This window comes from Mustela nivalis, assembly GCF_964662115.1.
Source record: "Mustela nivalis genome assembly, contig: HAP1_SCAFFOLD_809, whole genome shotgun sequence".
Taxonomy (NCBI): Eukaryota; Metazoa; Chordata; class Mammalia; order Carnivora; family Mustelidae; genus Mustela; species Mustela nivalis.
In genome coordinates, this window is record NW_028135855.1 from 264,850 (window position 1) to 333,488 (window position 68,639).

The 68,639-nt window shown below is 56.2% G+C and overlaps 1 pseudogene across 1 annotated transcript; it reads right to left on the reverse strand.

The window, feature by feature from the left end:
• Positions 1-30,856: 30,856 nt before the first annotated feature.
• On the reverse strand, positions 30,857-53,323 carry LOC309857507 (sushi domain-containing protein 4-like; annotated as a pseudogene). The gene is made up of 5 exons: positions 53,179-53,323; positions 43,180-43,376; positions 37,606-37,779; positions 34,026-34,272; positions 30,857-30,886 (listed from the first exon to the last, which is right to left on the reverse strand). The product of its transcript is annotated as a sushi domain-containing protein 4-like (transcript).
• Between the last annotated feature and the right edge of the window lie 15,316 nt (positions 53,324-68,639).

Genomic DNA, 68,639 nt, shown 5'->3' on the forward strand with positions numbered 1-68,639 from the left:
CATATGTTTTTAGCTAAGTTTTATCAAGGCCTGAGACAAAATTAAGGAGAAATTATGCCATAAACTAGAGATTCCCAATCTATCAGGGTAGCACACCCATCAAGGACAACACAATTATTAGTAGATCAGAACATTCTGCGGGTACCGCCCATTATCTGTGTTGAATAAATGGAAGATAACAAGAGTCAGGTGGAGCTCTCTACTACTTTGTTGAATCCTTAAAAGGGACACTTGAAAACAGGTGCCAGAAGCAGTAGGAAGCCTGATACCTTCGAAATTCACCAGCGGATAAGAAAGGCAAGCATCCTAACTGCACCCCTCCTCTGTTTCAGTGCATTGCTGCAAGAAAAACTTTAGAAATTTCCTTTGCTTTTTTTGGATAGCCCAGATATCCATTACACACTCCTTGTAAAACCCCTCATCCAAGATCCAGTCCACTAAGGAGCACACTCCCAAAGCAAGAGTTAGCTACACTCCCAGTCTAAAATTATTTACTCCCCTAATTGAAATATTTACTGAATCTGAACAACAGTGTAACCACTTTATAGTTGTCATATCCTTTTATGAGGTCAAGAAGAACACAGAATTGCCTAACTAGACGAGAGCCTAGAACAGTATCATCAAAACCAAGTATTCAAGGAAAACACCCACCAACTGTTCAAAAGTACAAGGTCACGAGTATAAAATAAAGGGCAGCTGTCCTAAGACCATATGCTAATGAAGCCATGTCCTGTATTTATTGTACATGGAGTTTGGGGCTTGTCAAAACAAAGCCCTCCTGCCCACCAACCCAGGTTCTTCCTTGTGGATGATGGCATCTTGTTAGAAAACATCTTAAATTTTTAAAATGCCCATCACCTGCTGCCAAACAAGCCTGATAGTTTCAAGTGAACTGAGCTACACCACATAGTTCTGAGCGTGGAACAGGAAAAGGACAATTTTAAGAAATAAAGTGGAATCCTCAAAAAATTCCACAGGGAGTGAGCAGTCAATCTAGATAACTTTCCATCTGCCCAAGCTCAGACATAATCTTTAAAAAAAATTAGTTTTACATGGCTTTCTGGTTTGTTGACACAAGTAACTTAATAAAATTGTTCTGCTAAAACCCTGATTTTTTTCCCCTTTGAACTCACACAGTATCTACATATTCCATTAGTTGCTTTTAATACTTCACTTGTCCTTTAAAAAAATATTTTAAAAGGAAGAGAGGGGTGTAAAGATATGCAGGTAAATACAATAAGTGCTTTTCTCTAAATAAGCTGCCAGCATGTTCATTGCTGTATTGCTTTTATTAGTAAAATATTGGAAGCACCTTAAAGAGTTTTCATGAGGGAACTAGCTAAATAGTTATTGATATATAAAGGACTGCAATACAACTATTTTTTTTAAGTAGCTCTATCTGTACTATCATGAAAGATTTCCATTACAGTATTCAGTGAAAAAATTAAGTGACAGAACAACATGTATAAATGCGAAACCATGAATGTAAAAAACAAAAATATATTTGTGTGCTTGAAAGTTTGAAAGGATTTTACCAATATCTGAGAAAGAGATGGATAGAAGGGAATTACTTTTTGCTGTATACCTGTCTATGATATTTGTTTTTACTACAACTAAGAATCAGATTGTAAAATAAAGAAAAATGTAAACCTAGAAAAAATCTCTAAGTGCACAAAAGATATACATAGGAAAATGGATATTTATATTTTCCAGTATGCTTTTTAAAATCTACTATCTAGAATTTTATATCATGGGACATATTATATATATGTAATTTCAATAAAGGAAATTTTCTAAAAAAAAAAAAAAGAGTGCATGCAGAGGGGGCAGAGGGAGAGAAGGAATCTCAAGCAGACTCCATTGAGCGTGGAGCCCAATGCAGAGCTCAATCCAACGACCCCGAGATCATGACCTGAGCCAAAATCAAGAGCTGGACACTGAACAGACTGAGACACCCAGGCACCCCCCAGAGGCAACTTTAGATCCTTATCAGTGACCCTGAGCCAGCATGTCTCACCCTCAAAGTCACCCCACCCTGGACTCTGCAAACTGCTTCTCTGTTCACTAGGTGGCTGGGAGCTGAACTCTGTTGCATGAGCTATGGACACGTATACACTCATTCACATGCAGAGACGATCACACTCACAGGCAGACACACATGATCACATACGTACACACACGACCCACATGCTCACTTGGAGATACACGTGTACATGTACACACATGTCCCCATGCACTAACACACAGACACAAACACACGGGTATGTGCATGTTCACGCTCACACACACATGATCAAAGTCACACACACCGGCACCTACTCAGAGGTCTGTCCAGCTCCACAATACAGACAGGAGGGTGGGTCTTGTGGGCATCCTGAAGGCTGCGGAGGCCCCTCCCTCCAGAGCCCAGGCTTTGTTCCCCCATCTGTGCTGCCTTTAATGCTCTCAGGTTTAAACCCCCTTGGCTGGAGGACAGCTGGACAGTCAGTGCTCACTCTCAGGTGAGTCCTTCTGTCCCAGGTGACCCGTTTGGCCGGGTCAATGCCCTCCAGGAGACCCACGCCTGCTGCCTTGGGAAGTTGTTCATTTGGGCTTTACGATGGGAGGAAGCTGAACAATCATAAGAATGCGTTTCTGCAAATTTTGGATTTACCTAAAGACACAAGCATGTGCCTATTAGGCATGGGGGAAATTATCAGCGAATGTTTTAAAAGAACCAATAAAAAGGAAAATATCATTGCTCGTTGTTTTTTATGGATCCTAATGTTTCTTTCTTTTTTTTTTTTTTTTCTAATGGAAACATCAACAAACTCCCCTCCTAGATGCCGGCCACTAAATGACACAGCCAGCACACGGTAATGCAGGCACGCGGGTACCCGCCTGTCATAATTCATCTTCAAAACTGTAATTGGCCCAACAAAGAGCACAAAATCACTGCAAAGAGCAGATTCAATAAAAAACCGATTTCACTCTCTTTTCCAAAGCAACAAGCCGGGGACGGGAGCTCTTAAATACATATCAGGTCGCTTCTCCGATTGCCACTCCCACCCCAATTTGATGAATTCTCAGCTATTTACTGAGGACCTACTCCACTGGAATCATTAGTTAGGTACTGGAGGAAAGCAAAGTTTGAGGCAAATTCCCCATGGCCAGGAAGCACAGTCAGGTGGGGAAGGAGATAAGTTACACTGTTATGAAAGCCCCAGAAGAGAGGCAGTGTGGGTGACTCCTGCCAGGGAATCAGGGAGGGCTTTATGGAGGAGGTGGCATTTACACGTGATGGAGAGGCAGGAAGAGGGTGGGCAGGAGCTCAGACTAGCACGGGGGCAGTTTTAGCGGAGTGCAGGGGGTAGTGCGGGAGCGTGCAGAAAGACAGGTGGAAGGTCCCTGATTGTGGAAGAAGCAGGTGTTGAAATTTGTAGGTGAAACCTGAGCCCCCTTCCCCTCCTACGGTGTGGTAGGACAGCAACCTGCCCCCTGCCAGGCCCTGGGTGGTCCAGCTCCCTTGGCTGCAGGCCTGCCCCCAGGAGCCCAGAAGGGCAATGCAAAGGACTCAGCCAATGCTGCTAATCAGAGGAGGCGGGGGTGGGGGGGGGCCTGGGGGGGCTGTCACTGGGGTCACTGCTCACATGGGGCACAGGCCCCACAGTCAACCCCACAGCAGATGGCTCCCGGCGCTTCCAAGGCAAAAGATTTTGGAGCATTTACTGTTCAGTGATTCTCTCCACCTCTGCTGCTGACATTCCCCTCCTTGAATGTTCGAATGTGCCAGGAAGAGACACTGAAGAGAAATGTTCAGGGGCACAGGAGGGAAATGCTAATGAGAGCCACAAAGCAGAATCCCAGGGAAGGGGAAGTCTCCTGAAGGAGTGGCAACCTGGTTGCTCCCTAACAGGGAAGTCAATTTGGTGACTGGGCAAGAGACTGTCAGAAAAGCGGGGCCCGGGGAACAGAGGCCGGGTGGCAGCCAAGGGTGGTGGGAAGGAGACCCACGCTGGTGCAGGTCTGCTCGCCCGCCGGCCATCCAGACCTCCCAGGGGTATTTGCTAACAGACCGACTGACTGTGGGGAAACTAGGGGTCACAGCTTCTCTGCAGGGGAAGGCAGGTGCTGCTGGGACCTTTCCGTCTCGGAGGATCTTGGCAACATGTGGAATGTGTCCCTCAGGAACGCCCCACCTACACCTGTGGCTCTCACCTTTCTGGGGCAGAAACCCGGACTTGGGGGATCTGGGAGACATTTGCCCTTTCCCTCCCCATGCACATTCCACCTGTTGCCCACTCCGTGTGTCCCCTCTGCTTCTCCTGCATTTCTCTGCTCCCCCTACCCCACCCAACGACCCCATGGTTTCCTCTGGGACAGACTGAATCTCCAGTTTGGAGGATTCACTGCCTCATTCTAGATCTTACTTCTCAGCCTTCCCCCAGCCCCATGCCCCTCCCAAGACCCCCAGCCCCATCCCCCCACCCCACAGCCCCTCCCCCCAGCCCTTGCCCAGGCACCACAGCCCCTCCCCCCCACCCCACAGCCCTTTTCCCAGGCACCACAGCCCCTCCCCCATCCCCAGAGCCCTTCCCAGGCACCAAAGCCCCACCCCTGGCCCCATGCCCTTCCCAGGCCCTCAGCCCCTCCCCCCACCCCACAGCCCTTCCCCCCAGCCCTTGCCCAGGCACCACAGCCCCTCCACCCCACCCTAAAGCCCTTTCCCAGGCACCACAGCCCCTCCCCCATCCCCAGAGCCCCAAGGCCAGGCCCTGCTCCCTCCCTGCCCTTGGGAGGGAGGTGCACCATGGTGGTCCACATGGGTGGACCATGTGACCTGTCTGGGCCAATGAGCTATTCTTGATGCAATGCCTCCAGAGGCTTGCCACGTCCTTGTGCCCTGGAGTTGGGCAAGCTTTCATTCCTGGGATCCCCCAAGAAGGTTATGCACCAGGCAGAGGCGTCACTTCAGATATGGCCTCTGCAGAAAGCTGAGGAAAAGACCCAAGTCTATTCAGGAGCCTAAAGAATGCCCCGCTCGCCCGCCCCAGAATGAGGGTAGCCCAGATCAGCTGTAGCGAGGTGAACCCGCAGAGCCCTGGTCATGAGAGGAAATAGCCTTTGTCTCAAGTCACGGAGGGTCAGATGCTTTGTTCCATGGCGTGGCTGCTCTGTTTGCGGGCTGGTGCAACCCTGGTCATCCAAGCTCCCCCCCTTCCTCCTTAAGCCCAACTGTCATAGGGATGCTCGCTGTAGCAGGAAAGACTTCCCCATGAGAGAGATTCTGACTTTCTTCCAGAGGCTTATTGCTTAGTTCACGTGCCAACATACGGAGATCCATGCTCAGCCTTAGCAGGGGCGACAAGAGGCAAGAGCGGGGTGGTTCTGCAGGAGGCTGAGACATACGCCCTTTCTTCGAGAGTGAGAGAGCAGGGCCAGAAGCCAGCAATCACATGGCAGGGTACCGGCCAAGTTTCTGACCCAAGAGCAGACCACGGGGAGACAAAGTCATCATTCTGCAGATGCCCGTGTTTCTTCTTAAAGACAAATTATCTCTATTTTTTAAAAAATCCCCAGTAATTACGAGTATCCCTTCTTCTGCACACACCGCATGAGCCAGTGAGGAACTGGAATGCAACACAGCCTTCCCATATGTCAGTACCAGTTACGCCTTCTTTTAAAGCGTGTTCTGTGCATCCTTCTGGAAGGAGGTGAATGAAATGTTCTTGTAAATGGACAAATGATTCACGGGATCATGACTACTTCTCACCAGCTGCATCAATTCTAGGCAGCGATGGGACTTGGTGAGATATTATTTACAACTTGTTAAAAACACTCCTTGAGACACTTCGGGCCTTGTTTGGTCCTGGTGAGCTCAGCTGCACGTGGCTGGGATGGCAGTCTGCCGAAACTGGTCCTCCCGGCACACCCACGCTGCCTGGGCCCAGAGGAACTGCATGCCGGCGTGGGGAGGCTTCTGGAACTCTTTCCTCTGAGAGGGAGGACGGGGAAGCCTGAGACATGCACGGGACTTTACTGGGCCATCAACGAGGCATTCGATCAGGCATCGATCCAAGTGACATTCTGTCTGGTGATGGGGTCACAGCTACACAGGGCAAAGGACAAACACACAGTCCTGCTCTCAGGTTGCCTATGGTCTCACAGAGATACGGTTCCCCGTCTATTAGGTAGTCTTCAGGAAAGAAATGACCTGGCTTGCCTGTCCCTTAATCTCCTCCTCCGTCAAATTATGAAAATGAAAATGGTCATCACATCCCAGGACGGTGGGGACAGCCATGTCAGCCAACACATGTCCACCATACCCCCTTGTTCCCTGAGAGGACCCTGAGCTTGTTGGGGCGGTCATGCTTCCTGATGACGGCTCACCTTCTCAGGCTCCCTGCGGCCACGTGGGCCACGCGCCCCGGTTCCTGTCCGTGAGCACAGATAGAAATTTTGGTGAGCGCATTCCTTTCTGAGTAAAAGGACAAAGTTTCGCGAGAGACGCTGCTCATTTGCCTTCTCTCCAGAAACACCTGAATGGAACCTCTGACCACGTGGGACCAAGGGGACAGTGACGGGCTGGAGGGGCCTTGGGCTCCGGACGTGCTCCTGGGCACCTGTCAGCCGTGTTCTACTTAGTTCCAGACAGCTCTTGCTTCAGCAGCTGTCTCACGGGCGAACGTGCTCTGGACAGTGTGAGCCCACAGACTGCAAGGTGTGCAGGAAGTATTCCTTGGGGCCGCACTGTGTGGTTACAGATGCCGTGAGCACCCAGGACGGTGGCGTGGTGAGCGGGTGCGGACGCCAGATGTTTCACAGGGTCTGTAGTCCCAGCCAGTGCCACGGGCTCTGAGCCTCAGAGGTCTTTCCAGGCGGACCCCTCTGCTCCTCCCAGCTGTCCTGCCCTCCACGGGGCTTCTACATTGGCCGTTCCAGGAGGATCCAAGCCGGAGCCCTGGCTTCCGTCCTGCACGAATCGTCCGCCTCACTTATTTCCAATGGGGGTCTGCTCCCAGCTCACTCCCAGATGAGAACCTCCCGGAGGGACCCCTCACCATCAGTAGCCCCTTGACGTTCCCGTCCTTCGGGCCCGAGTGCCGACACTGCCACGGACATTTCAGCAAGGCCTGGGGAGACACAAAACATACCTCACTTTCAAAAATTCAATCCTAAGAAAAAAAAAAGAACCATGCAATGTTTGCTTTTTTACTGTGATATATTCTTGTTAACTTCAATATAAAAATGTTTTAACTTCCCTGCTGATGGAAAGAATTAATTGTATTCGAGGAAGATGCTGGGTGTTCAGCCGCAGTTTTGCGCGCCCCCTCAGAGGGCGTTCGGGAGCTCCCTGTCCTGTCGTCCATGGGACGTGGGTGCCCTCCTGTGACCCCTTGTTCCACACACCGTCCCGTCCTCATGGAGCGTCGTACCTCCCTGGCCACTGGCAAACTCCCGGGTGTGCTCCCGTCTGAGAGAGCCCAGCAGGCCGGCTGTGCTAACCGCTTAGGCCTCTGGTCCCACCACACACCTGTCAAGCACAGGGAACATTCTGTTCATCGTGGAAGGCTTCCAGTTACTCGTGTGTGACCAACGATCCCCACACCTAGAGACCCCTCCTCCCGAGGGGGACAGGTGCCCCAGGAGCAAGCGGGCACCAGCTGCCTGGACGCGCCTCGGTACCACAAGCGGGGAGGCGTGAGGACAAAGAGAGCGTCTGAGAACGGATGTGCCGGCCGGTGACGTCCCCACGCACCCTCGCAAGCCGTCTCTGCCCCGCACCCGAGTGTGGAGGTTGAGGCTGGGGCAGGAGGGCAGGGAGGGACCTGCTTGCTGCTGGGAGGGACCCGGCACGGAGGGACCCGTCTCCCGCTCCCCGTCCCTGGTATTTCTTATCCCCAACCCCACACGGGAAACAGAGTGCTTGGTGTTCATTCTGAGCGCAGGTCAGTGGTCTGTACAGGAATCCGGGATGGGCTCTGGTGTTGGCCACATCCCCCCAGAGCCACTTCTGTGTCTCCCACTCTCAGGGGCCCAGCAGAACAAGGGGGGCTCTAGGTGTCTCCCCCAAGCCCCTCCCCTCGGCCCTCTGGAGGGGCAGGCTGCCCTCCGGGATCTGTCCATGGCTGTGGGCTAAGTGTCCGAGGTCTAACAGCCCCTCGTCTGCCATTAAGAGCTCCGTTATGGGAGCCTTCATAGCAGGTGTCATTGAACAGACATTAAGACCCAACTGGCCATGGTTAAGGGGACCATTAGCACATGCCTGATGTTTGCCCTGACAAAGGGTGACCCAGCCAAGCACTCATGTGATAATGGGCTGGGAAACACTCCCTGGGGCGAAGAAACAGGATGGGGGTGCGGGGTGGGCACGCCCTGCCTGGGGCCCTCAGAGCATCTGAGGACTCTAAGTCAGCCTCGCCCTGGCCTCCCTGGGTCTCTGGCGCTCGACCAAGGAGGTGGGGACCGCTGCCTGCCCCACCAGCCAGAGCATGCTCCGGGGAAGCCTGCCTTGTGACGGCAGGACAAAGGGTCACGCTGCCTCAGTTTCCCCTGAGCTGACGGGTCTTTGGGAGCCGAGACCAGCGTCAAAGCGAGCTGAGCTCATTTATGCTTCTGTGGGTCTGAAGGGGGCAGGCCCGTCAGGGCACCGACACCCCACCTCCAGCAGAACTGTGCATCCGCACAGGTGGCCGGCCCCACCAACCCACTCTCCCACCTGCAGCCTTCCATGACCAGGAGGCGGCGCAGTGTGGGGTGCAGATGGGCGCTTTGGGTTCAGGTCTCCCTGGGTTCGACGCCCAGCTCTGCCCCCTGCGAGTCAGGCTCCTCTTTTCTGTTCCCTTGGGGCGCTGCGCATACCATCCCTCTGGCCGCCCAGTTCCCTCTGCTCTGTGTTCATGCCTGCACCTGCTGGAGAGTGGAGAGCCCAGGGTCTCCTGGACCCTGCCACTCCCCAAGGGAGCAGACACCCCCTAAATCACGTTCCATCCATGAAGGTCCTTCCCCTGGGCCACGCCCGATGGCAAGCACAGCCGGAGACTATCCGCAAAGCCACCAACCTGCCCGCTGACCAGACCTTGCGCCCCCACCTGCATACCCAGCCCCGGCCATGCGCTCAGCTCATTCCTGCCATGCTTTCTGCTCCCAGCGCCCCAGGTACCACTTTCTCCTACCTGCTCCTCCTCCTCCCCTTTCTGAGCCCTTCCCTGCCCCCACCCTGCCTCCTCCCAGGCGGTCCCTCCCCCTGAACCTATGGCTCCCCATAGCCTCTATGTCCCTCAGCCTGTAGGCCCCTTCTGCGGGGCATGTGCCTTCAGGAACCTGCCTCGGGCAGCCAGGTCCTCCTCCTCCTCTCTCTCTGCCATGTGCTGTGGTGACCAGCAGTGTATGTGAACGTGCTCTTGCCAGACTCATCCCAGCCCTAACTGAACGTCAGGTGCACTCTACCCGCCCGCTGAGCCAGTCCCAGGGCTGCGCCCTGCCAAAGGGGTGGGAAGGTCAGCACACCTCGTGCCGGGCCTGTAACCTTGCACACTTAGCCCCCAGCCACGGACAGCCTATACTCCCCCGTGCCTGGAGTGCAGGGTACTCCCACGGGCCGCGGCCAGCCAAGCCCGCAGTGTTTCCCGTGGGTCATCCAGCCCCTCTCACGTGCACAAGTGCCTCCTCTAAGATTTCTCGTTCCCCGTGAGTGGTGGCGCTTTTACTCTTAGGACCGCGCTCACTGCGTCAGACATCGCGGTCCGGAAGGGGCTGAACAGTGGCTGCTAGAGAGGCACGTCTGCATTCGCGACTCTGCAACCTGTGGCGGATACCTTTAACGGGTCTTGCCTAATGTAAATAAACGAAGGATCTCAACATGAGACGGTCCTGGATCATCCCCCAACCCAGACACAAGCGTCCTTTCCAGATACACACACACAGGACAGGACACACGGACACAGAGACAGATGGAGGGACGCAGCCATAACCACGGACCCTGGGGCCACAGCGGCTGTGCAGGGCCAGACAGACCCTGCCTCAGAGCCTGGCCTGAGTGGCTGCTGTGGCCTCGCCTCGCGCATGGACATACGGCCCCCCCGGACACTGATTCCGGATGCCCCACGGACACTTAAGGGGCAGCGGGCAGCTTGTTAGAGTCTCGTGGGTACTGAGGGGCTGAGTCCCAGCCTCCCCGTGAAATGGGGGGGGTAGTTGGTAAAAACAACCGTTTGCCCCTTGGGTTGCTGTGGACTTAAGGGTGTAGAAGAATGGACCCATGGACAGCAGGGAGGGCCCACGTGGGACACAGCATGTGCGTGGAAGGCACCTGCTGTAAAAGTCCGTCTGCGGGGTCCCCAGCTCAAGCGCTCTGGTCTCCGGGGTCTCCGGGCTCACACGCTCTGGTCTGAGGGATTCCCCTTCTCATGCACTGTGGTCTGCAGGTTCACCCAGTCTCGTGCTCTTGTCTGTGAGGTCTCCCGCTCATGCACTCTGGTGTGCGGGGTATCCTGGGCTCCCGGTCTCTGGTCTGTAGGGACCCTGGCTCACCCGTACTGATCTGCAGAGTCCTCTGCTCATGAGCCCTGGTCTAGTGGGTCCACTGCTCACATGATCGAGTCTGTAAGGTCTCCGGCTCGTAAGCTCTGGTCCGCGAGGTCTCCCCGACTCTGCACTCTGGTCTGCGGAATTTCCGTGGCTCATGCGCACTGGTCTGTGGGGTCTCCCCCTCACGCACCCTGGTCTGCAGCACCTCCCTGCCTTGGGCGCTCTGGACTGTGGGGTCCCCTGCTCACGAACCCTGGTCTGTGGGGGTCTCCTGCTAACGCACTCTCATCTGTGGGGTCTCCCCAGCTCTCGTGCTCTAGTCTGGGGGGTCTCCCCAGCTCTACACTCTGGTCGATGGGGTCTCCCCAGCTCATAAGCTCTAGTCGGCAGGGTCTCCCCAGCTCACTCACTCTGGTCTGCGGGGTCTCCCCCTCATGCACTCTGTGTCGACCCCGCCACACAGCATGTGTTTCCCAGCCACCACACTGCTGACACTCCCTGCTGAGAGGCTGTCCTGGGCTCTGTAAGATTTGAGTGGTGTCCTTCCACTGCATTCGCCCCGGCTTGGCTCCCTGTCATGCGGAACGACCCTGGCTGACTCTGGCCCAGGTTGGGAGACACCGCTGCCCTGGTGGAGAACAGCCTACTAGGTGGAGGGTGCTCCTGAGTGCAGTGGGCTTGGGATGCAGGCAGGGGTGCCGGGTGGAGCACTGGAGCCGGCAGAGGGTTAGCAAAGGCCCCGGGGTGGGCAGGCCATGCAGGCGGTACACAGACAGGGACCCGGATCGCCCTGGACAGTGGCACCAGCTGCACGGTGACTGCAGGTGCTTCGTGAAGCTGCGATGTGACGGGAGCCATCTGCCCGTCACGGGGTTGGCTGCCCCGTGGCTGTTCCTGCTGTTCCAGCCAGCTGAGTAAACCCTTAATGGGATGCGGGACAAAACATCTCTTCACGGGGCTGCAAAGCCTCCCAATCAACTTTTCAAATAAGAGTCACACGCCCAGGATGGGGGTGGGAGTGTGCAGTGTGATTTGGAGCAGTGTCTCTGCCAGGGCTGAGATTTCTGTCGTGGTGATAGAGGTTCCTAAAGACCAGGGTCCCCCCGGCCTGGGATGACGATACTGGCTGTTGACAGACAAAGCTGAATTGGAAAAAGAGAGACCACGCTTGGGGAATGTCACTTCATTTTCCTTTCCTGTGACTGCGGTCCAATCCACGACGGTGCCAGCCCCTCCCCGCGGAGCTCCAGGGTGGCCCTTTCCCCCTCACCTGTCCTCTGCCTAGAAACTTGAGGGGAAGAAGCACGAAGTCCCTCAGACTCTGGAGGTCTGAGCCCATGCGACTCTGCCCTTTGCTGCTGTGTGACTTCAGGCCAGGCGAGCCTGGCCCACCTTTCTGAACAGGACAAGGGTGGCCACGATGATACCACGCCTGCTTACTAGTGGCTTATTCCAGAGCCCACAGGAGTCACGATAGCACTCTGAGGGCGTGTTCTTACTACTCCCATCTTACAAAAGAGAGAGAGGCTTCGAGAGGTCAGACAGTTTGCCAAGGCCAAGCACCTCATCAGGGCCACCCTGTGTGGTTGTTCCGGTTGTGTACTGCAAAAAGGAGCTCCACCTAGGGTGACAGTTACACTGCCGATGAATGCTGACGTCCAAGACAGCATGAAGAGGGCACAGGGCTCCCAGCGTGGCACTGGGCATGTCCGAGAACGATTTCCTTCACGACCCACCCACACGCCCATGCCCGGATCCCCATGCAGGAGCACAGGAGCTCACGCTCCCTCTTGGCCTGACACCTGCTGTGGAGCAGACCCTGAGTCGGCTCTGGCTGCCTGGCTGGAGGATGGAGCAGGTGCATGCTGGTGTCCATGAGACTGGGAGCCCAAGGGAACAGCAGGTGGACGTGGGGCACCAAGCAGGACCCTGCCCAAGGACCAGGACCACAAACACTGCTCTCTAGCAGTCGGGAGGGTAGACATCCCAAGGCAACCTTGCTGGCTGGACCCAGGAATCACAGGGCTAGCCTCCCTGGCCTGACCTGTTTCATGCCTTTTCCAACCTGCCCTTCTGCGCCCCAGGATCTCAGGATGGCCCAAAGACAGAAGGGAGCCTCACATGAGGCCTGTCCTCCAGGGCCCGGGTGGGTCCCACCTGCTTGCTCAGTGAGGAGCATGGGAGGGGCGTCAGCTCTCACCAGGCCTCGAGATTTCTGTAGGTGGATGTGTCCCTAAATGTTCCCTGACTCCTGCCCAACATGTTCCTCTGGTGCTTCAGCAACCCCTCCGAACCGCCCTCCAGCAAGCATGTCGGGCTCCAACTGCAGCACGATGTGCGAGTTCTCCACACACCATGCTGCACCACACGGGACGGGGACTTCATGCCAGCGGCCTCTGTCAGTACTGTGCACGACCCACTCTTCCCTTTGCACGACTGCCACTGATGATGAAGTCCTTGAGACTGTGCTAGGGTCACCTCCACCAGGAAGCCCTCTCTGATTACTCAGGAGTCGCCCTGAAGATTCTCACCCTCTCTATGTCCAATGACAGTCCTCAGCTCCGTGGCCTGTGCCCAGGGGCCTGCACTCCCCTCTGTCATGACGTGTACCACTCTTGGTGCTCACCTTCTCCACCAGAATTTGATCTTTTCCACGCTGTGGACTCTATCAGCAGAGACTTGACCAACTGAGAAAAGCTTTCTCAAGGTCTGGTGTGGACCAGAGCCAGGGACTCACAAGTCCTTGTGACTCTGCTAAGTCGGGAGCTCCTCACCAGGCCACCGCCAGCAATGTCCGAGGCTCCCCATCCCCCGCACCTCTGGCCCCCATTCTGGTCCTGAGCTTATCTGGGACAGGGCAGCTCCTCACAGACGTGCTCTCAAACCCTCCAGCAGGCGCCGAGTGCTACCCATTCTTCCCAGGGATACCGTGAGCGTTCCTGTGCCAGGACGGAGCATGCGAGAATCTGATGTGACACGCTCGCCATCCTCAGAGAAGGTTCTGACCAGTGAGGAATGGGCCGCAAGGCAAACCACTGGAACAAGACGTGTTTGCATTGGGTCGAGCAAAGCGCTGTGCAACGCGGTCCTGAGATGGGCTGGCCCTACATGGAGGAGAAGGGGTTGGCTCTGGCCGAGAACAGCGCACGCGAGTTTGGTCCCAAACTGCACAGCACCAGAGCGCCTGACCAGCCCTCCATGCGTCACGCAGGATGCAGGGAAGAGGGATATCCAGAAGAGCCCAGCCCTGGAAGAAAGGCATCTTCACCGCCTGGACAAGGGACCTAGAATTTGCCCTGCATGCGACAGGTGCCAGGACAGTCCCGTACTTCATAGAGACACCACCTTCTTGGGACCTGAGCCAGCGCCCCAGCAGCTGATGCCTTGCTGGCTCTGAGCTCCTCCGGCAGCAGAAAGGACAGACAACCAGGAAGGCCCAGGAGGTGGGAGACCGGGGGCAGCTGTCCTTCTGATGGGGATGTCCTCTTCTTGGCCAGAACCTTCTGCAGCCCTCAAAGCAGGAGCTCATCAAGGAACAGACAGAGTGACCGGGCCATGGACACCTCCTGGATCCTGGGAGCATGCTCAGGTCCGGGCGAGATGGCGCAGAGGTCAGAGAGAACATGGCCTCACTGGGTCGAGGATGTGGCCCTTCCTTCCAAGGAAGCCTCAGTCTCCACATCCAAACCATCTGAACAGCTTCCCAGGCTTGTGGTCGGGATGCAGCCCTCGAGCACGGAGGGAGGGACGAAGGAATCAGATGCTGCCAGGCCTCTCCCCCAGCACCATGCACGCCATCCCCAGGACCGACCGGGGAGCCCCAGGCCAGGGCAAGCTCCTGCCCTGGACATGAGGACCTGGGCCCAGCCCTGGGGAAGCAGGACGGAGAGGAAGACTACGTTCTTGGTGCTGGTCCTGCCGGCCTGCTGGTCATCCCCTCAGGACCAAGGGGCAAGAAAGAGCAAAAGACAGAGTTCTCATCCCCAGGGATTCTCAGTCCACACAGCAAGAAAGACCCAAAGGAGCACCCCAGCTCATGGCCCCAAAGCCACTGGAATGTCACAGTGTCTAGCCCCTCCTTGGTTCTCCTGCACGAGTGGGAGACACAGCTCCTCTGAGAGACCCCCGCGTCCATGGCGATGCTCCCTTCCCGCATCCATGGCGACGCTCCCTTGCCTGTGATCCTCCACACCCGTCTGAGCTGGGCCTGCAGCCCAAACCATGCAAAGATCAGCTTTTTCTCAAAACAAGGAGTTCCCTGAGGCCGGTGGCTTTGTCAAGCCCCAGGCATGGCCTGCAGCAGGTGCACGGTCCCTAGTCCTGAACTGCAGAAACACGTGCCATTAGGCCACCGTAGAAGCTCATGCGGTGGGTGCGCCACCTGCCCTAGATCCTTCCAAGCTGCTCTCTGAGATGCAGGACCTTAGCACCTGGATGAGCAAAGATCACTGACAGTCTTTGCCCAATGGAGGACCCTCCTTTCTCAGGGAAGTAGGTCCTTGGTGGCCAGTCACATCCCCTGGTCAAACCATGGGGCAACCGCTCCCTGAGCACAGCTGATGCACCCCCACCCCCACCAGGCACCCTGGAGTGTAGGACATGTACGGGCTGGGGCGAGCCTCCAGCGCTGGAGGCCAGTGGGTGACCAGCACACAAAGGCTCTGGGGGCATCCAGGAGTGGGCAGCCCACAAGAACCATTCCCCCGGTCTCATGGAAACTGTCCACGTGGCGGAGAACCTCGTGAGGCCAGCCCGTGATGGTCCGCCAGCGAAGGAATTAGTTTAAGTCTGATATCTGCTCTTCATTCCAGGAGACGGAAACTGGGACCGCACGGTGGAAAGCTATTTCTGAACACTCAGAGTGGATGGTGGCTTCCAGTCCACTGCCATCCACGTCACCCTGAGGTCACGGTCAGCACCGAGACGCACTGCTCACAGACCGTCTCCCTCTTGAACTAGAGGCAGGCTCTCATGCCTCTAACGGGTTTCCCGCGGCCACCGGGAAAAGTCACCACACGCTCTCTTGTAGCTCTGGAGTCACGAGGTCTAAATTCGGGGCCGTGCTCCCCAGGCAAGTGTGTTCTCTTGTCTCCGAGGAGTCCAGACACAACTGTGCCCTTGCCCCTTGGGCCCTCCTCCACCTCCAGCAGCGCCTGCAATCCTCTACCTGCTTCCCTCGCTCCCGGTCTGTCTCTTCCACACACAAGCCCACACACAGCAACATATACACGTGTGCACACACATGCCTCTGCTTCCCTTGTCTCACCTCATCTGAGGCAGACCCACCTGCTCCCACGTAGGAAGCTCCTCACACGGAGCTGGTGTGTGGCCCAACAATCCAGGATCACCCCACCCCCAGTGAGAACCTTGAACCAGTCACATCGGCGAAGCCCCTCCTGCAAGGGGATGTCACACATTCCCAGCTTGGGGGCAGCAGGACGTGGCATCTTCTGGAGGCCGGGACCCCACCTGGCCCAAGCCCCGGCCAGCTCCTCAGGTGCAGCTTCTAAAGCCCCTCGGGCCTTGGCCTGACCACCCCCTACCCCAGACAGAAGCCTATCTGTGTGGCTCTGAGCAGTGTGCCACCCCCGCCGCCCGGCCCTCAGTTTCCCGTGTGTGCAGGGCCATGGGCTTCCAGTTCTGCCATCCAGCCGCAAGACCGCTTGGCACATAGGCTGAGCAGGGAGGGCCCGGCCGTTCGCTAGCAGCACGGCAGTGAGGACACCTGTGTCCAGAGAGAGAAGCCACTCACCTAGGACCCAGTCATGGAACGTGAAGAAGTCCCTCAGCTTGCGTGTTCTAATTGAATCAGCACAGATTTAACTCGGGTGTGACGTTCAGAACATGACCCATAAAAACATCCACCAGTGCTGCTCTACGGGGCCTCCCGGAGGAAAGATGCCCTCGGGGGGTTCAGGAAAGGGCCACCTGGCTGGGGCTGTTAGCCGGAGGCTGGGAAGGGCTGGCGGGAAGCGTGTGAGGAAGGATCTACGACAGGCCAGAAGATGTCACCCTCCCACCTGGACGTCCCGAAGCAGAGGACGGGGTGTAGCGAGGGTGACCAAGCTGGCCACGGGTCCGAGGCTCAGTGTTCTTGGCTCCAAGATGCCTGTGCCCCTCAGCATGGCTCTGAGATGGGTTGAAGGCAAACCCCTCGTGCTGATCGGCCAGCAACAATCTCCAACGACAAGTGTCCACTAGACCTCCTGACCTCCGTCTGACCAGCCTTCGCCCAACCCCAGAAACACTCTTACTGGTTCCCACTCTGCTAGTGAGGAAAAAGCCCTCCTAATAAAAGCTCCTCACTAATAACAAGAATCCTCTCTTGTGGAAATTTGGCACACATTCTTCAACAACAAAAAGGAAAACAGGATGTATGCTTTGCAGCACTTACCAGCCCTGAGAAGGAGACGTGGTAGACTCTGACTCATTTTCCCAACCACGCTGGGGAACGGAGATGCTGTCAATGTGAGCGTGAAGGAGCTGTGGGGACAGAAGTTAGAGATGAAGTCCGTGAGAGTCTAACAGATGTTATTTTTGGAACTGGATGTGGGGCAGCAGATAGAACCGTCCCTGCTGGGGCTGTGAAGGTCACACCTGTGCTAGGACACCAGGGGCCCCAGTGTCAGAAGCAGAGCTTCCATGGGCCAGGACCTCCCCATCCCTCACATGGAGGATTTCCTCTAAGAACACCTCCATCCTCACATGAGGGTCCATGTCCACACAGGACGGATGAGAAAGGCTGACACAGAGAGGAGCATGTGGGAATGGGGACAGAGGTTCAAGCCACCGGCCAAACGTGGCACGTAGCCACCAGGTAAAGCGGCGTGTGGTGCCAGGAAGGTGCCATCAGACGTCCTGGCAGAGAGGATTGGAGAGACCACCTCCCCTGCGGACGCAGGGTGTGGGCAGGAGGCCAGGGTCACCTGTGTACTGGACTTCCAACTCCTGAGGGCTGGCTACAATCTGTCTTGTCCATGCCTCTGTGCCCCATGCAGAGAAACGGGCCCAGCAGAGAGCAGGTCCTCACAACATGGTAGCTGGCTGAAGGAACCATGAATGAGTGAGTTCCTAAGCACACGGCGCTGAACCAGCTCAGATCTGGGCCCTCGGGACTCCAGCGCACTCTGCTGGGGGATCACCCAAGCCAGGCCGCCTCGAGGACCCCCTCAACCAGCTGCCCTCTACGCAGACTCCTCTGGCTTCTCTGGGACTCCTTTACTCAGCCCTCCCTGATGGCCGGCTGGCCACGAGGTGGGACACAACCCAATGCAGGGGCTCCTGGGGTTCCCCGGACGGCTCCCTCCCAGCCCCGCAGACTTTTGGCCACCAAGCCCTCCTCATTCCACCTTCCATCCTCCTTCTGCCTTACAGCTAGCTCCCTCCGTCTCGGCCGGGCCTGCATCCTGCCCTGCGTCCTGGCCCTCTGGCCAGGGGGCCCGACCCGCCTCTGCTGCACTAACAAGCAAGCCCCATTCCAGAGCCTGTGGTACCATCACTGTCACCCGAGGCAACCACAGTACGGCCACTCTCCCACCACAGGGCCCAGCATTCAGGGAGGGGAAGTCCCGTCTGAGATACTGCGTTTTCACGGTAGAAAGAGAAGCCAAGCCAGGAGTGGAAAAACTCAGTGCCTCCGGGATGGTGCCATAGCTGGTCCCCAAGTGTCTGATGCCCCTCCCTCCATAAGACGGAGTTAAGGGCCCCACTCTAGATGAGTGGGACTGCGGGCCCGCTGCAGCCAGCAAATGTCTGCCCGGGTTTCCTGGGATCCCTAGGGTGTGGCTGCAGGGTCCCCAGGCAGCGTGCTGGCCTCCACCTGTGCCCACAGGGCTCTATCTCCACCGTCTGGGTGACCTGGACATCCACCACGGGAGGATGGGGTGCAGGGCATTGCCTGAACCCTACACCAGCAACGGGCGCAGAAATGTGTGCAGAGAGGCGGGACAGCAGGCCTGCGGCGAGGTTGGGAAATACGGCTCACCCCCCAGTAGACTGCCGCCTGGGAGTGGAAGACCGGGATCTAGGTGATGCCCGTGTCCCCAGCAGAGGGGGGCTCCCCAACGACCCCTTCAGTCTCCCCTCACAGCACCCCTTCCCCTGCCTCTCACCTCAGGACACACAGTCAACCTGCCAGATCAGGTACATAGACTTATCACAAACCCATGTCAAAGGCAGCACACCTTCCCTGTAAAACCTGCTGTGGCTCCCAGTTCCAGTCGCCCAATGCGGCTCCAGCATCTGGGGGCTAGAAACCAAAGGGTCAGGTCATCTCCCGTGAGTGTGGATTGATGGTGCAGGGACACATGCACAGCGGCCCTCTGCTGGCCGGCAGGGGTCGGGAGCTCTCCTACAGGCTGGGCAGACATCCAGCAGGCAGAGCCTGCTGTCTGTCCTCCCCGAGGGCCTCTCTTTGCAGGTGGCCCCTCCCCCCAGCAGCATGGGGGCAGGATTGCAGGGAAGTGGGAGCATGGGATGGACCCTCAGGGGTCAGCCCTGAACAACACAGTGTCACTTCTGGCACATTCTTCACATCCAAAAAGACCGCAGGGCAGTCAAGTGCTACAGGAGGGGATGAGATCTGTCCTCGGTCGGGCAGGAGGAACAGCGTGTGCCTTTGTGGAGGGGGGACTCCCTGGGATCCATGCTGGGATGCTGCATCTCATCACAAGCTGAGAACAGGGTGCTCGGTATCCACACACTACAGAGATGCCTTGGGTCATCTCAGGAGGGTCTACATAGGGTTGACCCCAAAGTCACACACTCCGGAGGTCTGCCCAGGGAGACTTGGGATGGTGAGACGAGGTCCCATAGGCACAGACCATGAGCAGGTGCAGGGAGAACTCCATGGGGAAGGAGGACCCCCAGGTCTGGGTGGAAACTGACACCTGGCTGCACTGGCTGGTGCGGGCAGACAGACGGAGCAGAAGGAGGAACAACTGGTGAGTGATGCCTGGTGCCCACAGGAGGGGAGTCTCTAGAAAGAGCCATCAAGGGCCACAAAGAGCTCAAGGGCACTGAGAACAGATGACTCTACAGTGTCCGTGGGTTGGCACTCCCACATCCTCCCAGGGCAACACCTCCCAGGAGAATTTCGGAGCCATGGGGGCTGGAAGCACACTGCGGCGGGTCAAAGAGGGAGCTGGGATTGAGGAAAGAGACTCGGTTCTGTCCCGGGCTGGCCGAGGAGGACCGCTGTGGAGGAACCTGTCCTCACACCCCGTGACTCTTGCCATTCTGGGACGCCAGGAGCTTCATAAGCCTGAGAGCGGCACATCCATGGGCCAAGAAATGTGTGGGCCAAACCTCACAGCCCCTAAGGCCCGCCGCCATGACCCTCGCCCAGGGCACACCTGCCCCGGGCGATGGCCCACAAGCCTCCTGCACTAATCATGCTCCCTAAGGAGGACTCCATGGTCTCAACCGGGGCTGTGACATGCTTGTCTGCACCACAATATCATGCATCCCACAAGGAAGAAGGTACAAGAAGCCAGGCAGCCTATGCTGTCCATCGCTCCCCTTGCCATGACAGCCCAGTACTAGGAACTCCACCCTGCCTCTGCAATGGACAGCTCAGGCTCTAGAAACTTCTGGGAGCCTCCAAGGGGCCACTTCAGCCGACGGGGGAAAGCCACCCCTCATGGTATGGAGCCAGCCAGGGTGCTGGCTGGCTCCATGATCTGCATCACCCTTGCATTGGGGAAGAGGCAAGAAGGCACACGGGTGCAGAGAAGGCCTTCTGGAGGTGAGCACGGGACTGGGAAGCTTACTCCTTCAAACCCTCACTCACGCGCAGGCCTAACGATGGCCCTGCTCTCCCAGGAGGTGAGCCCTCCAGGGGCTCTAGCAGGAAGACCTCCCCACAGGAGGTACACAAGGCCGGCTGTGACCTACAGGTGCTCGGGGAGGGAGAGCACAAGTGAGGCAGGCCTACCTTGGGAGAGACTCCCCTGCAGGAGACTTGCTTAAATTTCCTGTCTCAGAAATGCAGAAGGACCCCAGACAAAGACGCGCAACCTCCTCCATCTGACTCCCGTGCGCAAGGCAGCCTTCTGATGGCCGCGCGTCGGTGCCTTCTGCTCTAGGAGAAGGAATGAAAGCAGCACTGATGGCAAAGATACCCGGGTTTGATGCACACAGTCCTCATCTCACAGCCAGCCACAATCCGGTAACTCGCAGAGATGCTTCTGTCAGTCTATACACCCAGGGGTGCGTACAAGAACCACAGCCGCACTGGGCCTGCCTGGCCCCCGTCACAGGGTCGTGTCACCCTCCCCAACCCCGGCTACCTCCGGAACCCGCCAAGCAGAGCCAGATGCCTGTCCGGTACTTGGCAGGCCATGGGCTCCGCCGCACTTAGCAAGCTGGATCGTGATTCAGCATCAGGCGCCGGCAGCCTCCACCGGAGCGAGGCAGACGCTTAAAAATAGCAGAGCTGTGGCTGCATCCACCAGTGGGGGGCTGCTAGCCCCCAGCCAAGACCAACCTCCCCAGCCCCCCAGAGCAGTGAGCGGGGTTCCCATCAATCCCCCCAAAAATCCAGGGAACCCTGGGCAGGGAGCGGGGTTCCCATCAAGCCCCCCAAGAATGCCAGGGTCCCCTGAGCAATGAGCTCACAGGTCATGAGCTGTGCAGCTGGGATTTGGAGATGGGCTCCAGGCTCTCCCTGAGTCCCACCTCGGCCCAGGGAGCCATTGGTGAATTCCCGGTCTTTAGTCTTCTCTCTGGGCCACAAACACTGATCACAATTACTGCTTCCCAGAAGAGGACTAGAAATCTGCCTTCACAGCACCAATGTGTCTCCCCACCTGTCCCTTTGTCCTCATTCTCATACACCTGCTGGGCTGTTCTACCTGTCAGAACACAGATGTCTTGGGACCAAATTCACCATCTTCCTAATAGGAACTCTTCTCCCCGACTTTCCATTCCACATACGGACGCTCGTCACGAGAACTCCGACTACCGCTCCTCCCTTGCTTCATGGCATCTTTTTGGCTTCCTGTCCCCTCCGCCCCAGCCACCGGTGTCCAACACAGCCAGACCATTTTCCAGAGCAGCTCTTCCCAGCCTCGGGCCCAGGGCTGAGCTGGGCTGCGCACCTCCGCGTGGTTCCACCCGGTGCATGGGCCGGGGTCAGCGGCACCCCTAGTGTCTGCCCTCGGGACGCCAATCCCAGTCACGGCAACCGCTGTGTCTCAGACAGCGTCCAACACCTGAGGACAGATATGCTACAAAGCATGGCTCAAACATGCTGCTCCTTCCAGGGTCCCGCAAGGGCTCGCCGAGGGCTTCCCGAGGAGTTCTTGGGAAGGAAACGGTGTTCAGGGTATTATGCTTCTGGTTCGTCATTTCCTTCCTCTGGGGTTTTGGGCTTAACCGCCCTCAGGCTGGCAAGTCCCTCAAAGGCTCTGGGGCTGAGTGCCCCAGCAGGGAGGCCGTGGGGCCACGGGCCAGGATGGGACCCCAGCCCCACCACCCTAGCCCGCCTGTATCCCAATACTGCAGTTTGAGGTCTGAAAATGGAGATGAACACAGTACCTGAGTCACAGGGTTAAACGAATTAATATGTGGAAAGCACGTAAACCATGCATAAAGCAGCCAACCACTACACGCTGGCCTATGGCCACCATGTCACCATCGTCATGCTCACCATCCTGGCAATGCTTCGTGTCTCTTACCTACATGTCTCCAAAACACACTCGCAGTTCAGGCCAGAGTGAGGCTCCCCCAAGCAGCACCAAGCCTCACACTTTGCCCAGGGACAGCGCTGCCTTTGTCCCCTGCCCTCCACCCGTGTTTCTACTCCTGGACCCCACGGTGCTGCCTGCACTCAACACAGAACTTCCCCATCACTGCGGCAGGAGACAGAATTACCTCCCGTCAAACTGCGTCCCAAACCCCGCGGGATGGAATCCCAGCTCGAGGTCCCAGGGAAAGCCGGTGACGGTGCCTGGTGCACAGTGAGTCCTTGGTGATTCTCATGGGAATGCTCTTCCCAATACTGTGATAACTCTTCGCAGAGGGGTATCCCAAGGCAGAGCTGGACACTTGTGCTAAGGTATTCTCCTAAAAGTACAGGGTGAGGACAGGTTTCAAACTCTCGGTTCTTATGTGCAAGGTCAGAAGCATGGCAAGACCACGGCTCTGCTGGTGTAGTGTGTGCAGAGTTCATTCATTTTCTCCCAGAAATCAGCAATTGCTTCATCACAGTTCAGCCTTGGTATTGGCTTTAATGACTTATCCATGGTCAGGAGAGTGAAACCCCATGGACTGTGCTCGGGACCGTGACTTTCCCAACATGACGGGTTCCCCACGACAACTGCTCCCTGGTCTCAGCGTGAACAGGTCTGGCTCAGGAACCGTGTTCACTGGGAGCTGTCATTTCTTCACTCAGGCCTCGGGACCCATCACCCCGTGTGTTGGGAAACCCTGGTAGTGCCACCAACCACATTCCCCACACCCTCAGAAAGGGACCTGCCACACCAGCTGTGGGCAGCTGACTGCCAATGCCCCACAACCCTTCCTCCGGGGGCTGGAACCTCAGGCCCCAGGGGACAGACCTAGCACAGGGACAGATGAGGACACATGGGGCAGACAGATCCTCCACGGGGTCAAGAACAGCTGCATAGTAAAGTCTGCAAGAAAGTACCAGCTTATCCGAGTACCCCCCAACCATGAATGTGTCCAAGGGAAATTTAAGAGAGGACAGAGTTGCTCGTGAATGCACAAAGTCTAAAACCCAAGATGTGAGGGAAAGCACCTGCCCAAGGCAGGCTGAAGTGGATTCGTGGAGAATGAGATGCACAGGAGGTACGGATGGCTCGCAGCCGCGGAGCTCGCATGCTGGCCCAGACACCGCTGTGAGTGCTTTTCCACATGTGACCTCGTCTAAGCCAGAGAACCCCTGGGAGGTGGCCACCGTTACAGCCCCCACCTATCTGCAGGAAGGCAAGTGACATCACAGGGAAGCCCTCAGGGAGAGGAAATCAGGCTCGCATTCCTGGCTCCACTGCCAGCCTGCTGGGAGACCCCCAGTCCACCTGCTCAGCGATGATTAATCCGCCCTCCGAGGTCCCTGCAGCATGGGTGCGTGTCCAGGGCCCACGCTGGGTAGGCCACGGGTCTGAACGACCAAGACATTTACTATGTTGCTAACAGCCATCATGGGAAACAAAAACAAAAACACGGTTTCTCCTATGCCACGAAGCTATCCGTTTATAACAATAGCAGATAATCACACTTAGAAAGCCCATAATACTTCAGTGTGTCCTAACGACGTGCTGAATTACAGAGATAACTAAGACAGAAGCATCATTTTTGCCATTTATTGGAGTATTTCTCACTCTACGCCCATTTTCACGGGGGGAGAAATAAATATGACTATTTCCCACATGTGACTTTCCAGACAACGCAGGCCTTGGGTCCTGCCTGTTGTTCATCTCTGACTCCCACCCTGGCTGGCCCAGAGCCTCGCACATCAGAACGATTCAGAATATTCTTGCTCAGCAAATGATCGCTGCCTCTTCGAGGCTTACTTATTGTTTTACTATTTAGAGTGAAACGGCTGGACAGCAGTCTTTCTAAATTGCGGCGCGTGCCACAGCCAGGGGAGCGAGCGGTTTAACCGCGGGGCGACTCCAAAGGCTCCTGCCCATCCCGGTGAGCCCGGCCTCTCCACCCAAAGGTCCCCAGCACATTCTGGTCCCAAGCCCAGGCATTTAAGTCCAAAACTTCAAAAACAAGGAAACCCTAAGTATGAGAAACAGTTTCCCAAGCCCCTGGCCACCGTGTCCTCCCTTGCCTGAGCAAGAGCCCTGAGAAGTTGGCCCTGAGCCTGGGATGTTCTGGACTCTTTTCGGGTAACGAATGCATGTGAGGCTCCTCACACCAGTCTGCACACACCCCTGCGAGGAGTGGGGCCACCCACATCTGGAAGCTAGAATGTGGGTGGAGACAGAGGGCTCCCAGGAGGCAGTGAGTAGACGGGTGACTGTGGGGAGCCCGACCTCAGCTGGCCTGGCCACCGCCCACCCCATCGGCCTGGAGGAGGCCCCTGAAGAGCTCAGGCCCAGCCACCACACCCGGACCCACAGGTCGGTCAGAAGCCCTGTGCGCTTCAACTGGGAATGTTGGAAGGAGGAGGGGAGGAACAAAGTAAAGGTCCGACTGGGAGAGGAGAAACCGCCCCGGGAGAGATAGATGCAAAGCGACTTAAAATGCAATCCGAGCCAACTTCCTACTACTGTAGGTATTAACCCATCACTACTCCGCAGGCCCACTCCAGCAGTAATTCAATGTTTACCTGACCTAAGCCAGACGTGGCCTACTTGGTGGCCCGGGGACCCACTTGCAATTGATTGTTTTAGGGGCCAGCAGCTGTAATCAAATACTGGGAGTGTCTAGCAGTTGGCTGATGAGGTTAGAGCAAACATTACGGCCTGTAATTTGGGAAACTGCACATGTGAGCTTCCGGATCATCCCCGGGCCCCACATCAGTGTCTCCAAGTTCTGTGTAGAGCAAACCGCGGGGAACATTCAGGGAATGACTTAAGAAAACACACGAATTGGAAAACAGCAGATTGTTAACACCCCCCTTCTCTCTCACACACACACACACGCACATTTGCACACATGCCACTCTTCCTTCAGAGCTCAGCTCTGGATCACCTCCTCCTGGAAGCCTTCTCTGCTCTCCCCTGAGCTCTGAGGCCTCACAGTACCCCTTCATCAAAATTCACACTGGTCTGTCTCAGGTACCTGCCAAGGGCTGACTTCTGTCCCCCCTTACCCCCAGACTCATATGTTGAAACCCAAATCCCCCTGAGCGACTGGAGGAGGTGACTGAGCTTAACAGAGGTCATGAGGGTGGAGCCCTGAGCCACTATGGCTGGTGTCCTCGTAAGAAGGGACTCCGGGGAGCTCCCTCTCCCCACTCCCTCTACCCACCACACACGGCAGGAATGGCCACTTGGGGCCCCAGCAAGAAGGCGGCCATCTGCATGGACCTCGCTGGCCCCTGACCTCTGATGTCCAGCCTCCAGAACTGCAAGAACATGAAGTGCTGTCTTTTAAGCCACAGGTCTGTGGACTGCCCACACCTGACGCCAGGTCCTCTCCCCCATGTCTCGTCTGAGCTCCTAAAGCAGGACTTACACACAGTAAGCACTTACTAAGTTCCTTTGGTTAGGAGGAACCATGCAACGGGAGGCAGGCAGAGGCTGGCAAGACCACCTCAGTTCCTCACCCACAGCAGCTCAAAGCCATGCTTGAATCCGGCGGGCTACAGTGAGGAAAATCTCGGGCCCTTCAGGGCTGCATTGGCCGAGGGCAGGACAGGGTTGAAGACTAAACCAGTGTCCTTCTTGCCAGTGACACAGGCATCCAAAGCCAAAGGGAAGGAAGAGTCAGAAGTAAAAATTCTCGATTCAACAGTATCTCTTAATCCCATGGTCTCAGATCTTGGCTGCCAAACCACTAAGGAGCCTATTGACCCGCCGACCAGCCACGAGGCCAGAACAGACTCCGTCCCTCTGTGCTTCCAGAGCTCAGGAGAGCCAGCCCGCCTGGAGCCCACCCTGGAAAAGGAACCTAACATTACCTGCAGAGGCCCAATGCCAGGGCTGCCCTTGGTCCCAGTGCACAACACTGCTCAGGAGAAACCGTTACAATGTTTCTAGAACACACAGAGTGCAGTTGGGTCAAGAGTCAGTGGGATCCTGGCATGGTAAGTGAAGATGCTAGGCGCAGCAACCACAGACTGGCACTGGACACGGACAAAGCCCTTGGTGACTCCTGGATCCAAACACAACCCCCTGCCCCCCGTGTCCCACTGGCCCAGTGCCTCCAGCAGCTGAGGTGGTGCCTGGGATAAAGGGAGACAGAGGGGGCATGTGGAGGAACCCCTCCCCTGCTGCAGACTCATTGGGGCTGTCCGGAGTTCTGTGGTGCCTTCCCTCTCCTCCCCCCAGGGAAAGAGAGGAAACCTCCCTGGTCATAAGCCCAAGGCAGCCTTCCAGACTGACATGGACTGAGCGAGCCTTGACCACGTCAGCTGCAGCACGTGCACCCCACTGACAGCACACAAGCCTCCCGGGACCACCAAAGGGTAAGCAGGAACGTCTGCTGGACAGAGGCCAGCTCTGGGATGGGTGGCGGTGGATCCCATCAGAGTCTGCAGAGTTCACAGCAAGAACCCAGGGCTGAGGGGCACCTTGGAAGGAAGGACCACCCACCCATGCCAGGGTGCTGCCACCAGAGTCCCCGAGAATCCCCGAAGCGTCCCAGAGAGAGAGGACCAGCTTGGACGCAGCCCACCCCGAGCCCCAGCCCCCGGGGGCTGCCCTCCCTCAGCTCCCCCAGTGGTGGAGAGGGGGCGTCCTTGGCCCCTGTTGCCCACGCAGCTGTCGCACCCCACGGGATACCGGGCTGAATGGGGGCTGGAGATGCAGCTGGACACCAGTGAGAGCAGTGGAAGGTCCGGCGCACACCCACCTTGGACGGCAGTTCCTCAGAATCAGGGAGCACCGCGCAGAGCCGTCAGCATACCGGGCGCACGCATTTCCCGTCTCTCGCGGCCTCGGGGGCGTGGGCTCTGCAGACTCTGGAGCAAGTCCGTCCCGCAGGCCGCAGGACCTAAGCCCAGCTCTGCCGCCTCAGCCACGCCAATGGAGGCGAAGTGCGCAGCCGCCCGTGACACCCACCAACGCGGGGCTCGAAAAAGAGTCACGGGGTGATTCAACGGGCTGAGCTGGAAGGCGTGGGGTGTCCTTAGCCGAGCTCTCTCAGCGCCTTGGCAGCCGGCCTGGGGGAGCAGGCGGCTGGGCGCAGGCCGGCCGGGCGCCTCAGGGACATCCTGCTCCGCAGCTTGCCACGCTCCCTGTGAGCGCCTGCGGACGTTGCCGGCGTATTTCCGGCACTTCCGGCGTCCTGCCCGCACTTCCGGTTGCGCCCATCCCATGCACCTGCTGGCCTGGATACTTAAGGCACTTCCGGGCTGGCCCTCTGATGCCCCTAGCGGGTGTGGACACCCCTGCACTTCCAGCAGTGTGGGGAGGAAGGGCTGTTGCTGTGGTCCCGCCTCTTTGTGTCCATAGAAATTTTGTGTTCCATAGAAACACAAAATGTCTGGGACGCCTGAGTGGCTCAGAGGGTTAAGCCTCTGCCTTCAGATCAGGTCATGATCTCAGGGTCCTGGGATCAAGTCCTGCATCAGGCTCTCTGCTCGGAAGCAGGGAGCCTGCTTTCCCCTCTGTCTCTCTGCCTGCCTCTCTGCCTACTTGTCATCCCTCTCTCTCTCTCTGTCAAATAAATAAGTTAAAAAATGTTAAAAAAAAAAAAAAAGAAGAAAAGAAACACAAAATGCCTTTGTGTTCCATAGAAGTTTTAGGACTGTTTCGAGCAGCTCTGTGAAAACTGCTGATGGAATTCTGTTAGGGATTGCATTAAATTTTTTAAGAAGATTTTATTTATTTCTTTAACAGAGAAAAATCACAAGTAGGCATAGAGACAGGCAAAGGGCGGGGGAGGGGGGAATCAGGCTCCCCACTGAGAGAGAGCCTGATGCAGGCCTCGAGAACCCTAAGATCCCGACCTGAGTTAAAGGCAGAGGCTTAACACTGAGCCACTCAGGCACCCTAGACATTTAATGGATCTAACTGACTTCCCTATCGAGCAGGTGCTAGGTTCTCGCTTAGTCCAACGTGCCTAATTTAATTAATTATATAACAAAACATCTTTTGAATCAATAAAGTAAATTCAAATGGTTTTCTGATTCTTGACATTCTGACACTTTGTGGTGTGTAAAGCAGTTAAGTTAAAGTCAGTTTTTCTATTTTTTCTGTCTAATAATGGAGTCACCTAACCTTTCATCCATAGAGTGAAAATTCAGGAAATCTGCCATGATCAGGGAAGGTCTTTGGCAGCCACAGTCTCCCACCTTTCCGTCTTTGCCTGGATGAGCAGCCAGCCAGAAGTTGTTTGGGTCTTTTTCATCTTCATAGGGATCTTGATGAGGATGCCCTTCAATTATCCCTGTGAAGGTTTCTAACCTTTGCCAAACTTCAGCACCTCCAACCACACCATGTAGTTATTTCTTATCCCTACAGCTAAATGAAGCCAACCATATCAATTTTATTCTCAGGGCATTTTTACAGCAATGCCAAGTGCTAGCAAACATAGGAGTCAGCTTTTGAGGCAAAAGAGGGGGAAAAGGTGAATGTCTTTCAGGGAAAAACATTTCCTTGTATAGCCTCATTGACACCAGAGACAAGGACAGAGAAACATGCTTCTGTCAACACGAGTTTAATTGGGTGATATTGATCCCGAGAAAAAGAATGCAAAGGACCCTGCAACAAATCACCCAAAAGGAGGCGGATGTTACTTTCCTGAGACATGTACTCTGTCCTCTTTACTTGCTCAAGCAGCTGCATAAACCAGGGAGAAGAGGTTGACACAAAAATCTTATTTGGAATTGACTGAATTTTGGCAGAAAACATGTCCCAAGATAACTATTTCATGATGGTCTTTGGTTGTCTTGGGGAAAATTTAGTTTCGCTGAGAGGGCCCAAGAATATGTTGATGGTGGAGTGCTTCTTCAGAACTTCAAATTGTGAGAAAGGTAGCTCTTCAAACTTCATTGATTTTATTCATGCTAATTTATTAATTAATGCTGATTTTAGTCAGTAACTTGAAATATCATTTTTCCTCACTGGCTATATGATGGTTAGTTTTATGTGTCAGCTTAGTTGGGGTCTAGGACCCACCTATTTATTCAGGCACAATCCAGGAGGTGCTGTGAAGTTGTTTGGTAGATGTGGTTAATAACAACAATAAGTTGACTTGAAATGAAAGAGATTGTTCTCAATAATGGAGATGGGCTTCATCCAATCAGCCAAAGGGACTTAAGAGCAAAAACTTAGGTTTCTCAAAGAGGAAAGAATTCTGTGGGTCATGACCACAGCATCAAACCCCACCTGAGTCTCCAGAATGATGGCCTATCCTATGGATTTTCATGTGCCAACCCCACATCCCATAAGCCAATCCCTTGACTCTTTTCATTTGGAGAATCCTGATACAGTTGCTATCCAGCATGTTTTTTTAAGAAGTTACCACTACTTACACATAAATGGAATGATAAACCATACACACAGATTGGAAGAATTAATATTAAAATGTGGATACTACCCAAAGCCATCTAGAGATTCAGTGCAATCCCTATCAAAATACCAATAGTACTTTTGACAGAACTAGATTGAAGTATCCTGAACTTTGTATGGAACCACAAAATACCCCAAATAGCTAAAGCAATATGACAAAGAAGAACAAAGCTGAAGGCATCACAGTCCCAGAGTTCAAGATAAATTGCAAAGCCATCATAATCAGGGCAGCATGACCTTGACACAGAAACACACACTCTTTTTTTTTTAATTTAATTTAATTCTTTCAGTGTTCCAAGATTCATTGTTTATGCACCACACCCAGTGCTCAATGCAATACATGCCATCCTTAATACCCACCACCAGGCTCACTCAACCCCCAACCTCCTCCCCTCCAAAACCTTTAGTTTGTTTCTCAGAGTCCACAGTCTCTCATGGTTTGCCTCCCTCTCCAATTTCCCCCAAATCCATTCTCCTCCCCTTCTCCCAATGTACTCTCTGTTATTCCTTATGCTCCACAAGTAAGTGAATCCATGATAACTGACTCTCTCTGCTTGACTAATTTATTCAGCATAATCTCCTCCAGTCCCATCCATGTTGATAAAAAGTTGGGTATTCATTCTTTCTGATGGAGGCATAATACTCCATAGTGTATGTGTGTGTGTGTGTGTGTGTGTGTGTGTGTGTGTGTGTGAGAGAAAGAGACAGAAAGGGATGAAGGCAGAATGGACGTTGCACAGGGATGACAACTCCCGAGGCCGCAGTGAGCCAGGCTGGCACACGGGGACGCATGGGGCTCTGGCCAAGTACATTTATACGCACACATCTATTTTTGAAGGATAGACCAACAACCTGGTTCAAGACCTCATGATTTCTGTTGCTTTATCCACTGCCCCCAGCTCAGCTGCAGGGAACACAGGCTCCAGAGGCGTCTACTCTCAGTACAAGCGCACAGACATCAGAAAACACAACCCGTACCTTTGAAGAAGCCGCCAGAGCTTTTCCTTCCAAAGCATAAACTCCGTCACAAAGCGAGGCATCCGTTCTGGGCTTGCTGACATGTGTGTGGGGCTGCCTGATGCCAGTGCCAGAGAGGCCTGATCTCAGAAGATGCCCCGCGGCCCATGGAGGACAGGAGGCCCCACATGGCAGAAAGAGCCGCCATAGCCAAAGAGATGGGGCGTCCGGACACGTCATGTCACCCTTGAGGTGTCCATCCGGGCCTGCGAGAGGAGACACAAGCCTGGCCAGGCTCTGCACCATTATGGGGACATGGGGTGCCAGGGGGGCAGTGAGCGGCTCTTGTCTGCCACACATCCCCTGAGGTGGAGAGCTCCACAGGGTCAGCAGCCAGTCTAGAAAGATGAACCCCTTCCTACGTGTTAGTGCTTCCAAATTGTTTGACTCTGCAAGAAAAGGTTATAAAAACATCACTCTGCTTGCCCACGAGGCTGCAAAGTGATCAGAACAAGCTAGTTAGGTGACGTACCCTGACGATAACACGCGCGAGCTCTGACAGGACAGGGACCCATGTCGAGGTCCCAGTGCACCCGTTTCCCAGCTATGTCACTTGCTGAGTTTCTGGAACTTTACAAGCCCAGGCTGGCCCATCTGTGAAGTGCGTCAAAACCAGCGCCTGCCTCACAAGGCGCTAAGTGGCTTGCCACATCAACCCTCTGGCCACATGCTAAGCTCTCAGAACCAATGGCATCACTGGTGCTGCTGAGCACCTCCTCCTGACACGTGGGATTCACCTTCCACGCGAGCACCAGAACACCCTGGACGATCCCGAGTGTGCACAGAAGTGTGGGTACTGGGCTCACATGGCCACGCCCAGGTTCTCACTTATTTACTTAATGTGCATCTGCACAGAATTCCAAGAAGAACGATAACAGTGGCCCTGGAGGGAACACCCAGCATGTGCCACAAGCCTCCCTAAATGTGTGATGTCCATGCTGGATTCTCATGGTGTCAGGAGGAGCGATGACCATCTGCCCCATGTGACAGGTGAGGGAACAGGGCTGACAGAGCTAAGTGATGCACCCCATGGCAAAGCCATCGTGTGGGAACCTACGATGTGAGCCCAAACAGTCAGACGTCAGTCCACGCTCTTGCTAAACATTGCACGCTGCCTCCCGACCCACTTGGGGACCCCATCTCCTGGCTGTTGGTGGGTGTGGAGAAGGCTTGGGGTGGGGACCACAGCCGACGCACTGGTGTGTCCCGGGGAGCCCCAAAACGGGAGGGAACCACTTTCCTGGCACAGCCAACCAGACCCAGGCGCTCAGGGGGCAGATCACCCCTACATTTAAAAGCCCCTGAAGGCTCCATGCTTTCCAGCACCATGCAGTGGATTTCCCTGGGACATCAAGAAAAATCAGACTGTGTGCTAAGAAAGATGGGAAACTGAAGGGGGAACCAGATGACAGAGGGCAAGGGGCAGAGTCCCTGGGGATGACAACGGGTGCCCCGTGACAGCATGACTCCTCCTTTCAAAGACCGCATATGATTCCAGTAAGGCTGAGGAAACAGCAACATCTGATGCATCTGGATAATCTTCCATGAATCCTTGCCTGGTACCCCGAACCATCGTTCAACCTGGCCCCATTTCTATCAAGTCTCGAAACACAAAAATCCTTCAATCGGCGCTGTGCCTCTTGGTTCTGAATCACAGTTTTGGCATCTTTGCCCAGTTAGCAGTTCAAGATCCCACGAGTGCTTCCACCAGATACTTTACAGGGAGAGCAGACATGCGAGGATTATTAAACACATACACATGGTGTACATACATGTGTACATGTGCATGTGTACACACACACACATGCACGCAGCCATGCATGCGCACACTCGCACACCAAAACCTCAGAGGAAAGGCCACTGTGGCCTTTGTGGCAGCGGTCACTCTGGCCATAGCCCTTGCTGGCGGAGGACGAGGCTACACTCCAGTTCTATGTTCCAACCTTAGCTACCAGCTACTAACACTAGGGTCTGTTTCATTTGCTCCCTGCAGATCCTCCAGACTCCACAGAAACAGCTCTCAAAGCTTCAAAATGAAGCTTATCGGAAGGTAACCGATTGAAAAACATTTAAACAAAACTTGTCAAAATCTTGAAACAGGCATCTTGGACTTATAGAATCGTAATCATGACACCGTCCACCCAATCTAGTTCTGGCTTTCTGAGCAACGAGACACCCCCAGGCCCAGAGGAGCCTCTTTCCTTATGGCCCAGGCTCACCTCTACCTGCCTGCACTTCTGGACATGGGGGACACCGCATCCCTGCAGGTGAGGGTCCCCAGAGTTAACAGGTGAAAGTACTGGGTGCTCAGTTATATTTGAATTGAGAATTTAACAAATGAGTTAAGTCCCATGCAATATTGAGAGTACGCTCAAATTAAGAAATGATTTGTCATTTATCTGAAATTCAGCTTTTACCAGGCATACCGTGTCTTACCTGCCACATGCACTGGAGGCCCAACCCCAGGGACCTGGGACGGGTGGGGGCCGGACTCACGAGGGCATGCCTGCTGCTGTCCCAGGGGCCCCCACTTGCCCTTCCCCCAGCACTGCTTTAGGACGCCCCCCTGGCCTCTTTTGGCTGTCAGCACTCCACACAACCCATGGTCCAGCGGCGTCTTCCCTGCTGCATGCACACCCTTGAAAGAACGTCATGTGGTCGTGTCTTGTTTCCAGGAAAAGCTCCAGGGGCCTCCTAACTGGAGCCTGCTTTTGTTTTCCTCTTCCCCCTCGTAGACCCGTCCTGCACGCTGTGCTCAGAGGCCCACACGCAAATCAGTGTGTGTGCTTCAGTCATAATTTCAAGACCCGCATGAAACTGAGAGCTGAACCAGTATGCCCACCTTCGCTAGCAGGAAACCCCTCAGACCCCGACCTGCTGCTGTCCCTGGATGCCCTGTCCCCTCACTACTGCGAACCACTGCTCAGGGTAATGACACACATTCGAGGAGAACAGGAAGAAAGGAGCCCTCAGCTCCAGGCTTCCCAGCGTGTGCCAGCCACGGCTCAAGCCCAGCCATAAAATGCAAAGGAACAGGGAGAAGCACGGACAACACAATAAAGCAAGGAGAAAATGAATGACGCCATAATACTGTCTGTTTTCATTTCGTGCAGAGAAAATTAATTTTTTAGGACATTTCACTTAACTTGGCAATATTTTACGGTTTAACCTCTGATGCCTGAAGCGCCTCTCTTTCCTGCCCTTCAGCCTCAGACGGGGGAAGCCCGATTTACAACTAGCTGTAGGTCCTGCCTCTTGGGGGATGACCAGCCTCATGGCCCAGCTCAGGGCCGTGTGCACTCAAAGGAAGGGGAGTTGCGCTGACCAGGATTCCCAGCTCATTACCTCCTGCAGGAGCACCCGCTGTAACTGGGAGTCACCCTCCTGAAGAGTGGACACATTACTTTCCAGAGCAAGGAACCGGCGTGGGCTGGTCTACCAGATGAGGCTGTGTAGGCACTCGAGGTGCTTGGCCCCCTCCAACTTGTACCCAGGGCAGCAGTGGTAGGACATGACATCCCCACGGGGAAGGAGGTCTGCAACTCGGAGATGTTCGCGTAGCCATTGGAAGAGGCAAGAGGTCTCAGGCAGCCTGTGGCGAGGAAAAGAGGAGGGACGGTCACACTTGGTCCCCTCTGCACCAACGAGACCCGCAAAACCCTGGCCCCCTGCCCGCCTCCAAGGGCTCTTCAGCCAGACGCCCGTAACCACTTTCCTGTTCGATTCATGTCGCAGAATTTGGCGTTATGCTTGCAAACCACACAGAGAGGCCCAGGGGAAGAGGGAGGAATTGAGGGGGGTACAGCTGGGATCAGGGAGCCCCAGACACACCTCAGAATCATCCGGGAACCTTTAAGCATCACAATCCTGGCTGCGAGCCCTAGGTCTATGCACAGCCAGGGCACCCCAAATTTTTTAAATCTCCCCAGGTGATGCTAACATGCTCCTGGGGGTGAGAAGCACTGAGGTGCTGTGCAGCAAACATACACCCCAACTGTTTCAACAATGGGGACACCTGGGGGGGTCTGAGGAGGTGGCAGCAAAAACACCCTTCCCCTGCTTGGACTGTGAGGCAGGGGCCTGCGGACCCCGTGTGATGCTACGTGAAGATCAATTTGCATTTTAGGTGCACTTGACATGGTTCTCAGCCTTGAGAACTACCCAGAAAAAGGGTGTCTCAGAATACACCCCTCTCGGCCCCCTCCCAAGGAGCTCCTGGTCAGGGTCTGCGCAGAGCCCAAGGACATGCACGGCAGGCATGGGGCTGGGTGTCGCAAGCCCCCACAGCACACCCAGAATTCTCCATGCTGTCTGTGTTCCCACACTTCTGCTTCTGCCAAACGGAAGCTGCTTTTCCGTGTTGAAACCTGTGCCTGGGGAACATTCCCAGGGGCACAGAATCCCGTTCTGTGTGGCCCCCGCTGCGATCCTGGCATTTCCTGTCGGGGTCAGTGGTCTCACTAGAGGAAATAATGACTCTGCAGAGCTGGGGCTCTTCCCGCGGAGAACTAATTGTGTGTGAAGTAAATAACGTATAATGGAAATCCTGACTCTCCCTTCCAGTCGCCGAGCACGGATCACAGCATGCCCATGGCAGCAGGTGTCTGAGCTCTGCTCCCGAGCTGGCTTGCTTTGACATTCTGAGCCTCGAACGGCTTCATGCTCCGCCGACTGCCCTGGTCAGTGAGCTGGTACGTGGGATCGATGTTTCGGCGTGAGACCAGAGAGGCCAGGGCAGCCCTGGCATGCAGAACTTAGGGAAATGCTCCCTTTGGGGCCGACAGTGTCCCGTGCCACAGAGATCCACGGGCCTACTACCACCCAGGCCACATCTGAGACACGTGGCCACATCCTTTCTACACGGCCTGGAAGGATTTACCCGTTGAGCTGAACATGAACTGTGTTCACAGGAAAAGTGAAGTGTCGGGGAGGAGGGGGAGATTGGGACTCAGGAATAAACAGAATCCGTGACTGAGAAAAGTAAGACAAGCACGTCAACATGAACAACTGACCGTATCAGAGTCCCTAAGTGCTGTTCAAATGAGCTGGCACAAGGGACAGTGCCTGCGGCTCCTCCCAAGAAGGAGTGTCATTCCTGGCCACTCCCACAGAGAAGCTGGAGTCCCCTGAATATAAAACAGACAGACCCACAGTGAACAGCAGGTGCGTCTGGACACTGCTCTCCAAAACACAAAGTTCCCAAGGAAAACATGGCCTTGGAACATGCCCGCCTGCTTGCCTGCCCCAAAAGAAGCCAGAAGGGGTTGTAACTGCAGTAGTAAACCAGGGAAAGAGAGACATGCTCCTTGGCTGGGGACAGCCCAACCCAAGCATGGCAGCAGACACCAGGCTTTGACACAATAGCTTGGTGCAACCTGTATTTACACTTCCAGGCAATGGCGAGCCGGCTTGTCAGGCTCTCTCCCCCGGATCTGGGAGTGCAAAGAAAAGCCACAGGACGAGACGTCATGCTAAGGGCCAGTCATGCTCCCTGTGGCGCTCCGAGGTGTCAGGCCATCTAATGCCGCCAGACCCCTCACGCCCATGCCATGTTGGGCAGTCACTGCTTGGGCAGCCAGGCCCCTACCTGCCTCTGCATGGAGATGAGTTCAGGGCACAGAGCAGGGGACATGCCCTGAGGGAGGGTGGTGTGGGTGACGGTGCTATCCGGGGAAGGGCACCTTCCGAGAGCAGCCAGCCGGCTCTGGGCGACGCTCTGAGATGCAAGCGCAGGGTGGTGGACAGAGCAGAGCAGGAGGCCACACCTGAGCCCCTGATGAGGATGCCACCCTCGGGCATTTCTTAAGAAATAATAGGGACCAAAAGAACTCGTAAATAGGTGCACGGAATTTGCAAGACCTAAGAGGGAGAAACCTCTAGAAAGGGCAGGAGAACAGGGGACAGTGGGGGATGCAGGATTCATGAAGGCAGAGGGGGCTGGCGTCCGAGGGAGCGTTCTTGGCCCCGGGAAGGAAAGGGACCAGTCGTTGGTAATGTTCACGTGAATATTCAGCCCAACCTCAGATCACGATAACAACTCTCCACAGCCTCCCGAGAAGTGCCCCCAGAGCACATATATCCCTGGAAATGTCATCTGTGCAGGCTACGTGGCACAGGGAGTTTGAGCAGAGAAGCTCACAAAGGGGTGGCCTGGCCGCCCTTGGTCCTCCCGATCCAGAGCCTCTGTTTCTGCCAAGGGCCATGTAGGACTCTTAAGCCCTCACAGAAGGAAATAATTCATTTCCGACCCCGGGGCAAGCAGAGTAATATCAGAGCCTGCCAGCCATGACCTAGAGCCAAGCGCTAGCATTTGTCTCGACCGGAACACGCCAAAACACCGGCGCAAACAAGCCTCCTCCCCGAAGAATGAATTATGCACTGGCTTTCAAGTCACATGTCAAGAAAATAAAATCAGAATTAATGTGCACGGAAGGACTTATTTTCACAAACAGTGTCCTCCGTGTTGGCCCAGGCAAATGTTAAAAAGGCAAGAGGATTCTTATTTACTGGGTAGTTTGGATAAAATCTGAATTTGATTATTTTTCTGCTCCTCATGCATTATAAAAATGGATAACGTTAAGAAAAAATAGCCTCTGTAAAGATGCGTCTTTAATCTACCCTCACCACCACTGAAATAAGTATAAACATTCTGCTGTTTTCATTAAAAATGCCATAGTTCATCATCGTGCTCACAGCCTGGTGACAAAATGCCTATTTCTTAAAAGACTTTTGGTTCTCGGTGTGAAGGAGAAGTCAACATGCTCAAGAACAAGGGCTCTTCTGGTCTGGGCTCTCACGGTGGGCACGAGGGGCTGGTGGGGACCGCAGGGAGGGTGTGCGGATGCCAAGGCCAGAGCCGGTGGGCCCTGCTTCCCTCCACGTCCCAGTGGAGAGACGCGCACGTGTTCCCAGCCCGCGCCCCTACCTTGACAGAGCGGCAGGTTGTCCCACGTCCCGTCATCACGGCACAGAGAAACCATGTTGTACAGATCAGGGTAGCGGATCTTGAATCCCTCGTGACAGGTGACGATCAGCTTGTCTCCGTGTCTGTATGTCCTGTTATGAATCTCAGCATCGTCGATTTGAGGGATACGGCAAACTGCAAAGGTGTAAAATGGACACGTTATTTTTTTAAATTTCAGCCTGTTGTGCTTCCCAGCTTGGCACAAAGCTCTTCTTTTCGGACCTGGCTTCAGGCTTCCCTGTGATAAAAGGCCCTCGCACAGGGACTGCTAGCCCCTGGTCTGGAGGGGACTGAGGACAAGATGTCCCAATCCAGCCATGAAAGGAGCTTCACCTCCAGCCTGGAACCCTTCACACCTCGCAGTGGAGCCTCAGGCTATTTTGGAACTAAGAGAGGAAGGACAGAGCTGGGGGCTCACAATGACCTGCTAAGTGGTCCCACCCAGCCTACCGCCTCTGCCTTGGGGCAGAAGAAAAAAAAGGCCTTGCAGAACAGTGGGGGACAAGCTGGGGCCACACCGGCCGGCACCTCCCTTCTACCGGATCTGCTCCACGTGGGTAATAACATGGAAGCACATGCAACCACCAACACCACACAGCCCCCCACAGGTAGGTGACCTGCTTCCTGGAAGCAGGTGGGAGCAGAATACAGACTCGGAAAGGGTCTGTAGCCCAGCATCAGGGGCGCAGGAACAGGAAGTCCACACAGAACGTGATTGAGAGATAAAATACAGTGGATAAATTATAACCCTCCACTTCGAACACGGTCTCCTCCCAATTCCGCGTGTGTCCCCACATAACCTTGGGCAGCCATCCCCGGAGGCGTACAGAGGGGTTGCGCTCCAAGCTTCGCAAGTTTTAAAAATGAAGCAAAATCCAAGAACAGCATTTCGACAATCACAGAAACTTTCTCCAAGAGTATCTCAATGCTGTAAGACTTTGTTTCTCAGCCACTCCCGAAAGCCTTCTGAATCAGCCATATGGTTGGAATGGTGGGAGACTTGACCATGAACTATTGGCTCTGAGGCCTGAGCCCAGGAGTCCTGAGGCTGCGGAGGGAAGGGACCCAAGCAGCCCATGGCCGGGAACACAGGTGGGTTTAAAAAGCACATCCCAGGAGTTTTGATGTAGGGTTGGGGCTGGGTTTACAGGGACCAATGAAGAATCTGACAACAGACTCTAGAAAACAGGATGACCTCTTCCCGGGGTCATTCAAAGTCAAAGCTTGGGTGTGGCATCTGCCTTCATCTCCAGATTAGCTGGAGAGCAGGGACTGCACCCCTGCATTCTCCCACATGCCCTTGGCACTCCGGGACTCCACACGTGGCTGGCAAAGAAATGTCAAGGAAGTGCGGCCATGGAGCCCCGGGACAACCCCATCAAACCTCTGTCTGCAAATTTCAGCAGGAAGCGTCCTTGATGGAAAACTGTTGTGGTTCTAGTTCGACCTCTTATTTTTGAGTTTCAAACTGTGGAAAGGGGTTTCCAACCTCTCACGTTTAACCAAAAATTTTTCTACCAGAATAGACAAATTCCCCCAAAGTCAATGCCAAAATGATCCTGACTGGAGTCACAAGGCAAGTGACAACTTGGCACCACTGCTGCCTTCTTAATGGAAACGGGAAATCACGTTTCTCAGTAGTGCTAACGCAGGCATTACTCAGAGCAAATAAAAACACCTTTATCCAGGCGCCCCTCTGTAAAACCCCAGCTGCCAACTAACCCCATGGTGCTGATTTACGCGACAAAGCCACTGTTCCCCTGACTGGCTTCCGACTTCTCCGGGAGCTGACCCAGGTCCTTAGCAGGCAGCCAGCGTCAGTGAGTAAAGCCAGTGGACAGAAGGGACACTGCGGCCCGTGAGTGTGTGGTCACTGGCTGTGCAGAAGCAGCAGTCACTCACACAGAGTGCCCTGAACTCCTGACCAGATGCCTCTGTCCACAGCCAGGAGCTGGGGGCCACCACGGGGCACATGGCCCAAGGATCCCAGGGCACTATGGCCTCCCAAGTTCTGCTCATGATGGAGTCACCATGGGGACTGGCTGCTATGGAACAGAGACTCGCACTGACCAGGGAGCTGGGAGCAGGCACCGGAGCTATGGCCAGGAGGCCAGGAGGGCTGTGGCCCAGATAAAGGACAGAACAAAACAGACCAGCAGTAGCTTCACAGAAGTCGGCCCCCCAAAGCTGAGCTATGATCCTACCCTTGGCGTCTGGCGCCTGAGCCCCCCACCAGAGGAGGGGAGATAGGAAGACGAGCCTGGCCCAGCCAGGCCATCCTTAGCCGGACGTGACTATGCACTTCATGTCTATGGAAACAGAGAAGCCAGGATCTTTAGTGCCCCAAAACAAATACATATAATCTTCATCAGTTCTGAAGTTTCAAACAGAAATAAGAGAAATTTCCTACAGTATGAGTGCATCCCGTCAGCTGGAAGAATGTTTAAAAGCCGCTCCAAAAATGCCGTTACCAAGGATGACAGATAAAGCTCCATCGGTATCTGACTCTGGCAGGAGTGGGGATGTGATCAAACCCGACACAGACAGACACAAACGGGCACTTTGGGGATACAGCTGAGAGGGTGCAAAGCTTCCACTTTGAGACATCCTTTCTCCCCAGACCACTGCATCGCTGCATCTGAGTCCTGCTCGTGTAATAGGGGATTTAATAGAAACAAGTCAAAGAGGGGATATTAAGGTGATATTACACAGTTATACCTAAGAACAAATTATTCAATGACATTAGTTAGCATAGAGCAGAGTCCTAAGGAGCAGAAAAGGCAAAGTTCTAAGATACATACCACGACCAATATTTACTGGCCTTTTTAAATGCCAGTTATATGTGAACATGAACCTGATTCCTTCAAGTGCCAACTCTGACACCCATTCTCCCTAAAAAGTGTTTCCAGGAACATAACTACGTAATCGACCCTGGAGCATTCATATCCACACAGGAAAGGTGCTGGAAGCCTCGCTGTAAAGGATGGTGTTGGGTTTTGTTTACCCCTGCATTTATAACACCCGGTATTCATCCATCCAACCATCCATCTGTCCACTGGTGACTCGCTGAGCACCCAGCTGCAAGCGCTGGGCATGGAGAGTTAGGAATCCTACCCTCGCTGCATGGAGAAGGCCGCTAACAAGTTAGTAAATCTGCGAGGTAGAGACTAACATGCAGTGATTGCCGCTCGCATGAGGAGGAACAGGTGCTGAGGTCACAGGGACCTACCAGGGGCCCCTGGAATCCGGGTGCATGGGACAGGCACCCTGAGGAGATAATGTTTATGATGCAGGGCCACATGGCAAGGTGGCCTTATCGAGCAGATCTGGGAGAAGACAGCTTTAGGCAGAGGGAGAGTAAGTGCAAAAGCCAGGAGAACACGAGTGTCCTTAAAAACACACAGGAGGAGGGGACGCCTGGGTGGCTCAGTGGGTTAAGCCGCTGCCTTCGGCTCAGGTCATGATCTCAGGGTCCTAGGATGGATTACCGCATCGGGCTCTGCTCAGCGGGGAGCCTGCTTCCTTCTCTCTCTCTCTGCCTGCCTCTCCATCTACTTGTGATTTCTCTCTGTCAAATAAATAAATAAAAAATCTTAAAAAAAAAACACACACAGGAGGGGGACACCTGGCTGGCTCAGTCCCAGGGTCCTGGGATCAAGTCCCGCATCGGTCTCCTGGCTCAGTACAGTGTCTAATTCTCCCTCTGCTCCTGCACGCTCTCTCTCTGACATATAAATAATAAATAAAATCTTTTAAACACACACACACACACACACACACACACACACACACACACAGGAGGGTCCATGTGTCTGAGACACAGTGAGCAAGGGGAAATGAAGGCCTTCTAAGTTGGGGCATACTTCATTAGGTAGTTAGGACAGGACTGGCAAGAGGTTGTCTTTTAGATAAGCTGTTTCCCAGGATGATAAAACAATAGAAGGCCTTTGTCTCCAGGCAATATTCGCGGAGCCTGCGTGTTTTACTATTGCTGATATGTTCCTGAGCCTGTCTGGGTTTTAAATGCTGAGTATCTTGGGCCAAAGGATTTATCACGGAAGTTGATCTACAAAACCAAATAAACTTTTCATTAACTGAAACCTTATGGAAACCACAGCCTGCATGGGCTGCGCATAGCAGAAAATATTCATTTATTCTAAAATCCTTTTCAAAATTTGTTTTGATTTTTCAAGAGAAAGCTTGTGTAACCTGCAAGGCTGCAAAGTTAAAGAGGAAAAACCACATGCCTGTCTCAATAAATATAGAGAAGCATCTGTATCAAGGGACACAGACTCCTACCTGCAACACAGGGAGCCACCTTCCCTACACAGCATCCACCCGAGGCCCATAGCACCCGTTCTGAATGGTGACGCTGACCATTGTTAATTGAAGGATACTTGACCAACCATGCCCTCTTACTATTAGGCATAACCACGGTGATTCCATATTTCAGAACTTCCGACAGTGCCGCCAGGGGTGTCCCCGTCTGTCCCCACACACCGTGGTCACAGTACCACAGACAGTACTCCCGGGCGCATGTTCCTTCCTGCGACCCACCTCACAGCTGGAGCTCTCTCAGCCCTGCTCAGCCACCACTCCCATGTTCGTTCCAACGCTTCTCTTACTTGTTCATTTGTTTTGTTGTTGAGATTCCACCTGTCACACACACACCTGTCCTTCTCTGTGTGATATAGTTCACTTTACTTCTTTGTTTTAATTTTGACTCTTTTAGAAAAAGACCTCAAAAATAAAAGCAGAGACCATGCATGCTCTCAGCTTGGGGAAGCCTTTGCCTATGCTCAGTGACAGTCGAGTTCGGTGCTTCGAAGACTTCCATAAACACGGTCTATGCTAATTCCGAAAAACAGTGAGCTGTCAAGGTCAGGAAAGCTCCATACACACACGGTCAGGGGTGGTGGGGAGAGACGGAGCCCTTGCCCGCACCGGCACTGCCTCCCTTGCATCAGCCCAACCTGCCGCGGAGACAGTCAGCCCCCTGCCCGCCGCCAGGTAACCTCTGAGCAGTGTTCTAAACTCACACACACCCACGCAGCATGAAGCACACAGAGCAGACACGGCCACGCTTGCCAGAGGTAGGCAGATAACGCGCCATGACGAGAGACCATAGGGTAACTGCTGGAAACAAATGCCCACTGTGCCGCCCTGTCACCCTATCAAAACCCGCCTGGAACAGACGCGACAGTGACTGAGTGGATCTCCCGAGTACCACACGTTCCTGCCTCCACGGGCAAGTCTGCTTTCTCAGGCGCCGGGGCTGGGAGTGCGCGGCTGGCTAGGGACGCAGCAGTGAGCACCCCTGGTGTGACCTGAGCTGCTCTCCTGCCTCGACAGAAACCAGGACCTGGGTCGTCATTGAGGTTGAGGAGGGACACGGTGACTTGTGACACCGAGCCTCCTTTGCGCCCAACCTGGCCACAATGCTCTCCTGCCAGCATGTGGGGTGGGCCCCTGGGCTGGCGCGGCTGGTCCCCACAGCCCCACGAGCAGCCTCCACGGACGAGGGGGGCACTTTACTTTCTTGTTCACAGAAGGGCTTATCACTGGGGATCCAGCCGAGGGTTTCATTGAGATGTCTCACACACAGCCTCTTTGTAGGGCCCTGGAGCGTGAACCCGTCTTGGCAGTGAAACTGGGTAACAGACCTTTCAAGGAAAAGCCCTTCACCGGGTGTCCTGAAGCCATTCTCAGGGACACCGGAAGGTCATCGAACCCTACATTGACAGAGAGAAGAAAAGGAGCCTCTAAATATGTGCTTCCGAGGTTGGGGCCCTAGGATGAAGCAAGGATCCACTCACTAATCCTGAGACGTGCACGCCCCAAAAGCTCCCCCATGCTCCAGATGTCCAGATCTTTCCGCACAATGCCTGAGACCTGGATTCCTCTGCGGTCCCTCCCCACCCCCCTTTACTAGTTTTCCACTCATGTCTCTCCTTGTTCCCCTTCACTCTCTAAACAGCAATATTTTAAATGGGAAATGGTTTATCCATAGCAATCAATAGCTGCTTTTCCACCAATTATCACTTATTTATATATGAACAGTAGTTCAGCTGGGAAACATAGGAGTCTGCCCTTTCACAGGGGCACATGAGCAAGCTCTCTGAGAAAAACGGAAGGGACAGCAATCAGCTCCCAAATGCAGCCAGGACTCCCTCCCTCCCTCTCCTCCACCAAGGCAGACAGAGCTCCCTCCCCCAGATCCCAAAACACAGAGGGTCAGCCACGGATGGGGACCAAGGCTCTGCATTTTCTTTCAGCCAGCTCCCACTTCCCACGGATGCACTCGACTGCATTCCCCTGTAAATCAGACATGGAGATACAAAGCCATCCCCCAGAAGCACCCCTGACGGGACCCTCTGTGCCCCAGCCCGGCCCCCATACACCCGCACAGCAGTGCAGGAACTCAGCCCCTCCAGAGGTAAGAGAAAGTGAACTTCCCGACAGACCCGTCCCTCTGCCAGACTAGCCTGTTCCTCAGACATTTCACACTCACAAGGAGGATGGGTGGGGGGGGGCAACCTGCCCCGGCTTCTATCTGACAGCTGACACCTGGTCCCTGTCCACTGAGGGTTCCGACACCATGCACAGGCCCACAAACACGCGCTCAGCTCAGAAGTGCCCTCTCCCTCTCTCTGGCTCGCCCGCGGCCCAAGTGAGGGTAATGGGCCCGCTCATTTTGCCCCATTCCAAGGAGCCTGGCTGCGGGCCGCTGGGCAGCTCCAGGCACCATGGGGCTGTGCATGCCCCCTGGGCGCGCCGCGCGCAGGCATCGGAGAAACGCCGGGGGTCCCGGCGGAGGGTGGTCTCCTGTTGGCGCCCACCCCCGCGCCGTGGACCCTGAGGTCACTCACCGCCCGTAAGCTGTGCGGGGCCGAAGCACAGAGCCAGCTGGATCTACAGGACCACGGCCAGCAGCCTGCGAGGGGGCAGCGGCTGCTGCTGCATCTCCAGAAATCCGTCTCCCGGGCTCCGGTTCATTCCATGATGCATCTTTCGTCCAGGCACCGCACCCGGCTCACAGGCGCCTGCAATCAGGAGCGGACGCGGCGGTGCCTGAGCCGCGGGGCCGCGGGGCAGCGGGGCCTCCCCTCCTCCATCCCCCTCCCTGCGGGAACCCCCCTCCCGGCACCCACTGGCATCACCACCCACCCCCCTACCCGCCGCGCGCAACCCGCGGCAGCGCCCCGAGGCGCCGCGCGGGTGGACGGCGGGGGAGGGGCGGCCTGGCCGGGATTGCGCCGGAACCTTGGCCACTAAGTCCGAAGCATCCCCGCGTCTCCTGCTGGACCCGCACTTTTGCCGGGGCCTATGCGTTTTCACTCTCGGGCACCTCGCGGCGTGGCAGCGGGTCCCCGCGCACGACCTACCCCACCTCCGGGCTCTCAGTCGTGCACCGAGGTCGCGGGGGTTCCCGGCGCGGCGGACCCTCCCAGGCCCGCGGGCTCCCGCGCTTACCTACGGGGCTTCTCTGGCAGCTTCCTTCCCGCCTCTGCCGCCTCCCTGCGCCGCTCTGACCCGCATCTGTGCGCGACCTCTGCGCCGCCACCATGCTAGCCAGAGGGAAGCCTCGGCAGCGCCAGACCCCCGCCCGCGCCCCCCCTCGGGTTCCCGCGGCACCGGGACCAATCAGAATCCCGCGCGCCTGCACCTGCCTGCCCCGCGGCCAGGCGGCCTCCAACCCACGCGGCGGGCTCGCGACATGTCAGCCCTCGGTCCCCGCGAAGGTTCCGCGCGTCCCTTTGGGGCCCGAGTGGCGACCGAAGCGGCTGAAACCCTCCCCATCCCAGGGCATCCCAGCGTTTGCCCTCAGGATCCGCGGGTACTCCGATCCGAGGCCTGTGCCTTGGAACTGCCCTGGCCTCTCCCAGCGTCTGCGCCGCTTGCGCGGGTGTCCCGCGGGGGGCCTGTGCGGGGTGGGGGTGCGATCCTTGCAGCTGAAGAAGCCTGGGTACCCGGGAAAGGGAGGCCTCTGGAGGGGTGGGGCCTCAACCCGAGGGGTTCGGGTGTTGGCTCCCAGTCCTCAGGGGGTAGCCTGAGCCTCCACGTGGTTCTTGGAGCACAACCCCACACCCGCATAGGGGTGGCCCACTCCCCCGACCCCTTTCTCCTCCGCCCACCGTTCCGCCCGAGGCTGGTCTCCCTCTAGTTGAAGGGTGAACTAAGGAGGTGGTGCAGGCAGGCGGCAATTCACTTCCGGGGCTCCCCGTTTTGCCGCTGCAGTTTGCGCCCTGAAAACCATTTTCCTGATACCAACAGCAAATCATCCCAATTCTATCGGGTTTGGATTTATTTCTTTGTTTAGGCTTTATCAAATTGAGATGGCCGCTTTGCACACCGTAGGTTTGACACTTTGGCACAAGTTAATTCCTGCTAATACGGTCTCACTTTGGGGGTTCTGGAATCTGAGTTGGGCACCATTCCACATTTCGGAGGTCCTATAACTGACCTCTGCCGTTTGAATATTTACTCCCATTTTTTTCCCCCTCAGTAAGCCATCCAATCAGCAAAGCTGAGAAATAGTTGACCATGCACGTTTTTACCATAGTAAGAGGTCTACATGTATGTATATTCTACTGAACTCTGTTCTTCAACCAATGCGCAACCCATTTGTACAGACACCATCAGGATCAAAAGGAACACACACGTTTTTCTGTCCAAACACGGGATCTAGGCTGGAGTCCCCTGACATTTCTAATAAGCGGTCATTCCGCCTCATGGAATACTTCCTGAGGGAGCCTGGTCCATTCGCCAACACCTCTCTTAGAAAAGCCTCTCCAGCAAATATAGTTTCTGACCCACACATGATGCAACAGAGAAGTTATTCTGAATAATTTGCTTCCGTTCATGCAACATAAGAAAAACAAACATGAGGGTGGTCACCGCAACACCCCAGCTGTGAGTTTTCTATAGGACCTTTTGTGTTGGTCTGCTAAAACAGCCCTAACCACGTAGCCCTTGCGGGGTCATGACCAAGACAGGTCTATCTTCTCAGTTTTGGAGGCCAGCCACTCAAGATCAAGGTGTCAGCACGTTTGGTTTCTCCTGAGGCCTGTCTCCCCAGCATGAGGGGAGTGGCTTTGTGCCCATGTCACTGACTGACCACAGTGCAGTGGCCCGACTTCAACTCTGCGGTCCCTGTGCTATTTTCCCTCACTTTTCCCTTCCATCCCCCAGCCTCTCCCTGCCCACTATGAGACATCTTTCAAAACGTAGTGAATCTCTTTTGGGGGGAAAAATTATGATCTCACTTTCAGTGGCCAGCAGTATTTCCCTCAGGATGTGTTAGTTGAGCACCAGCTGTGAACAGGATGAGAAAGTGATCACAGAACACAAAACTTCTGTGCCCTTTGAGAACTTACGTTCCGGTGAAGGAAGACACAAGAAGCCAACAAAGGAAAGCACTGGGTCTGTCTGGAGCTGTTAAGTGCTGGGCAGAATAATAAATATGTAATATGATAGATATATAATAAATATAAACCATAAATTGGGGAATGGGTGGAGGATGGATGGAGGTGAAGTCCAGGCTAAGTCAGTGTAATGAAGCGATCCAGTACACAGTCACTTGGACTGGTTACTCTTCTCTCTCAGCATCTCTGCTCCACAGTCACTCAGGTGCCCCGATACCTTCTGCATAGTTGCTCTGCCCTCCCCCTAAGATAACGTCTTCGTGCATATAGCTGTAGCCGGATGCCTGGCATGTCCAGGTTCCAGCCTGAGGAAAGTGGTCAGAAGGGAAGCCTAAGGCCAACGATCCGTCACCTATGCGGAAGAAATGGATGGAGGAGATGGAAGGATGGCATGGACCTGGTTGGAGGGGTCGAGGCTAGAACCGGGAGGAAGCGATGAAGGAAGGAGGAGGCCCAGCCCCATTTGTGCCCTCCTGCCCATGCTCCCACACACCCCAGAAGCAGAGCTAACTCTGGAGCAGCACAGAGGGGCCAACCAGATCCCCTCAGACGGCACAGTGGCTGCCCTGACCTCCCATTTGACCATGTCCTCTGTTGAAAAGGACACCTACCTCAGACACATTTCTATAGAACTAAGAGCACCCAAAAGTCACCCCCTGTTAGAAAACCAAGGAAAGCCAAAATGGGTCCCTAGGATGAAGCAAGTATCCGCTCACTAATACTGAGACGTGCACGCCCCAAAAGCTCCCCCATGCTCCAGATGTCCAGATCTTTCCGCACAATGCCTGAGACCTGGATTCCTCTGCGGTCCCTCCCCACCCCCCTTTACTAGTTTTCCACTCATGTCTCTCCTTGTTCCCCTTCACTCTCTGAACAGCAATATTTTAAATGGGAAATGGTTTATCCATAGCAATCAATAGCTGCTTTTCCACCAATTATCACTTATTTCTATATGAACAGTAGTTCAGCTGGGAAACATAGGAGTCTGCCCTTTCACAGGGGCACATGAGCAAGCTCTCTCAGAAATCCGGAAGGGACAGCAATCAGCTCCCAAATGCAGCCAGGACTCCCTCCCTCCCTCTCCTCCACCAAGGCAGACAGAGCTCCCTCCCCCAGATCCCAAAACACAGAGGGTCAGCCGCGGATGGGGACCAAGGCTCCGCATTTTCTTTCAGCCAGCTCCCACTTCCCACGGATGCACTCGACTGCATTCCCCTGTAACTCAGACATGGAGATACAAAGCCATCCCGCAGAAGCACCCCTGACGGGACCCTCTGTGCCCCAGCCCGGCCCCCATACACCCGCACAGCAGTGCAGGAACTCAGCACCTCCAGAGGTAAGAGAAAGTGAACTTCCCGACAGACCCGTCCCTCTGGCAGACTAGCCTGTTCCTCAGACATTTCACACTCACAAGGAGGATGGGTGGGTGGGGGGGGCAACCTGCCCCGGCTTCTATCTGACAGCTGACACCTGGTCCCTGTCCACTGAGGGTTCCGACACCATGCACAGGCCCACAAACACGCGCTCAGCTCAGAAGTGCCCTCTCCCTCTCTCTGGCTCGCCCGCGGCCTAAGTGAGGGTAATGGGCCCGCTCATTTTGCCCCATTCGGAGGAGCCTGGCTGCGGGCCGCTGGGCAGGTCCAGGCACCATGGGGCTGTGCATGCACCCTGGGCGCGACGCGCGCAGGCATCGGAGAAACGCCGGGGGTCCCGGCGGAGGGTGGTCTCCTGTTGGCGCCCACCCCCGCGCCGTGGACCCTGAGGTCACTCACCGCCCGTAAGCTGTGCGGGGCCGAAGCACAGAGCCAGCTGGATCTACAGGACCACGGCCAGCAGCCTGCGAGGGGGCAGCGGCTGCTGCTGCTGCTGCTTCTCCAGAAATCCGTCTCCCGGGCCCCGGTTCATTCCATGATGCATCTTTCGTCCAGGCACCGCACCCGGCTCACAGGCGCCTGCAATCAGGAGCGGACGCGGCGGTGCCTGAGCCGCGGGGCCGCGGGGCAGCGGGGCCTCCCCTCCTCCATCCCCCTCCCTGCGGGAACCCCTCTCCCGGCCCCCACTGGCATCACCACCCACCCCCCTACCCGCCGCGCGCAACCCGCGGCAGCGCCCCGAGGCGCCGCGCGGGTGGACGGCGGGAGAGGGGCGGCCTGGCCGGGATTGCGCCGGAACCTTGGCCACTAAGTCCGAAGCATCCCCGCGTCTCCTGCTGGACCCGCACTTTTGCCGGGGCCTATGCGTTTTCACTCTCGGGCACCTCGCGGCGTGGCAGCGGGTCCCCGCGCGACCTACCCCACCTCCGGGCTCTCGGTCGTGCCCCGAGGTCGCGGGGGTTCCCGGCGCGGCGGACCCTCCCTGGCCCGCGGGCTCCCGCGCTTACCTAAGGGTCTTCTCTGGCAGCTTCCTTCCCGCCTCTGCCGCCTCCCTGCGCCGCTCTGACCCGCATCTGTGCGCGCCCTCTGCGCCGCCACCGCGCTAGCCAGAGGGAAGCCTGGGCAGCGCCAGACCCCCGCCCGCGCCCCCCCCCCCCCGGCTCCCGCGGCACCGGGACCAATCAGAATCCCGCGCGCCTGCACCTGCCTGCCCCGCGGCCAGGCGGCCTCCAACCCACGCGGCGGGCCCGCGACATGTCAGCCCTCGGTCCCCGCGAAGGTTCCGCGCGTCCCTTTGGGGCCCGAGTGGCGACCTAGGCGGCTGAGACCCTCCCCATCCCAGGGCATCCCAGCGTTTGCCCTTCAGGATCCGCGGGTACTCCGATCCGAGGCCTGTGCCTTGGAACTGCCCTGGCCTCTCCCAGCGTCTGCGCCGCTTGCGCGGGTGTCCCGCGGGGGGCCTGTGCGGGGTGGGGGTGCGATCCTTGCAGCTGAAGAAGCCTGGGTACCCGGGAAAGGGAGGCCTCTGGAGGGGTGGGGCCTCAACCCGAGGGGTTCGGGTGTTGGCTCCCAGTCCTCAGGGGGTAGCCTGAGCCTCCACGTGGTTCTTGGAGCACAACCCGGCACCCGCATAGGGGTGGCCCACTCCCCCGACCCCTTTCTCCTCCGCCCACCGTTCTGCCCGAGGCTGGTCTCCCTCTAGTTGAAGGGTGAACTAAGGAGGTGGTGCAGGCAGGCGGCAATTCACTTCCGGGGCTCCCCGTTTTGCCGCTGCAGTTTGCGCCCTGAAAACCATTTTCCTGATACCAACAGCAAATCATCCCAATTCTATCGGGTTTGGATTTATTTCTTTGTTTAGGCTTTATCAAATTGAGATGGCCGCTTTGCACACCGTAGGTTTGACACTTTGGCACAAGTTAATTCCTGCTAATACGGTCTCACTTTGGGGGTTCTGGAATCTGAGTTGGGCACCATTCCACATTTCGGAGGTCCTATAACTGACCTCTGCCGTTTGAATATTTACTCCCATTTTTTTCCCCCTCAGTAAGCCATCCAATCAGCAAAGCTGAGAAATAGTTGACCATGCACGTTTTTACCGTAGTAAGAGGTCTACATGTATGTATATTCTACTGAACTCTGTTCTTCAACCAATGCGCAACCCATTTGTACAGACACCATCAGGATCAAAAGGAACACACACGTTTTTCTGTCCAAACACGGGATCTAGGCTGGAGTCCCCTGACATTTCTAATAAGCGGTCATTCCGCCTCATGGAATACTTCCTGAGGGAGCCTGGTCCATTCGCCAACACCTCTCTTAGAAAAGCCTCTCCAGCAAATATAGTTTCTGACCCACACATGATGCAACAGAGAAGTTATTCTGAATAATTTGCTTCCGTTCATGCAACATAAGAAAAACAAACATGAGGGTGGCCACCGCAACACCCCAGCTGTGAGTTTTCTATAGGACCTTTTGTGTTGGTCTGCTAAAACAGCCCTAACCACGTAGCCCTTGCGGGGTCATGACCAAGACAGGTCTATCTTCTCAGTTTTGGAGGCCAGCCACTCAAGATCAAGGTGTCAGCACGTTTGGTTTCTCCTGAGGCCTGTCTCCCCAGCATGAGGGGAGTGGCTTTGTGCCCATGTCACTGACTGACCACAGTGCAGTGGCCCGACTTCAACTCTGCGGTCCCTGTGCTATTTTCCCTCACTTTTCCCTTCCATCCCCCAGCCTCTCCCTGCCCACTATGAGACATCTTTCAAAACGTAGTGAATCTCTTTTGGGGGGAAAAATTATGATTTCACTTTCAGTGGCCAGCAGTATTTCCCTCAGGATGTGTTAGTTGAGCACCAGCTGTGAACAGGATGAGAAAGTGATCACAGAACACAAAACTTCTGTGCCCTTTGAGAACTTACGTTCCGGTGAAGGAAGACACAAGAAGCCAACAAAGGAAAGCACTGGGTCTGTCTGGAGCTGTTAAGTGCTGGGCAGAATAATAAATATGTAATATGATAGATATATAATAAATATAAATCATAAATTGGGGAATGGGTGGAGGATGGATGGAGGTGAAGTCCAGGCTAAGTCAGTGTAATGAAGCGATCCAGTACACAGTCACTTGGACTGGTTACTCTTCTCTCTCAGCATCTCTGCTCCACAGTCACTCAGGTGCCCCGATACCTTCTGCATCGTTGCTCTGCCCGCCCCCTAAGATAACGTCTTCGTGCATATAGCTGTAGCCGGATCCCTGGCATGTCCAGGTTCCACCCTGAGGAAAGTGGTCAAGAAGGGAAGCCTAAGGCCAACGATCCGTCACCTATGCGGAAGAAATGGATGGAGGAGATGGAAGGATGGCATGGACCTGGTTGGAGGGGTCGAGGCTAGAACCGGGAGGAAGCGATGAAGGAAGGAGGAGGCCCAGCCCCATTTGTGCCCTCCTGCCCATGCTCCCACACACCCCAGAAGCAGAGCTAACTCTGGAGCAGCACAGAGGGGCCAACCAGATCCCCTCAGACGGCACAGTGGCTGCCCTGACCTCCCATTTGACCATGTCCTCTGTGAAAAGGACACCTACCTCAGACACATTTCTATAGAACTAAGAGCACCCAAAAGTCACCCCCTGTTAGAAAACCAAAGAAAGCCAAAATGGGTCCCTAGGATGAAGCAAGTATCCGCTCACTAATCCTGAGACGTGCACGCCCCAAAAGCTCCCCCATGCTCCAGATGTCCAGATCTTTCCGCACAATGCCTGAGACCTGGATTCCTCTGCGGTCCCTCCCCACCCCCCTTTACTAGTTTTCCACTCATGTCTCTCCTTGTTGCCCTTCACTCTCCGAACAGCAATATTTTAAATGGGAAATGGTTTATCCATAGCAATCAATACCTGCTTTTCCACCAATTATCACTTATTTATATATGAACAGTAGTTCAGCTGGGAAACATAGGAGTCTGCCCTTTCACAGGGGCACATGAGCAAGCTCTCTCAGAAATCCGGAAGGGACAGCAATCAGCTCCCAAATGCAGCCAGGACTCCCTCCCTCCCTCTCCTCCACCAAGGCAGACAGAGCTCCCTCCCCCAGATCCCAAAACACAGAGGGTCAGCCACGGATGGGGACCAAGGCTCTGCATTTTCTTTCAGCCAGCTCCCACTTCCCACGGATGCACTCGACTGCATTCCCCTGTAAATCAGACATGGAGATACAAAGCCATCCCGCAGAAGCACCCCTGACGGGACCCTCTGTGCCCCAGCCCGGCCCCCATACACCCGCACAGCAGTGCAGGAACTCAGCACCTCCAGAGGTAAGAGAAAGTGAACTTCCCGACAGACCCGTCCCTCTGCCAGACTAGCCTGTTCCTCAGACATTTCACACTCACAAGGAGGATGGGTGGGTGGGGGGGGGCAACCTGCCCCGGCTTCTATCTGACAGCTGCCACCTGGTCCCTGTCCACTGAGGGTTCCGACACCATGCACAGGCCCACAAACACGCGCTCAGCTCAGAAGTGCCCTCTCCCTCTCTCTGGCTCGCCCGCGGCCCAAGTGAGGGTAATGGGCCCGCTCATTTTGCCCCATTCGGAGGAGCCTGGCTGCGGGCCGCTGGGCAGCTCCAGGCACCATGGGGCTGTGCATGCACCCTGGGCGCGCCGCGCGCAGGCATCGGAGATACGACAGGGGTCCCGGCGGAGGGTGGTCTCCTGTTGGCGCCCACCCCCGCGCCGTGGACCCTGAGGTCACTCACCGCCCGTAAGCTGTGCGGGGCCGAAGCACAGAGCCAGCTGGATCTACAGGACCACGGCCAGCAGCCTGCGAGGGGGCAGCGGCTGCTGCTGCTGCTGCTTCTCCAGAAATCCGTCTCCGGGGCTCCGGTTCATTCCATGATGCATCTTTCGTCCAGGCACCGCACCCGGCTCACAGGCGCCTGCAATCAGGAGCGGACGCGGCGGTGCCTGAGCCGCGGGGCCGCGGGGCAGCGGGGCCTCCCCTCCTCCATCCCCCTCCCTACGGGAACCCCCCTCCCGGCCCCCACTGGCATCACCACCCACCCCCCTACCCGCCGCGCGCAACCCGCGGCAGCGCCCCGAGGCGCGCCGCGCGGGTGGACGGCGGGGGAGGGGCGGCCTGGCCGGGATGGCGCCGGAACCTTGGCCACTAAGTCCGAAGCATCCCCGCGTCTCCTGCTGGACCCGCACTTTTGCCGGGGCCTATGCGTTTTCACTCTCGGGCACCTCGCGGCGAGGCAGCGGGTCCCCGCGCGACCTACCCCACCTCCGGGCTCTCGGTCGTGCCCCGAGGTCGCGGGGGTTCCCGGCGCGGAGGACCCTTCCTGGCCCGCGGGCTCCCGCACTTACCTACGGGGCTTCTCTGGCAGCTTCCTTCCCGCCTCTGCCGCCTCCCTGCGCCTCTCTGACCCGCATCTGTGCGCGACCTCTGCGCCGCCACCGCGCTAGCCAGAGGGAAGCCCCGGCAGCGCCAGACCCCCGCCCGCGCCCCCCCTCCGGCTCCCGCGGCACCGGGACCAATCAGAATCCCGCGCGCCTGCACCTGCCTGCCCCGCGGCCAGGCGGCCTCGAACCCACGCGGCGGGCCCGCGACATGTCAGCCCTCGGTCCCCGCGAAGGTTCCGCGCGTCCCTTTGGGGCCCGAGTGGCGACCGAAGCGGCTGAGACCCTCCCCATCCCAGGGCATCCCAGCGTTTGCCCTTCAGGATCCGCGGGTACTCCGATCCGAGGCCTGTGCCTTGGAACTGCCCTGGCCTCTCCCAGCGTCTGCGCCGCTTGCGCGGGTGTCCCGCGGGGGGCCTGTGCGGGGTGGGGTGCGATCCTTGCAGCTGAAGAAGCCTGGGTACCCGGGAAAGGGAGGCCTCTGGAGGGGTGGGGCCTCAACCCGAGGGGTTCGGGTGTTGGCTCCCAGTCCTCAGGGGGTAGCCTGAGCCTCCACGTGGTTCTTGGAGCACAACCCGGCACCCGCATAGGGGTGGCCCACTCCCCCGACCCCTTTCTCCTCCGCCCACCGTTCCGCCCGAGGCTGGTCTCCCTCTAGTTGAAGGGTGAACTAAGGAGGTGGTGCAGGCAGGCGGCAATTCACTTCCGGGGCTCCCCGTTTTGCCGCTGCAGTTTGCGCCCTGAAAACCATTTTCCTGATACCAACAGCAAATCATCCCGATTCTATCGGGTTTGGATTTATTTCTTTGTTTAGGCTTTATCAAATTGAGATGGCCGCTTTGCACACCGTAGGTTTGACACTTTGGCACAAGTTAATTCCTGCTAATACGGTCTCACTTTGGGGGTTCTGGAATCTGAGTTGGGCACCATTCCACATTTCGGAGGTCCTATAACTGACCTCTGCCGTTTGAATATTTACTCCCATTTTTTTCCCCCTCAGTAAGCCATCCAATCAGCAAAGCTGAGAAATAGTTGACCATGCACGTTTTTACCGTAGTAAGAGGTCTACATGTATGTATATTCTACTGAACTCTGTTCTTCAACCAATGCGCAACCCATTTGTACAGACACCATCAGGATCAAAAGGAACACACACGGTTTTCTGTCCAAACACGGGATCTAGGCTGGAGTCCCCTGACATTTCTAATAAGCGGTCATTCCGCCTCATGGAATACTTCCTGAGGGAGCCTGGTCCATTCGCCAACACCTCTCTTAGAAAAGCCTCTCCAGCAAATATAGTTTCTGACCCACACATGATGCAACAGAGAAGTTATTCTGAATAATTTGCTTCCGTTCATGCAACATAAGAAAAGCCAACATGAGGGTGGCCACCGCAACACCCCAGCTGTGAGTTTTCTATAGGACCTTTTGTGTTGGTCTGCTAAAACAGCCCTAACCACGTAGCCCTTGCGGGGTCATGACCAAGACAGGTCTATCTTCTCAGTTTTGGAGGCCAGCCACTCAAGATCAAGGTGTCAGCACGTTTGGTTTCTCCTGAGGCCTGTCTCCCCAGCATGAGGGGAGTGGCTTTGTGCCCATGTCACTGACTGACCACAGTGCAGTGGCCCGACTTCAACTCTGCGGTCCCTGTGCTATTTTCCCTCACTTTTCCCTTCCATCCCCCAGCCTCTCCCTGCCCACTATGAGACATTTTTCAAAACGTAGTGAATCTCTTTTGGGGGGAAAAATTATGATTTCACTTTCAGTGGCCAGCAGTATTTCCCTCAGGATGTGTTAGTTGAGCACCAGCTGTGAACAGGATGAGAAAGTGATCACAGAACACAAAACTTCTGTGCCCTTTGAGAACTTACGTTCCGGTGAAGGAAGACACAAGAAGCCAACAAAGGAAAGCACTGGGTCTGTCTGGAGCTGTTAAGTGCTGGGCAGAATAATAAATATGTAATATGATAGATATATAATAAATATAAACCATAAATTGGGGAATGGGTGGAGGATGGATGGAGGTGAAGTCCAGGCTAAGTCAGTGTAATGAAGCGATCCAGTACACAGTCACTTGGACTGGTTACTCTTCTCTCTCAGCATCTCTGCTCCACAGTCACTCAGGTGCCCCGATACCTTCTGCATCGTTGCTCTGCCCTCCCCCTAAGATAACGTCTTCGTGCATATAGCTGTAGCCGGATGCCTGGCATGTCCAGGTTCCACCCTGAGGAAAGTGGTCAAGAAGGGAAGCCTAAGGCCAACGATCCGTCACCTATGCGGAAGAAATGGATGGAGGAGATGGAAGGATGGCATGGACCTGGTTGGAGGGGTCGAGGCTAGAACCGGGAGGAAGCGATGAAGGAAGGAGGAGGCCCAGCCCCATTTGTGCCCTCCTGCCCATGCTCCCACACACCCCAGAAGCAGAGCTAACTCTGGAGCAGCACAGAGGGGCCAACCAGATCCCCTCAGACGGCACAGTGGCTGCCCTGACCTCCCATTTGACCATGTCCTCTGTGAAAAGGACACCTACCTCAGACACATTTCTATAGAACTAAGAGCACCCAAAAGTCACCCCCTGTTAGAAAACCAAAGAAAGCCAAAATGGGTCCCTAGGATGAAGCAAGTATCCGCTCACTAATCCTGAGACGTGCACGCCCCAAAAGCTCCCCCATGCTCCAGATGTCCAGATCTTTCCGCACAATGCCTGAGACCTGGATTCCTCTGCGGTCCCTCCCCACCCCCCTTTACTAGTTTTCCACTCATGTCTCTCCTTGTTGCCCTTCACTCTCCGAACAGCAATATTTTAAATGGGAAATGGTTTATCCATAGCAATCAATACCTGCTTTTCCACCAATTATCACTTATTTATATATGAACAGTAGTTCAGCTGGGAAACATAGGAGTCTGCCCTTTCACAGGGGCACATGAGCAAGCTCTCTCAGAAATCCGGAAGGGACAGCAATCAGCTCCCAAATGCAGCCAGGACTCCCTCCCTCCCTCTCCTCCACCAAGGCAGACAGAGCTCCCTCCCCCAGATCCCAAAACACAGAGGGTCAGCCACGGATGGGGACCAAGGCTCTGCATTTTCTTTCATCCAGCTCCCACTTCCCACGGATGCACTCGACTGCATTCCCCTGTAAATCAGACATGGAGATACAAAGCCATCCCCCAGAAGCACCCCTGACGGGACACTCTGTGCCCCAGCCCGGCCCCCATACACCCGCACAGCAGTGCAGGAACTCAGCACCTCCAGAGGTAAGAGAAAGTGAACTTCCCGACAGACCCGTCCCTCTGCCAGACTAGCCTGTTCCTCAGACATTTCACACTCACAAGGAGGATGGGTGGGTGGGGGGGGCAACCTGCGCCGGCTTCTATCTGACAGCTGACACCTGGTCCCTGTCCACTGAGGGTTCCGACACCATGCACAGGCCCACAAACACCCGCTCAGCTCAGAAGTGCCCTCTCCCTCTCTCTGGCTCGCCCGGGGCCCAAGTGAGGGTAATGGGCCCGCTCATTTTGCCCCATTCGGAGGAGCCTGGCTGCGGGCCGCTGGGCAGCTCCAGGCACCATGGGGCTGTGCATGCACCCTGGGCGCGCCGCGCGCAGGCATCGGAGAAACGACGGGGGTCCCGGCGGAGGGTGGTCTCCTGTTGGCGCCCACCCCCGCGCCGTGGACCCTGAGGTCACTCACCGCCCGTAAGCTGTGCGGGGCCAAAGCACAGAGCCAGCTGGATCTACAGGACCACGGCCAGCAGCGTGCGAGGGGGCAGCGGCTGCTGCTGCTGCTGCTTCTCCAGAAATCCGTCTCCCGGGCTCCGGTTCATTCCATGATGCATCTTTCGTCCAGGCACCGCACCCGGCTCACAGGCGCCTGCAATCAGGAGCGGACGCGGCGGTGCCTGAGCCGCGGGGCCGCGGGGCCGCGGGGCCTCCCGTCCTCCATCCCTCTCCCTGCGGGAACCCCCCTCCCGGCCCCCACTGGCATCACCACCCACCCCCCTACCCGCCGCGCGCAACCCGCGGCAGCGCCCCGAGGCGCGCCGCGCGGGTGGACGGCGGGGGAGGGGCGGCCTGGCCGGGATTGCGCCGGAACCTTGGCCACTAAGTCCGAAGCATCCCCGCGTCTCCTGCTGGACCCGCACTTTTGCCGGGGCCTATGCGTTTTCACTCTCGGGCACCTCGCGGCGTGGCAGCGGGTCCCCGCGCGACCTACCCCACCTCCGGGCTCTCGGTCGTGCCCCGAGGTCGCGGGGGTTCCCGGCGCGGCGGACCCTCCCTGGCCCGCGGGCTCCCGCGCTTACCTACGGGGCTTCTCTGGCAGCTTCCTTCCCGCCTCTGCCGCCTCCCTGCGCCGCTCTGACCCGCATCTGTGCGCGACCTCTGCGCCGCCACCGCGCTAGCCAGAGGGAAGCCTCGGCAGCGCCAGACCCCCGCCCGCGCCCCCCCTCCGGCTCCCGCGGCACCGGGACCAATCAGAATCCCGCGCGCCTGCACCTGCCTGCCCCGCGGCCAGGCGGCCTCCAACCCACGCGGCGGGCCCGCGACATGTCAGCCCTCGGTCCCCGCGAAGGTTCCGCGCGTCCCTTTGGGGCCCGAGTGGCGACCGAAGCGGCTGAGACCCTCCCCATCCCAGGGCATCCCAGCGTTTGCCCTTCAGGATCCGCGGGTACTCCGATCCGAGGCCTGTGCCTTGGAACTGCCCTGGCCTCTCCCAGCGTCTGCGCCGCTTGCGCGGGTGTCCCGCGGGGGGCCTGTGCGGGGTGGGGGTGCGATCCTTGCAGCTGAAGAAGCCTGGGTACCCGGGAAAGGGAGGCCTCTGGAGGGGTGGGGCCTCAACCCGAGGGGTTCGGGTGTTGGCTCCCAGTCCTCAGGGGGTAGCCTGAGCCTCCACGTGGTTCTTGGAGCACAACCCGGCACCCGCATAGGGGTGGCCCACTCCCCCGACCCCTTTCTCCTCCGCCCACCGTTCCGCCCGAGGCTGGTCTCCCTCTAGTTGAAGGGTGAACTAAGGAGGTGGTGCAGGCAGGCGGCAATTCACTTCCCGGGCTCCCCGTTTTGCCGTTGCAGTTTGCACCCTGAAAACCATTTTCCTGATACCAACAGCAAATCATCCCGATTCTATCGGGTTTGGATTTATTTCTTTGTTTAGGCTTTATCAAATTGAGATGGCCGCTTTGCACACCGTAGGTTTGACACTTTGGCACAAGTTAATTCCTGCTAATACGGTCTCACTTTGGGGGCTCTGGAATCTGAGTTGGGCACCATTCCACCTTTCGGAGGTCCTATAACTGACCTCTGCCGTTTGAATATTTACTCCCATTTTTTTCCCCCTCAGTAAGCCATCCAATCAGCAAAGCTGAGAAATAGTTGACCATGCACGTTTTTACCATAGTAAGAGGTCTACATGTATGTATATTCTACTGAACTCTGTTCTTCAACCAATGCGCAACCCATTTGTACAGACACCATCAGGATCAAAAGGAACACACACGTTTTTCTGTCCAAACACGGGATCTAGGCTGGAGTCCCCTGACATTTCTAATAAGCGGTCATTCCGCCTCATGGAATACTTCCTGAGGGAGCCTGGTCCATTCGCCAACACCTCTCTTAGAAAAGCCTCTCCAGCAAATATAGTTTCTGACCCACACATGATGCAACAGAGAAGTTATTCTGAATAATTTGCTTCCGTTCATGCAACATAAGAAAAGCCAACATGAGGGTGGCCACCGCAACACCCCAGCTGTGAGTTTTCTATAGGACCTTTTGTGTTGGTCTGCTAAAACAGCCCTAACCACGTAGCCCTTGCGGGGTCATGACCAAGACAGGTCTATCTTCTCAGTTTTGGAGGCCAGCCACTCAAGATCAAGGTGTCAGCACGTTTGGTTTCTCCTGAGGCCTGTCTCCCCAGCATGAGGGGAGTGGCTTTGTGCCCATGTCACTGACTGACCACAGTGCAGTGGCCCGACTTCAACTCTGCGGTCCCTGTGCTATTTTCCCTCACTTTTCCCTTCCATCCCCCAGCCTCTCCCTGCCCACTATGAGACATTTTTCAAAACGTAGTGAATCTCTTTTGGGGGGAAAAATTATGATTTCACTTTCAGTGGCCAGCAGTATTTCCCTCAGGATGTGTTAGTTGAGCACCAGCTGTGAACAGGATGAGAAAGTGATCACAGAACACAAAACTTCTGTGCCCTTTGAGAACTTACGTTCCGGTGAAGGAAGACACAAGAAGCCAACAAAGGAAAGCACTGGGTCTGTCTGGAGCTGTTAAGTGCTGGGCAGAATAATAAATATGTAATATGATAGATATATAATAAATATAAACCATAAATTGGGGAATGGGTGGAGGATGGATGGAGGTGAAGTCCAGGCTAAGTCAGTGTAATGAAGCGATCCAGTACACAGTCACTTGGACTGGTTACTCTTCTCTCTCAGCATCTCTGCTCCACAGTCACTCAGGTGCCCCGATACCTTCTGCATCGTTGCTCTGCCCTCCCCCTAAGATAACGTCTTCGTGCATATAGCTGTAGCCGGATGCCTGGCATGTCCAGGTTCCACCCTGAGGAAAGTGGTCAAGAAGGGAAGCCTAAGGCCAACGATCCGTCACCTATGCGGAAGAAATGGATGGAGGAGATGGAAGGATGGCATGGACCTGGTTGGAGGGGTCGAGGCTAGAACCGGGAGGAAGCGATGAAGGAAGGAGGAGGCCCAGCCCCATTTGTCCCCTCCTGCCCATGCTCCCACACACCCCAGAAGCAGAGCTAACTCTGGAGCAGCACAGAGGGGCCAACCAGATCCCCTCAGACGGCACAGTGGCTGCCCTGACCTCCCATTTGACCATGTCCTCTGTGAAAAGGACACCTACCTCAGACACATTTCTATAGAACTAAGAGCACCCAAAAGTCACCCCCTGTTAGAAAACCAAAGAAAGCCAAAATGGGTCCCTAGGATGAAGCAAGTATCCGCTCACTAATCCTGAGACGTGCACGCCCCAAAAGCTCCCCCATGCTCCAGATGTCCAGATCTTTCCGCACAATGCCTGAGACCTGGATTCCTCTGCGGTCCCTCCCCACCCCCCTTTACTAGTTTTCCACTCATGTCTCTCCTTGTTGCCCTTCACTCTCCGAACAGCAATATTTTAAATGGGAAATGGTTTATCCATAGCAATCAATACCTGCTTTTCCACCAATTATCACTTATTTATATATGAACAGTAGTTCAGCTGGGAAACATAGGAGTCTGCCCTTTCACAGGGGCACATGAGCAAGCTCTCTCAGAAATCCGGAAGGGACAGCAATCAGCTCCCAAATGCAGCCAGGACTCCCTCCCTCCCTCTCCTCCACCAAGGCAGACAGAGCTCCCTCCCCCAGATCCCAAAACACAGAGGGTCAGCCACGGATGGGGACCAAGGCTCTGCATTTTCTTTCAGCCAGCTCCCACTTCCCACGGATGCACTCGACTGCATTCCCCTGGAAATCAGACATGGAGATACAAAGCCATCCCCCAGAAGCACCCCTGACGGGACCCTCTGTGCCCCAGCCCGGCCCCCATACACCCGCACAGCAGTGCAGGAACTCAGCACCTCCAGAGGTAAGAGAAAGTGAACTTCCCGACAGACCCGTCCCTCTGCCAGACTAGCCTGTTCCTCAGACATTTCACACTCACAAGGAGGATGGGTGGGTGGGGGGGGCAACCTGCGCCGGCTTCTATCTGACAGCTGACACCTGGTCCCTGTCCACTGAGGGTTCCGACACCATGCACAGGCCCACAAACACCCGCTCAGCTCAGAAGTGCCCTCTCCCTCTCTCTGGCTCGCCCGGGGCCCAAGTGAGGGTAATGGGCCCGCTCATTTTGCCCCATTCGGAGGAGCCTGGCTGCGGGCCGCTGGGCAGCTCCAGGCACCATGGGGCTGTGCATGCACCCTGGGCGCGCCGCGCGCAGGCATCGGAGAAACGACGGGGGTCCCGGCGGAGGGTGGTCTCCTGTTGGCGCCCACCCCCGCGCCGTGGACCCTGAGGTCACTCACCGCCCGTAAGCTGTGCGGGGCCGAAGCACAGAGCCAGCTGGATCTACAGGACCACGGCCAGCAGCGTGCGAGGGGGCAGCGGCTGCTGCTGCTGCTGCTTCTCCAGAAATCCGTCTCCCGGGCTCCGGTTCATTCCATGATGCATCTTTCGTCCAGGCACCGCACCCGGCTCACAGGCGCCTGCAATCAGGAGCGGACGCGGCGGTGCCTGAGCCGCGGGGCCGCGGGGCAGCGGGGCCTCCCGTCCTCCATCCCTCTCCCTGCGGGAACCCCCCTCCCGGCCCCCACTGGCATCACCACCCACCCCCCTACCCGCCGCGCGCAACCCGCGGCAGCGCCCCGAGGCGCGCCGCGCGGGTGGACGGCGGGGGAGGGGCGGCCTGGCCGGGATTGCGCCGGAACCTTGGCCACTAAGTCCGAAGCATCCCCGCGTCTCCTGCTGGACCCGCACTTTTGCCGGGGCCTATGCGTTTTCACTCTCGGGCACCTCGCGGCGTGGCAGTGGGTCCCCGCGCGACCTACCCCACCTCCGGGCTCTTGGTCGTGCCCCGAGGTCGCGGGTGTTCCAGGCGCAGCGGACCCTCCCTGGCCCGCGGGCTCCCGCGCTTACCTAAGGGGCTTCTCTGGCAGCTTCCTTCCCGCCTCTGCCGCCTCCCTGCGCCGCTCTGACCCGCATCTGTGCGCGACCTCTGCGCCGCCACCGCGCTAGCCAGAGGGAAGCCTCGGCAGCGCCAGACCCCCGCCCGCGCCCCCCCTCCGGCTCCCGCGGCACCGGGACCAATCAGAATCCCGCGCGCCTGCACCTGCCTGCCCCGCGGCCAGGCGGCCTCCAACCCACGCGGCGGGCCCGCGACATCTTAGCCCTCGGTCCCCGCGAAGGTTCCGCGCGTCCCTTTGGGGCCCGAGTGGCGACCGAAGCGGCTGAGACCCTCCCCATCCCAGGGCATCCCAGCGTTTGCCCTTCAGGATCCGCGGGTACTCCGATCCGAGGCCTGTGCCTTGGAACTGCCCTGGCCTCTCCCAGCGTCTGCGCCGCTTGCGCGGGTGTCCCGCGGGGGGCCTGTGCGGGGTGGGGGTGCGATCCTTGCAGCTGAAGAAGCCTGGGTACCCGGGATAGGGAGGCCTCTGGAGGGGTGGGGCCTCAACCCGAGGGGTTCCGGTGTTGGCTCCCAGTCCTCAGGGGGTAGCCTGAGCCTCCACGTGGTTCTTGGAGCACAACCCGGCACCCGCATAGGGGTGGCCCACTCCCCCGACCCCTTTCTCCTCCGCCCACCGTTCTGCCCGAGGCTGGTCTCCCTCTAGTTGAAGGGTGAACTAAGGAGGTGGTGCAGGCAGGCGGCAATTCACTTCCGGGGCTCCCCGTTTTGCCGCTGCAGTTTGCGCCCTGAAAACCATTTTCCTGATACCAACAGCAAATCATCCTGATTCTATCGGGTTTGGATTTATTTCTTTGTTTAGGCTTTATCAAATTGAGATGGCCGCTTTGCACACCGTAGGTTTGACACTTTGGCACAAGTTAATTCCTGCTAATACGGTCTCACTTTGGGGGTTCTGGAATCTGAGTTGGGCCCCATTCCACATTTCGGAGGTCGTATAACTGACCTCTGCCGTTTGAATATTTACTCCCATTTTTTTCCCCCTCAGTAAGCCATCCAATCAGCAAAGCTGAGAAATAGTTGACCATGCACGTTTTTACCGTAGTAAGAGGTCTACATGTATGTATATTCTACTGAACTCTGTTCTTCAACCAATGCGCAACCCATTTGTACAGACACCATCAGGATCAAAAGGAACACACACGTTTTTCTGTCCAAACACGGGATCTAGGCTGGAGTCCCCTGACATTTCTAATAAGCGGTCATTCCGCCTCATGGAATACTTCCTGAGGGAGCCTGGTACATTCGCCAACACCTCTCTTAGAAAAGCCTCTCCAGCAAATATAGTTTCTGACCCACACATGATGCAACAGAGAAGTTATTCTGAATAATTTGCTTCCGTTCATGCAACATAAGAAAAGCCAACATGAGGGTGGCCACCGCAACACCCCAGCTGTGAGTTTTCTATAGGACCTTTTGTGTTGGTCTGCTAAAACAGCCCTAACCACGTAGCCCTTGCGGGGTCATGACCAAGACAGGTCTATCTTCTCAGTTTTGGAGGCCAGCCACTCAAGATCAAGGTGTCAGCACGTTTGGTTTCTCCTGAGGCCTGTCTCCCCAGCATGAGGGGAGTGGCTTTGTGCCCATGTCACTGACTGACCACAGTGCAGTGGCCCGACTTCAACTCTGCGGTCCCTGTGCTATTTTCCCTCACTTTTCCCTTCCATCCCCCAGCCTCTCCCTGCCCACTATGAGACATTTTTCAAAACGTAGTGAATCTCTTTTGGGGGGAAAAATTATGATTTCACTTTCAGTGGCCAGCAGTATTTCCCTCAGGATGTGTTAGTTGAGCACCAGCTGTGAACAGGATGAGAAAGTGATCACAGAACACAAAACTTCTGTGCCCTTTGAGAACTTACGTTCCAGTGAAGGAAGACACAAGAAGCCAACAAAGGAAAGCACTGGGTCTGTCTGGAGCTGTTAAGTGCTGGGCAGAATAATAAATATGTAATATGATAGATATATAATAAATATAAACCATAAATTGGGGAATGGGTGGAGGATGGATGGAGGTGAAGTCCAGGCTAAGTCAGTGTAATGAAGCGATCCAGTACACAGTCACTTGGACTGGTTACTCTTCTCTCTCAGCATCTCTGCTCCACAGTCACTCAGGTGCCCCGATACCTTCTGCATCGTTGCTCTGCCCTCCCCCTAAGATAACGTCTTCGTGCATATAGCTGTAGCCGGATGCCTGGCATGTCCAGGTTCCAGCCTGAGGAAAGTGGTCAAGAAGGGAAGCCTAAGGCCAACGATCCGTCACCTATGCGGAAGAAATGGATGGAGGAGATGGAAGGATGGCATGGACCTGGTTGGAGGGGTCGAGGCTAGAACCGGGAGGAAGCGATGAAGGAAGGAGGAGGCCCAGCCCCATTTGTGCCCTCCTGCCCATGCTCCCACACACCCCAGAAGCAGAGCTAACTCTGGAGCAGCACAGAGGGGCCAACCAGATCCCCTCAGACGGCACAGTGGCTGCCCTGACCTCCCATTTGACCATGTCCTCTGTGAAAAGGACACCTACCTCAGACACATTTCTATAGAACTAAGAGCACCCAAAAGTCACCCCCTGTTAGAAAACCATAGAAAGCCAAAATGGGTCCCAAGGATGAAGCAAGTATCCGCTCACTAATCCTGAGACGTGCACGCCCCAAAAGCTCCCCCATGCTCCAGATGTCCAGATCTTTCCGCACAATGCCTGAGACCTGGATTCCTCTGCGGTCCCTCCCCACCCCCCTTTACTAGTTTTCCACTCATGTCTCTCCTTGTTGCCCTTCACTCTCCGAACAGCAATATTTTAAATGGGAAATGGTTTATCCATAGCAATCAATACCTGCTTTTCCACCAATTATCACTTATTTATATATGAACAGTAGTTCAGCTGGGAAACATAGGAGTCTGCCCTTTCACAGGGGCACATGAGCAAGCTCTCTCAGAAATCCGGAAGGGACAGATATCAGCTCCCAAATGCAGCCAGGACTCCCTCCCTCCCTCTCCTCCACCAAGGCAGACAGAGCTCCCTCCCCCAGATCCCAAAACACAGAGGGTCAGCCACGGATGGGGACCAAGGCTCTGCATTTTCTTTCAGCCAGCTCCCACTTCCCACGGATGCACTCGACTGCATTCCCCTGTAAATCAGACATGGAGATACAAAGCCATCCCCCAGAAGCACCCCTGACGGGACCCTCTGTGCCCCAGCCCGGCCCCCATACACCCGCACAGCAGTGCAGGAACTCAGCACCTCCAGAGGTAAGAGAAAGTGAACTTCCCGACAGACCCGTCCCTCTGCCAGACTAGCCTGTTCCTCAGACATTTCACACTCACAAGGAGGATGGGTGGGTGGGTGGGGCAACCTGCGCCGGCTTCTATCTGACAGCTGACACCTGGTCCCTGTCCACTGAGGGTTCCGACACCATGCACAGGCCCACAAACACGCGCTCAGCTCAGAAGTGCCCTCTCCCTCTCTCTGGCTCGCCCGCGGCCCAAGTGAGGGTAATGGGCCCGCTCATTTTGCCCCATTCGGAGGAGCCTGGCTGTGGGCCGCTGGGCAGCTTCAGGCACCATGGGGCTGTGCATGCACCCTGGGCGCGCCGTGCGCAGGCATCGGAGAAACGCCGGGGGTCCCTGCGGAGGGTGGTCTCCTGTTGGCGCCCACCCCCGCGCCGTTGACCCTGAGGTCACTCACCGCCCGTAAGCTGTGCGGGGCCAAAGCACAGAGCCAGCTGGATCTACAGGTCCACGGCCAGCAGCCTGCGAGGGGGCAGCGGCTGCTGCTGCTGCTGCTTCTCCAGAAATCCGTCTCCCGGGCTCCGGTTCATTCCATGATGCATCTTTCGTCCAGGCACCGCACCCGGCTCACAGGCGCCTGCAATCAGGAGCGGACGCGGCGGTGCCTGAGCCGCTGGGCCGCGGGGCAGCGGGGCCTCCCCTCCTCCATCCCCCTCCCTGCGGGAACCCCCCTCCCGGCCCCCAATGGCATCACCACCCACCCCCCTACCCGCCGCGCGCAACCCGCGGCAGCGCCCCGAGGCGCGCCGCGCGAGTGGACGGCGGGGGAGGGGCGGCCTGGCCGGGATTGCGCCGGAACCTTGGCCACTAAGTCCGAAGCATCCCCGCGTCTCCTGCTGGACCCGCACTTTTGCCGGGGCCTATGCGTTTTCACTCTCGGGCACCTCGCGGCGTGGCAGCGGGTCCCCGCGCGACCTACCCCACCTCCGGGCTCTCGGTCGTGCCCCGAGGTCGCGGGGGTTCCCGGCGCGGCGGACCCTCCCTGGCCCGCGGGCTCCCGCGCTTACCTACGGGGCTTCTCTGGCAGCTTCCTTCCCGCCTCTGCCGCCTCCCTGCGCCGCTCTGACCCGCATCTGTGCTTGACCTCTGCGCAGCCACCGCGCTAGCCAGAGGGAAGCCTCGGCAGCGCCAGACCCCCGCCCGCGCCCCCCCTCCGGCTCCCGCGGCACCGGGACCAATCAGAATCCCGCGCGCCTGCACCTGCCTGCCCCGCGGCCAGGCGGCCTCCAACCCACGCGGCGGGCCCGCGACATGTCAGCCCTCGGTCCCCGCGAAGGTTCCGCGCGTCCCTTTGGGGCCCGAGTGGCGACCGAAGCGGCTGAGACCCTCCCCATCCCAGGGCATCCCAGCGTTTGCCCTTCAGGATCCGCGGGTACTCCGATCCGAGGCCTGTGCCTTGGAACTGCCCTGGCCTCTCCCAGCGTCTGCGCCGCTTGCGCGGGTGTCCCGCGGGGGGCCTGTGCGGGGTGGGGGTGCGATCCTTGCAGCTGAAGAAGCCTGGGTACCCGGGAAAGGGAGGCCTCTGGAGGGGTGGGGCCTCAACCCGAGGGGTTCGGGTGTTGGCTCCCAGTCCTCAGGGGGTAGCCTGAGTCTCCACGTGGTTCTTGGAGCACAACCCGGCACCCGCATAGGGGTGGCCCACTCCCCCGACCCCTTTCTCCTCCGCCCACCGTTCCGCCCGAGGCTGGTCTCCCTCTAGTTGAAGGGTGAACTAAGGAGGTGGTGCAGGCAGGCGGCAATTCACTTCCGGGGCTCCCCGTTTTGCCGCTGCAGTTTGCGCCCTGAAAACCATTTTCCTGATACCAACAGCAAATCATCCCGATTCTATCGGGTTTGGATTTATTTCTTTGTTTAGGCTTTATCAAATTGAGATGGCCGCTTTGCACACCGTAGGTTTGACACTTTGGCACAAGTTAATTCCTGCTAATACGGTCTCACTTTGGGGGTTCTGGAATCTGAGTTGGGCACCATTCCACATTTCGGAGGTCCTATAACTGACCTCTGCCGTTTGAATATTTACTCCCATTTTTTTCCCCCTCAGTAAGCCATCCAATCAGCAAAGCTGAGAAATAGTTGACCATGCACGTTTTTACCGTAGTAAGAGGTCTACATGTATGTATATTCTACTGAACTCTGTTCTTCAACCAATGCGCAACCCATTTGTACAGACACCATCAGGATCAAAAGGAACACACACGTTTTTCTGTCCAAACACGGCATCTAGGCTGGAGTCCCCTGACATTTCTAATAAGCGGTCATTCCGCCTCATGGAATACTTCCTGAGGGAGCCTGGTCCATTCGCCAACACCTCTCTTAGAAAAGCCTCTCCAGCAAATATAGTTTCTGACCCACACATGATGCAACAGAGAAGTTATTCTGAATAATTTGCTTCCGTTCATGCAACATGAGAAAAACAAACATTAGGGTGGCCACCGCAACACCCCAGCTGTGAGTTTTCTATAGGACCTTTTGTGTTGGTCTGCTAAAACAGCCCTAACCACGTAGCCCTTGTGGGGTCATGAACAAGACAGGTCTATCTTCTCAGTTTTGGAGGCCAGCCACTCAAGATCAAGGTGTCAGCACGTTTGGTTTCTCCTGAGGCCTGTCTCCCCAGCATGAGGGGAGTGGCTTTGTGCCCATGTCACTGACTGACCACAGTGCAGTGGCCCGACTTCAACTCTGCGGTCCCTGTGCTATTTTCCCTCACTTTTCCCTTCCATCCCCCAGCCTCTCCCTGCCCACTATGAGACATTTTTCAAAACGTAGTGAATCTCTTTTGGGGGGAAAAATTATGATTTCACTTTCAGTGGCCAGCAGTATTTCCCTCAGGATGTGTTAGTTGAGCACCAGCTGT